The following is a 67,488-nucleotide window of genomic DNA, read 5'->3' as shown; positions in this document are numbered from 1 at the left end:
GGCTGACCGGTCCAGCGCACCACTTCTGCTCCCATCCCCGTCGCTAATCGGCAGCTTGCTCACGAATTCTCGTGAGAGCTGCCATGCATGGGATTAACGATGGGTACGTTTAAGAGAATTAAATATACAGATGATAATAATTTAATGAAAAAAAATTATTTGACTTGAATTTCACAAGACATAGCATAAAGCCCTCTGAAGGCTTACACTGGCAATACATGCAGTAAAGAAGCAATTCTATTCTGTACGTATTGTGTCCACAAGTTCACATTCAGCAAAGTTGTTGAGAGTTGTGAGAGGACTCAGATTTCCTCCTCTCCAAATTTGAATCTGGAGTCTTCATCATTCCACTGTGATACCTTTAATAACTTTTTTTGCAGATAAAGTTACTCTGATTCAGGCAGACTTGGACTTCATGGAGTGGTAAGCATATGCAACAGCTGTCCACCTTAGATTAACATTAGATGGTGGTAGGTTGAACACCTCCAAGGAGCTTGTCTACATCCTCAGGAGTCACAAACTTATCTTTAAAAGGGAAACCACTCCCTACACTGCTTTTCATGAATATTCAAATTACAAGCCAAGTAGGGCCATTTATCACCTAAATTTGGGGCTGGTTTGGGGCCAGGATAGCTGAGGGACCATATTCTTCCACATGACCCTGTTTGCCCTCAGAGTTTTGCCAGGGTGGGGGCTCTGTTCTGCATCCCACCTCCTGGTGTAATTGGGGGGCACATAGAGTAGGATCCAGTGTGTTTCTGGGTCCAATTCAAGGTGCTGGTTTTGACCTTTAAAGCCCTAAATGGTTTGGGCCCAGGATACCTGAGGGACCGCCTGCTCCCAAGGGTTTCTGCCCACTTGATAAGGTGGGGGCTCTGCTCCGTGTGCCGACAATGAGGGTGGCTTGGTTGTCATGCACACGGGACAGAGCCTTCTCTTTTGCTGTCCTCAGACTTTGGAATGCTCTCCCAGTGGCCATTCGCTCCTCAGACTCCGTCACAGTTTTTAGGAAGCTGGTTAAATCTTGACTTTTTATCCAGGCCTTTACATGATTGTTTTATTGCTGCTTCTGCATGTTTTTTTCCATGTATAGTTTTTGTATTTGTATATTGTATATTTTAATATCAGATTGTTTTTATATTTTTAGCTAAATACTTTTAATTCATTTTATTATATGTTTTAACTTTTGTAAACTGCCTTGTAATTGTTTTTAATGAAAGGCGGTATATAAATCTAACAATAAATAAATAAATTAAATAAATAAATAAAATCCAGAGAATGAAGGTTGTAAAACTCAGGCAGACAGTTGAGTACAATCCACAACATTAGGAACCTAAAGAAGAAAGTTGTTCATTTATGTAGTACAGCAAAGCAATCCAGCCTGCTTTCCTATTCTCCTGCTTGTTCTCTGTCTGCCCTGCCCACAGTCTGGGACTGGAAAATGCTGTAACTAATCTAAAACACTGTTTAAGAACTGGCCTGGATAAATGAATGAATTATTTAGAAACACTACACATAGGACACGGGCCTTCTCATGGTGCCCAAACTTTGGCACTGCCTCCCTCAAGAGGCCTACCTGCCATCTTCCCTGACAGCCTTTCATAAATTAGCTGAGCTGTTGTTGTCTCTAAAACCCTATTCACACATGCATGCACAGGAATACACTTCCTATCTGTACCATGCATTAGAGGAGGCCAGTCCAAATTCACTTTTGAAATGAACACATGTAAAAACATGTTCATGTATACACACATCTATACACCTGTTCAACATAATGTCTGAACAGGGCTTCAATGATGGAGACATTAATGTGAAATAAGTGTTTTCCTCCTTTGTTGATTTATATATTATTGGGACTTCTGTCTGCTATTGATTTAATGTATTTTAATCTGATTATACAATGCTTTAGGGGCATTTGGCAAAAAAACAAAAACAAAAACAAAAAACCACAGTCTAGGGATTTTATAAAGCATGGCTGCACAACTTCAGCCCTACAGCTGTTGTTGGACTAGAACTCCTAGCATCCCCAACCAAAATGGCTCATAGGGACATTGGGGCTGTAGTCCAACATTGGCAGGAGGCTGAAGTCATACAGCTCTATTATTAGGGATATGCTGAAATGTGATTCAGCGCCCGAATCACTAGCACAATCCCTTTTTAAACGAGGGCTTCCACAGCCCCTTTAACAAGGAGGAGAGCAGGCCCATAGCTGCTGCTCTAATACCTGCTCCTCACATTCACTGCCATTTCTGTAATCCCAGTGCTCCTCCAGGACATCTTCATGTGCAGGCATCATGTGTGTGGGGCAGCTGGGAGATGCCTCACCAGCATGAAAAGATATTTGGGAGGAGTGCCAGGATTACAGAAGTGGCAGTAAGTGGGAGGAGGAGTAGTTCTGGACCTGCTCTCTTCCTTGTTAAAGGGGCTGTGGAAACCTTCATTTTTAAAGGGATTGTGCTGGCGATTCACATAGCAGGATTATATACAAAACAGTGAAAATTAAAAAAAGGTAGGCATATCAGGTAATAGATGGCAGTGGATGATCTCCACAGAAATGATGAATTTTTGTAGCCGTCATCCACACCCATATATCAGCTGATCATGTGCATGCCATGTGGCTAACAGATGATACCTAGTGACATCAGATGAAGTCAAGCTATACCTATCATGATCTGTTCAGTCTTGTCAGATGCTTGTCCAAATGGTTTCTGGATTGGTTTCAAAACCAACACAATACAAAGAACTTAATTTTTTAAATACCTTCTAAAGAACAATCAGCTTATCAGTAAATTTCAAGATGATTTTGGAAGCCAACGTTTGCAAATGGATTAGTTATATGGTTCCATGTGCAAAAATGGTTGTCTTTCTTTTCTTTTCTTTTTTTGCAAGAAGCAAATTCCAAAGACAGAGCGATAGTATCCTTTCCGTAAGGTGCCAGCAAGGGGCAGGGTTGAGCTGGGACCGGGGAGACCTCAAATTCCTATACAGCCATAGTTATCTTCCTGGCTGACCTTGGGCCAATCATCTTCTTTCAGCTTAATCTACCCTCACAAGATTATTGGAAAGATAAAAATAGGGTGGAAGAAACATGTACAGGGACATAGCCACTACTGAGCAATAAGGACAATTGTCCATGGAAGTGGGGGGCCTCCCCCCAATGTTGCAGCAGCAGCCATAGCTGGTACCAGTGAGTGCTGCACACATCTACCCCTCACTGCCACTGCCGCCAGTGGGCCCCACACCCTCCCAGCTGCTGCCTCATGCCACTTGCAAGAGAGAGGAGAGGAGCACCCAGCCAGGCCATGTGTCCCAAAGAAAGTGCTCCTCAGCTGGATGGGCCATGCGTTGCTGCCTGGTGTGAACAACCCACTGATGGCAGCAGGGAGCAGGTGCGTGGGCACGCTGGCCACCCTCTCATCCAACCTTCCCATGCCTCTGCCTCCATAATGCTAAAGAAGGCACCTAAAAATATTTAACCTAGTTCTGGCAGATTTAGCAAACTTGTCTTTCTCTTGGGAACCTGATGTTTCCAATGATCAAACAGAGAAGAGAACAGGAAAACAATGAAAGGACTTTTCATGGGTTTTTTTAAATACCCACCCCCCTCCAAGAATTGGATCAGGACTGTGGTGCTGGCAGGGAAGAGGGAGGAGTTTTAACTCTTTCCCCACTGTGCCCTCTTCCTGACCTAAAATATCTCCAATCACAAGTTTGCCCTGTGAGGGAAAACATACCAGCACCCATAGAGCATCTATGTGTTTTCCCCATGGGCTAATAGCAACTTGGGAGGCATTTAAACTGGGGGAAACAGCATGAGAGAAAGGGATAATCGCTTCTTCCATCACTGGTGTTCTGATCCAATTTAGGCCCACCCATAGTTGCTAAAAAAAAGAAGTAGACAATTGATCATGAGTGTCTTGCCATCTTGTCTAGCTAGGCCCTGAGACAGTCCAGGCTGCAGCTTTTTCAAGCCCAAACTGGCTGAAGATGCATCCATGTATATGGCTCTGAACTCTTTGAAGGAAAGGTATGATAGACATATAATAAATAAAATAAAAATAAACTTTTCTTGCACGTATGTGTGTGAGTGTGACATGCAGGAGAGCTGGTCTTGTGGCAGCAAGCCTGAATTGTCCCTTTGCTAAGCTGGGTCTGCCTTGGATTACACTTGGGTGGGAGACTACGTGTGTGAGTGCTGTAACATATCCCCCTTAGGGGATGGGACCATAGCTCAGTCAAAGAGCATCTGCCAGCTTGCATGTAGAAGGTCCCAGGTTCACTCCCTGGCAGCATCTTCAGGTAGGGCTGGGAGAGACTCCTGCCTGCTTAGAGAGCCACTGCCGGTCAGGGCAGACAATACTGGGCTAGATGGACCAAAGTATTGTTGACGGACTCAGTATAAGGCATCTTCCTATGTACATATGCAAAGCTTTGTTCCTCCCAAAGCCATTAAATTTGCATTAAAAAATCTATTCAGTTTTTAAATTTTATTCTTCAATTCAACTTAAACTAATTTCAAACCAACAACATACTGGCAGATAAACTTATATCCTCTGGCAACCTGAGCATTGCTATTGATAATTGTACACTAAGTATGAACAAGCATATGCGGTGGTGTAAAAGGAGCCAATCACAGTCCTTTGCTCAGTATTCTACGGTAGCTTATTGGCTTCCTGAATCAGAGACACAGATATAAGTGAGCAGTTCAGAAGCATTAAAGGCAGTCAATGAGCAAACAACCTGAAGGAAAGGTGAGTATTTCTTCTCCCTGACAGCTCATTGTATATGTTCACCTTTTCATTGATTAGATAACATTTGTGTTGATTATATGAGTTTTTGACTTGATTGCTGTTTACTGAGCATCCTACATTTGAACAGGTGGGTGAGATTTTAAAATAAGCATTTTCTACTCCGGACATGTCAGGTTCCAAGATTTTTATATTGGGAGAAGAAGAGGGAAACAGAAAGGTTTTCTTGAGTAAATAACAGAGAAGCTCTAAGATTTTTATACTAGGATAAGAGGAAGATACCAGAAGAGTTTTCCAGAGCAAATCCTGATTATGTTAAGCACAGAAGCCCTCCTTTATCTTTCTTGGTGTAACTTATGAGGATTTCTTAACAACAAAAAGGAGATTTTTTTCACTTGTTGAAGGTATCATAATCTGATTGCATATAATCTTCCTCTGTCTCTAAAACTATATAAACATTAACCAAGGTCTCCTGTTAATCTGCTTCTCCATCTTTAACCTTCTCCCCTCCCACTGTTCCATTCCTGTTCACGTAGTAGGGTTTCTCCTATCATCTCATTATTTTGTTGAAAATTCACTTCATTTTGTGTTGTGCACTTATAATTAGTTCTTCATATAGGTCAAATAACTTAAAAATATATTGGACAAGAGATAGGTTTAGAACTATCCAGTCGCTGCAAACTTAGGGGAAAGTTTCTGTAGACAAATCAACTGATATAAAACAAAGGAAAATATAGTTTTACAGTCTATTGCAGTGCATACAATGAATTTATACCTAATTTTAGCAGCTAAGGAAGACACGGGAACCTTATATGTTGTGTTGCATTCAGGCAGTTCTTCACTGCCTGAATTAGTTCTGCACTGTCTCCTTAAGAACAGCCCGGACTTTATCATCCTTTAGTCTGGAACAAATCCCATGTGTTAAGAGCCCTGCCAGAGAGTTGTAAATACTTCAGCTAAGTTATCAAGAATTGTGCAGAATCTGAATTCAACATAAGCCACTGAACAGTTTTTTTCTGCATGATTTAAAAATTAAATATTGTCAAAAATATGCTTCAAATATATTTTCCTAGAAAAAGTATATAAACAGCAATACAATACATATGGAACAAAATTCCCCACTTATCCCCAGGCACAAATACACAAATGACACTTAGCAGGAGGAACTTTAGTATGGGGAAGGCATCATTTGAAGTTGCAAAGTGGTAAATGCTTTCCTAAGAACACAGACTGATAACTCGAGGAATAACCAGGGAGGCCAAAACAAGGTGCTTACACCTAGAAAACTGCATTCCGTGTATGTAGCACATATAGCTGTCATAAGATCCTCTTGCCTGACTTTGTTTTTAGTACACTGACTTATCTTAGCTTCTAAGACATTAGGAGCCAATCCATTAAAACACACATACACTGCAAAACAGCCTAACATTATTATTGGCCCAATTAATAGCAGCTTGTCCTAAATAACTCTCCCTGTGGCCACTCTGCCGGGCTGCATGTCTTGCATTAATTAATTTAATTGATTGATTGATTGATTTGATTTCTATAATGCCCTTCCAAAAATGGCTCAGGGCAGTTTACACAGAGAAATAATAATTAAATAAATTGGATCCCTGTCCCCAAAGGACAACAATTGTTGTTATTTGGCAACAATAGATATGCTTGGAGTATGAGTAAGGCAAGCTCTGAATATTCTCTGGTTCTTTAAACAGCTTCTATTTTGACCATTTGTAAAATGGAACAGACATACCTATTCAAACAGGTCTTACTTTCTAATCCGTTTTGCTAACAGCTATGTTGGTGGGTTTGTTTTCTGATTCCCTGCAGCAACTTCTGCTCCTAAAAAAGTGCAGTCCATCTCAAAAGACACCTTGTTTCTGAGACAGTGGAGGCTGCTGCATTAAATAAAAGAGGTCAAATAAAGCTCCAGTTTCTTTAGTTACATTTAAATGCCTTATTTGGATTGCTATAATTTGGTTCTGGTATAATTTGATCTGGGCGCGCAAACAGAGATAGAGAGAGAGAGACACTCAGAAAGTTCAATGGGCTTTATTATAAAAAGTTGCTCATCAGGACAAAATAAAAACATGTTTCCAATTCAAAGTGTAGTGTAATGTGCCTAATTAACATATGTGTGTGCAATCAGTAATTACAGCTATCTAATAATCTAACAAATCCTAATAAAACATTTAGAGAAAAGAAGAAGGGGGTAGCAGTGATTAGCAGGAAGGAGGGTAGAGGGATCCAAGGCTTGTGAAGGCAGCATATTACCAGGATCAGAGGCTTGAGAGCAGTGGGGCTTTCAGCTGAAGAAGAGCGGCTGTAGCTGGGAATAGCAACTTGGGAGCGGTGGTCTGGCTTCTGGTGGTCAAGCAGGCTGGTCAAGCAGACAGTTTGCTCAGAGTGAGGCAGAGAGTGAAGGTACCATGGCTGGGGAAGTCTTAACTTCTCACTGCGCAGTGGAAGTAACAGACAGCTCCTGTCCATGGACAGAGTTCCTGCTTGTTGCCCCACGGCTTAGCAGCAAACTCTGGGATTGCTCATGAGCAGATCTTGCTTGTAGGCACAAGCTTGCTGGCTGGCTGGCTGTCCAGTAAGCCTCATTCTTTATAGTTGTATTTCCCTTTGATCTCTCATAGAGTCTATTCAAATCTCCTCATCTTTTCCTGGGTCCCCAAAAAGGTGACAATGCTGTTACCTTCTGGATAATGTCTTTTAATTATTCAGGATATTAGCCCAGTCCAGGGAGATCTTAATCTCATCTTCTGTTAGCTGCTATCTTGAGGAGGGGACATTGCCCAAGGCATATCTGCCTCTCTGAGCCGCAAATGGGCATCTAGGTGGGTGACTCTGGGCCAGTCACGTCTCTCTCAGCCTAACCTACTTCACAGGGTTGTTGTGAAAGAGAAACTCAAGTATGTAGTACACCGCTCTGGGCTCCTTGGAGGAAGAGCGGGATATAAATGTAAAAATAATAATAATCTTCTCTTGTCCCCAGATTTGGGCCTGGTCCCAGAAGGTGTTAGTAAAAGGACTAAATCTACAGGTGTTCTCCTAGGGTGGAATTTCTATAGACAGCAACTGAGTAATCCCCTTTGGGCATAGCAGAGCAATCATTGACAAAGATTAACATAGACTTCTTGCAACAGGAAAGGGGAGATCAGCCCCTGGCCTCTTCCACAGACATTATCTGATAGTGAGTTCCATTTTAGCATATTGATTAGCTCAGGACTAGCCCTTGTGTTTCTGTGAGTGCCCATTTCACAATACAATGCTGGATTGCCTCTTCCTTCACAAAGCAGTTGGGACCTGGGTGTCAGTTCACCCTGAGTCCAGGCATTTAATTGAACTGTTATAAAATGGAATCCGACACAGGCCTGGGTTCCATATAATTCTGGGTTGGTGGCTCTGGGTTTAATGTTGGGGTCGGGGGGTGGGGGAGTCCCCAACAGTACCCCTGCCTCTCAGATGAGAAGGATGTCCACAGCACAGATCCTAAACTCTTACTAGTATTAAGGCATAGAGTCATGTCACAGCAGTCTTCTGAAACGATTCCTTGTCTTCTACATATCCTAGAGCAAATGAGAGAAATCTCCACCCCTCTCTCACTCCTGCTGGGGAGTCTTATCTCACTTGCACCAAAGTTTGGATAAGATAAGAGACTGTAGGAACCTCTTTTGCTGTTTCTTACCTTCTCTGTATCCTAGCACAATTAGAGAAATCCCTGCCACTCATCAGGGCCTACTGTGCAAGCCATAGAACTTGATGGATGAGAGGAAGTAGATGGTAAACAGAAATAGAGGCTGGATGTTAAATCAATCTAATATTTGTGGAGCCATGATCCTAACATTGGTGTTGGCACCCAACCAAGCAGCACTGAAGAGCAATATTGTGCCAGAGCTTTCCTGTCTGCACTGCTTATCTAGACCCTACACAATCACAGCAAGAAAAGATACCAGCTAGAATAGACAGAGTCACAGCTAGCTGTTTTAAGCAGTGCCCAAAGCCTGTTTGGCTAGAGCTAGAGCTGTGCTCACCTGCACAACTTGCTCCAAGTTTTCTCAAAAGTAAGTCAAGTCTTTCTTTGTGTTGACAAGTTGGGCAGCTCTGCTCCTTGATGAGTAAAAGTTATTGTTTTTGTAGGAGCTAGGACCCTGGCAGCATCAGCGCTCAGCTGCAAAGTCTCATAGTGACCACGGGTGGGGTGGGGTGGGGTTTAAGGTCATGGATAAAAGTGCTGGACTCATCCCTTCTTTGTTCTTCCAGTATTAGTCTCCATTTTGTCTCTCCAGAGATGGCTGTTTGTTTTGGTCTCTCTCTTCAGCCATGATCTACAGCTGAAATTAAGCTGCAGGCTTTTCCACATTTCTAACCTTTTCTTTAAATACATTTTTCTAGTTCTTCAGTGCTAAAGAACTGTCTCAAGACCTCTTGGTTTGCTGCTTTCTCACCAAATTGGTTTTGCTTTCCTATTTTGGGACTGAACTGCCATTCTTCCCCTACAGTTGTAGCTTGTAATAATTGTACTAATATTCAAATGACTGACTGCAAAAAACCATTACCAAATGGCTACCTGTCTAGCCCCAACCCACTGCCTAACATATCAAATGCTTTGTGTGAAACTGTGAAATCAGTCCATCGTTTCAGGAAAGTGTGTGTTTAAGAGCAGTATGTCACTCCTAATGGGGAAACTCCCCATTGGTTCCCTTCAACTTAGCATCAGCAAATCTCAGTTTCAGACATTCTTGGGGGGGAAAGGACCCAGCCTATCAAAAGTCCTACCACTTTTCCTACTTTTTCCACAGCGTCTCCCAGACATTAAGGGCTTTTTCAATAGAATATATTAATAGTTCATTCCTGTTTTGAGAAAGGAGATTCTTAAAATAACAGAAATGAATGTTTTTGTATGCTGTTGTAAATGCATAACTAAGAACATAGGAAGCTGCCATATACTGAGTCAGACCATTGGTCTATCTAGTCCAGTATTGTCTTCACAGATTGGCAGCAGCTTCTCCAAGGTTGCAGGCAGGAATCTCTCTCAGCCCTATCTTGGAGAAACCAGGGAGGGAACTTGAAATGTTCTGTTCTTCCCAGAGCGGCTCCATCCCCTGAAGGGAATATCTGACAGTGCTCACACTTCTAGTCTCCCATTCATATGCAACCAAGGCAGACCCTGCTTAGCTAAGGGGACAAGTCATGCTTGTTACCACAAGACCAGCTCATCTCTTTGTATATTAATTGGATAATTTCCTTTTCTAAAATATTGTTGGTCATCTTGATCACTCTAATTGGCCAACAGATGAGTGGCCAGGGACTTTAGGTTAAAAAAAGCAACAATCACCTTCACATTTCCTTTGTTATTGATTAATGCTTACATCACCCCTAGATATTTAAAATACTGATTAGATTCTGTTTTTCAGTTATCTAATTTTTCTGACTGAAACCCTCATGGATAATTATCTAACTTCATTTGTAATACTGGCAGTAGTGCTGTTTACCAGTTAATATTGCTGTTTAACTGAGTCTTGAGAAAGATCCCCCACCCCCTATCTTTAAGGAAAGCAAGGGATCCCCTTGTAATTCTGCCATGCCATTAGTATGTTGAGGCTTCTCCATAAGCTAAATTCTAAATGGAAGACAACCCCTTGAACAGTAATGGAGATTTTACATGTATTTCTGCTACTGGAGATTTATATATTTAAATCCTCACTTTAAAAAACAAAAAGAGGAAGTTACTTATGAGATATTGACACATCCATTTGATTAATGTAATTGCTAAAACATGTGTGAAATATTTGATTAAATTTGAAAATTGGGCCACAGGTAAATAATAAGAAACAGGCTGGATGACTAAAATGAGACTCCACACTAGACAACTGCTTTGTGCTCTCAAGTAGCATCTAAATATGTTAAGAAGGGCTCTGTCTTTTCTGCCTTTGAAGTGGGTATACAAGAATCAGCATTTTAAAATATCATTAGTAGGATTTTCGGCTGTATATTTCTAGGCATTGATATAGTTTGATGCCTGTTGTATATGGGACAAATGCTTTATACTGGTACATGTTTGAGAGTTAAGTTTTCTGCTGTGGGATCTCCCACTAAAACTGTGCCTGTTTCTCAGGAGAGAAATGAGGGTGTATATTTTTTAAATAATGCTATAATTCTAGACAATAGTGGAGATAAGCCCCCTCCTTCTAACCCCTGTGGTTTAGAATAGAAAACTGAATAGGCTTCTTTATGCTGACAGTGTTATGTTGCTTTGCTTTGGTTAGATTAGTTTTAGCAAGTTATTAACAACTCTGGGGTTGTATCAAAAAAGATTTACTTTTATTTATGAGAATAATATTAGACTATTGTTTCTGAGAAAACTGAGGTAATTGTTTCTAGAAATAAAGTCAGGATTCAGATATGGTATTTCAAGTCCTAGACATTTAAGCAGGACAGGTAAAATCATACCAGTATGTGGGAGTACTTTTCCCTGGAACAGCAGCTGGAACATCCCGCACCAGACAGAATGGACAACTGCTAGAATACGGAAGTTTAGGGGAATGGTTTCTGGTCATTCAGGTGCAACCAGTTCTAAGTTTAATGAAATCTATGGTGTATCTTTAGCAGTCATTTGGGGATTTTATGAATTACTAGGTTTTACTTATTTCTAAGATAAAATATTGAGAACTATTCTAAGTATTCCGCAGTTTTTTTGTCGGAGTGGAAACTGGAATTTTCTAGGGATGTGCACAGACTGAGGTTCGTGCACTAGTTTTGCGCTGTGGGGAGGGGAGCAGTGAGTGGTATCTTTTGAGAAAAGCAGAGCAGCACTTGTCCCAAGTACCTGCACATAGAGCCTGCATGCAGTCCACATGTGCATGTGTGCCATCTGCATGGTCAGCAACATCATGCTGACTATGCAAATAGTACCCGCACATGCATGGATGCCATGTGCGTGCTGGTGCCACACGGAGGTCCTTACAATACAAACAGTTGCAGCAGGAAGGATCTTTTTAAAAAGACCCTGCTCACCACTTCACTCCCCACGGCACCGAACCGGTTTGCTGGTTGTCCGAACTGGTTTGGTGCTGAACCAGTGCATGAACCTCAGTTTAGCTGAGGATTAAACTGCAAATTTTCTGTCTTAAATTAATCTACACACTAGAGGGCATGCTATCAAAACTGTGCCTTTTTGAGAAAATATACACACTAAAGAGCAACAAGTAGCCCTTTGGAACAAAAGATTTTCAAACAATCAGTTCATACAGTTTCTCAGAAATTTATCTGTCAGCTACCAAGATGAAATTCAAAGCTAGATTAGGGAAATATGTATGCATAATGAAAGGAAGTCTCCCTTAATTGATCCAGGATTACACCTGATTGTAGTGTAGTTAAGTAAAAGACTACGTAGTTTATTTGGATAAATGTTCTTTGAGGAAAATCCTTACTATGCTTGGATTTCAGCAGATGGTAGCAGCTATCTAGGAAGGAAGACTCGACACAATTCCATACAACTCACTGCTTGTGGATATGATCAAATAAAATTTGTCTCACTTTTTGTGTAATTGCTCCTGACCCAATGTGTAAATGATAAGTTGCTTTTGAAGATCTTACCAAATTGTAAATGTTGTTTAAATTTATTTATTTTTAAATAGACTCTGGTATGTGCGGGTAGAAACCACCTTAAGTGGCGCAGCAGGGAAATACTTGACTAACAAACAGAAGGTTGCTGGTTCGAATCCCCGCTGGTACTGTATCAGGCAGCAGCAATATAGGAAGATGCTGAAAGGCATCATCTCATACTGCGTGGGAGGAGGCAATGGTAAACCCCTCCTGTGTTCTACCAAAGAACACCACAGGACTCTGTGGGTGCCAGGAGTTGAAATTGACTTGACAGCACACTTTACCTTGATGTGTGGGTTAGGAATGAGCGCAAAATGATTCAGCGCATTCCATATGGATATGCCAAATCACTTTGGCACAGCCCACTGAATCGTTTCATTGGGGTGGGGAGTGAGACCTTTAAGGAGGAGTAAAACAGGTCTTTACCTGCTGCTCCGCTGCCCCACCACTTTTCCTGCTGCAGCGCTGTGCCGCTCAGAAGTCCACGTGCAGTACTGGGATATGCCGGATGTGCAGTGGCCATGTACATGGTCAGTATGGTGTTGCTGCCATGCATGGTGGCCATGTGCATCCGGACGCCATGCACAGGCTGCTGGATCAGTGCAGTAGCCATGTGCAGAATTCTGAGTAGTGCAGCGTCACAGCAGGGAAAGCAGTGGAGCAGTAGGTAAAGACCTGTTTTACTCATCCTTAAAGGTCTCCCCCCCCCTCCCAAAAAAAACCCACCTCATGCACATCCCTAGTGCAGGCTGGCATTTGTAGGTTGGGGATTTCTTTAATGTAATATATTATGGAGCTTTGTTTGTAAGTATGGGTGTCTGTAACTCGGAGAGTACCTGTATTGGACAAATATTGTTCAGCTCTTTCAGTGCCACCTTTAACGCCTACTACAACATGAAACCTGCTTTTAATGTGTTATCTTATATGGACACTTTGCTCCTTTTTATTTTTTTTAAAAAGGGTTACAGTGATGAGAGAGAGAGAGAAGTTTATTCAGTCATTGACCAGCAAACATTTACAATAAAACAGTACGCATTTTACAAATAATATAACAAAACCTGGCCACACCAGAGATAATGTCATTATCCACATTAGTTAAAAGGTAATTTAAATAAAATTCATCAGACTGGCCAGGCAAATTATCTAACATAGGAGATATAAGTCTTGAACGGGGTTCACTATAAAAATCACAATGAAGGATAACATGTGAGGTGGATTCTATAACCCCTTTACCACATGGGCAAAGTCGTAAAGATAGAGGAACTCCCTTGTACCTGCCTTCCAATACTGCTGTGAGAAGAACATTTAATCGTGCTTGAGTGAGAGCTCATCTAAATCTAGGAACAAGCACCACATCAAAATACTTAGCAGGTTTAAGATTGATAGCTTGACTCCCTAAGTATAAACCATGCTGGATCCATGCAGCTTCCTGTTGAACTTCTATGTCCCAAACACGTCGCTTAACTAACTTCCTGGCCTGCTCACAGTGATTAGATGAAATGGACAAGGGCAGAGCGGCAAGAGGAGGCCCAAGTCCCAAGAACCTGTGCTGCCCTACCTCCGGGCTGCCTTGCTTGCCCCTTCTCCTCCCCATGGCATGATGCGCCACTCACCTCACCACCACAGTAGCTGGCAGTCTTCGGGAAGCACCACTCAGGAGAGGAAGGGAGCATGCTGCCACCGTAGGGGAGAAGCTGCCTGTGAGAACACGGCCTGCCTATGCCCTCCCTCCCCATACCTCTGAAAAGGGATAATAGTTTTACAAAAGAGGCAATTTTGGCAGGTGCAGCTTATCATGGAAGGGTGAGAAATAGTACCTGTGCAGTTTCCCTCTTTTTCACAACTATGAATCGCAAAGGAGCCCTGGCCTGTTTTGTACTTGGTCACTCCTCTCTCTCTCTCTCTTTCTCTCTCATAACATTGTGTTTAAATTAGTGATGGCACCACTGGGGTGGCACACCTTAGGTAACAGCACACCCCATTTGTGAGTGGGAGTCCCTTCCCACCAACTGAAATGAAAGTTAATTTCTCTCTGCATTGTAATGTTTGTGTCGTGACCAATGGACCAAACAAGCAAATATAAGAAGACAGGTTTAATGATCCTTAATAACCAGTGACATTTTCCTCATAGTTGGGGATCTCTTTCCAGTCTTTGGAATGTAGTATCCAACAGAGTTTGGGAAAGGGACACTGCTCAAAGCTGAGGATCAGAGAAGCAGGTTGGAACCTGTTTTGCAGTTTGAATGTGTAGAAGAGACAAGGATGAGGTGAGGAAGAAAACTGAGTGGGGTGAAAGTGAAACAAATTTGGCTCCAGGGCAGGGGCTCTTGGAATCTGATTCAGGTTTCACAGATTCATTTCCTACTACAAGAGTGTCCATTTGCTTCCAATATACTCTGCTAATATAGTTGCAAATTAAACAAATATTACAAAAGACACAGTTAAGTCTCCAGTGCTCTCATCCAAAGCAAACTGAACTCTTTGGCACTACTCCCCGTACTCTTCACCATGCAGGGAAGTAGGGGGTATGTAGCAACACTATTATATGTAGCAAAACCCACAGTTTCCCCCCAATGCCTCACTCCACATGAGTAATGATTCTGGTCTCCTGAGCCCTTCCTAACACAACTTTGTTTGCAAACATTGTGGTTTGTGCTCAACAGTGTCCATTCTAGTTAAGAAAGCCACATAATGAGGCCTATTAGTATCCCCACATATTTATTTGAGCTTATCTCTGCTTTGTAAATAAGTGACTTTGCTCCCAGTCCACTGGATCCATTTCTCAAGGCAAGCAGTTGTTTGCTTATAGAAGAACAATCAAAGCTGACAGAAAAAAACCAAAAAACAAACACAGATTCCAAACATTTCCAAAAGCCTCAAGCCAGGTGCAAATTTAGGACTGCCTCCAACCGTTACATTTACTACTTTGCATATTTAGAAATACTCATAAGAAATCATCTAGAAAATGTACTGCTTTGTTATGTCTTGTGCTCTGGAAATCTTGTGCTCTGGAAATCTGCCAGAAGAACTACAAGAAGTGGGTGTGATATGGTGACTGCTTTATCATTACTAAAATATGCATCTTCAGCTATTTCCTGATTGTTTCTGTGCACACCTTTTAAAAAACGAATAAGAAAGTGTAATTCTTAGTAGTGATTCCCAGACCTAGAACTGATAGAAGCCAGGTTCATCCTTATGTTAGATAGACTAGTTAACTCTCCAGCCCTTTTGAACCAAGGGTGTACTGCCAATGTGTTCACAATCTCTAGACAGCAAACATGAAGCAGTTTGTCACATTGTAATTTAAAAACCTAAACACTACTTTTCTCAGGAAAAAAAGATACACAATGTATCAGGGTTATAGAGATCACCGGAGACTCCTTCACTGTAAACAGTTGTGGAGGGGATATGTGAGCTCAGAACTTGAAGTGAAAAATATGAAATTTCTATGGCCTGGACAGCTGGACAAAGACTACTATGATGCAGGTATGGAGCCTTGTAGACATGGAATAGCAAACATATATCATTTTATCACACATTGCCATTGTCTATCCCTCTTGCCTAGGAAACCTAAGCTACATTGGAAGATAAAAGATATGTAACCTGTGTTTGCTTTCTGACAATATACCTCAAGCATTTGTGGTAGTAAAAAGAAAGTCTAAAAATAGTATGCTTTCTGGAATATTATGCTTTCAAGAATAAAAGAAAGAATGTTTGCAAGTTTTCACAAGTTTAAACACATGACAGCCGAATGGCACAATGTGTGCGCATGTATATTTTATTATTATTTATTACGTTTATATCCCGCTCTTCCTCCAAGGAGCTCAGAGCGGTGTACTACATACTTAAGTTTCTCCTCACAACAACCCTGTGAGGTAGGTTAGGCTGAGAGAGAGGAGTGACTGGCCCAGAGTCACCCAGCAAGTATCATGGCTGAATGGGGATTTGAACTCGGTTCTCCCTGGTCCTAGTCCGGCACTCTAACCACTAGACCATATTGTGCCTACTTTATAAAAACACCAGTAGAGCTAGCTTGACAGACAGCTTAAGAAAGAGAGTCTCATAGTGAGAGTAAGGTCAACATTCACATTGTCATTTACATAAGACCCCCCCACCCCACCCGCCACAAGATAACTCCATAGTTAGTAAGGTGGCCATATGGGGAAAGGGGCTGCATATGGTCATCTGGACCAAGATCATATATGGCAGCCATGCACGGATTTCTGAGCAGCGCAGCGCTGCAGCAGGAAAAGCAGCAAGGCAGCAGCGGAGCAAGTAATGACCTGCTTTACTGGTTCTTAAAGGTCCCACACTCCACCCCGCTGAAATGCTTTGTGCACATCTCCAATAGCTTTTCAAGTGCCGCCACTACAAGTGGTGGCAATAGTCCCATCTGGCAATCTGCCGAGCAATTATCATTTGGCAGAGTTTGGCAGTAGATGTAGATCAAGACATGACTGTGAAAAGGGAGTAATGACTTTACACATGAGTTCATGAAAGGCATATATGATGTAAGCCACCATCCGTCACTCACGTTTCAGAAGCCTGCAAGAGAGAGAAGAGAAGGGACGCCATCTGCCCCCAAAGGGGGTCGCCCCTTTGGGGGAGCCACTTTGGGGGACAGTGAGGGCGAGGGCCAGGCTTCCTGGCCCAAGTACCTGTGTGTGTGGGGGGGGGATTAATAGTTTGGCTTCTGATTTTAGTTGAGACTGGGGTGAGATTCTTTGATAATGTGTCTGGGTTTGGCTGGAGATGGAGAAACAGGGGCCGTATCCACTGATTATGGGGCGGCAATTCTGGTGGTGGTGGAGAAAAGAAGAAGTAACGTTGGCAGGCCAGCGAGTAATTACAGGGGAAGGGGGATCAGGAATCTAATAGCTGTTCCCCCTTCTGGCTGCCCTGTCAGCTCTTTGACCTCGGGGAGCAGTGCCAACCATCTTCGGAACCTCACCTTGCTCCTTTGTAATGCCAGGTCGGTTGAGAACAAAACCATCCATGATTTGATTCTGGATGAAGGTGCCAACCTGGTATGTACAGTATTACAGAAACCTGATTGCGGGAGGCCGGTGCTGGTAATCTCTAGATTGGATTACTGCAATGCACTCTATGTGGGGCTCCCTTTGTGTGTAGTCCGGAAACTACAGTTGGTTCAGAATGTGGCAGCCAGGTTGGTCTCTGGGCCATCTAGGAGATACAGTATTACTCCTGTACTGAAAGATCTACACTGGCTGCTGATAAGTTTCTGGGCAAAATACAAGGTGCTGGTTATAGCCTATAAAGGCCTAAACAGCTTGAGCTTATTTAAGAGAACGTCTTCTTCTGCATGAACCCCACCACCCACTGAGATCATCAGGAGAGGCCTGTTTGCAGTTGCCACCAGATGGGCCTTCTCAGTTGCTGCCCCGATGCTTTGGAACGTGCTCCCTGCTGAAATAAGAGCTTCCCAATCTATGACAATTTTAAAAAAATCTTTAAAGACACATTTGTTCACCCAGGCTTTTAATTGAATACCATTTTAATGGTTTTAACTTCATTTTATAATATTGGTTTAGGGCTTTGCATTGTTGTAATGTTTTAACTTTTTGTTGTCATTTATTTTAACCAATGTTTTAATTTCTTTATTGTCATTTATCTGTTTTAACTAATGTTTTAACTTTTCTGTTCTTGTAAACCACCCAGAGATGTAGGTTTGGGACGATATAAAAATAGGTTGAATAAATAAATAAAATAAAATTGCTGGTTTCCGCATGGACTCTGTGCCTTTAGATTAGTTATGTTAAGAATATTGGGCAAAAATCCAGTAACACTGCTGAGTGTTAGACACTGATAAAGAACCAAAGCACTACTCTACTCTAATAAAATATGGGTTAATTTGAGATTTATGTTATTACTACCGAATCTGAAGTTTGTCGTAACCAACCTGGAAGAGGAGAGCTGAATCGGGGCAACACTTTCAGTAAACCATCCCCTCACCCCTACCTTGGTTTTGGCTTATAACAAGATTTTCTTACCAGATAGGAACATAGGAAGCTGCCATATACTGAGTCAGACCACTGGTTTATCTAGCTCAGTATTGTCTACACAGACTGGCAGCAGCTTCTCCAAGGTTGCAGGCAGGAATCTCTCTCAGCCCTATCTTGGAGATGCCAGGGAGGGAACTTGGAACCTTCTGCTCTTCCCAGAGCAGCTCTATCCCATGAGGGGAATATCTTGCAGTGCTCACACTTCTAGTCTCTCATTCATATGCAACCAGGGTGGACCCTGCTTAGCTAAGGGGACAAGTCATGCTTGCTACCACAAGACCAGCTCTCCTCTCCTCCTCCAAATGTAGAGGAAGCTGCATTCTGATTGATAAATCACCATTTTCTACCAAGCTCAGGCACTTCTCTTACTGAGACACAGTTTTATTAGTTGACTCAAATAACTCTCTTTGATACTCAAAGAAAATTTCAAATTTTATAAGGCAAAACTATAAGAATTAGCATCAGTGCAGTTGATGTATTGATCATCAGGAAATTGCTCAAACAAAATTAAGCCCGGTCTTACACAAACTGTTGCTAAATGTCTGGATTAATATGATCACAGTGAAAAGTCATGTTAAGTCTTAGAGTCAAAGCTGAGTTCTTAAATTCCAGACTTGTATAGCCTTTTGTCAAAAGAACACAAATGAAATTACCTGAGAAAAAGGTATACTAGAAACTGGTTCATTAGGTAAAATCTCTATATTCATGCTTTTACAGCAACTGCAAATTTTATATCTTCAAATAGTATTCTGCTGAGGTTGTTCTGACTGCTAGACTGGTAATACATCTGAGAAAGTTGTTGATGTCTTGTCTGGTTGTACCTTGGTCCTCTTGAAGTCAATAACCAGCACTTCTAATGTTATCAGTTTCTCCTGTTTAGATATTTCTTAAGTAAACCTTTGGACCCAGGATGAAACGAATTACGGAAGGTGCAAGATAATGTAGAAGGAGGCTTGAAAGTTTCCACTACTGCAGAATGCAATAGCCCAACGTTTGACTACATGATGGAGATGATATTACTCTAGCTCTAATGAATTCATCGCCTGCCAATTTGCTTCCGAGCTCAGTTCAGAATTTTGGTTTTTACTTTTAAAGCCCTAAAGAGCCCAGGTCTTGAATACTTCAGGGGTCTTCTACTGCCATATGTTTTCATCCATTGCCCACTCAGTGGGGTCATCTGAAGAGGCCTGCTATGCATTCCTTCTTTGTGCGGAGATCTGAAAGGATGCAGTGCAGAGTCTTCTGGGGAGACATGAGTTAAAATTTCAATTCAGCCATGAACCTCACTGGGTAACTCTGGGCTAGTCATTTACCTCTCAGCCTAACCTACCTCACAGAGTTGTCGTGAGGAGAACCATAGCCATGTACACTGCTCTGGGCTCCTCAGAGGAAGAGTGGGATATAAATGTAAAAATAAATGAATAAAAGTAGTCCCCACATTATGGGATACCTTCCTATGAGAAAGAGGTTCAGCTGATGTCCTCATTCTATAGCTTGCTTTCCCAAATGACAACATTCTTGTTTTCGAAGGGATTTTTGAGTGCTTGTTGATTATGCTTGTTTAGGACTGGGGTTTGCTGTTGCTGCTGAATTATGCTATATACTGTATTAAGCATATTGTTGGATTTTCTTATATTGAACTAAGCTATATGAATTGTATGTCATCTTCAGTGCTCAGTTTCTGAGTGGCAAAGCAATGCATACATGTTTTAACTACAGAGTCGTCAAGCGATTGCAAAACATTGCAAAAAGGTTCAATGACAGGAAGTCTAATTTCAAGTTTTACAAAAAGGCACCACAGTTGAATAGCAAAAGAAACTTTGCTCTGATAAACTATAATAACCCTAATAAAACATCCACACAAAATGCTTTTTATGAACAGAGTGACGAGTGTACTTATTTAACAGGAGCTCCAATTCTTAAACTAATTGTTGGATAAAATTCACCTGTCCAGGAAGTGTCTCTGACTCTGAGGGACTTTCTGCTTCTTCAGTTGTTGTGCAAGAACATGCATTTATTGTCTCATCTATAGCACACATAAAACTTAAATGCTCCCTCAAGGCTGAACTTCTGTGGCCTGGGAAAAATGAGATACTTCCCCAAAACAGCTTATTCATTGCATTAGGGTTACTGTGTGGAATGTGATAGGTGAGCTGTTGTGGATTAAAGCCTTTGCCTCAGAGGAAGCTCATTTGAGGGAAGGAAATGTTGAATCATCCCTGCTGAGCTGCCTGGCTAGGACTCTCCTAAAACCCTCCTGTATTATCAGTAGGTTCACAATGCTGCTGCCACCACCCCCTTATTGACCTAGCTTGAACTTGCTTGGGCTTGGGGTGGAATCCCAGGGAAAACTCTCTTTGTTTTATTGGATAAGTACAAAAATCTTCCCAAAGCCAAGGCTTCCATTCCTTGAACTCACCAAACTCCATATGAGAATTCAAGATTCCTGCCATCCTATCTTTCAAGGATCTGCAGAGTCATTCTCCTGCAGCTAGCCTCCATGGTCACATGTCCTCCTGTGCACCTCCCACCTAGCTTCTTCCTCACAAAAGACTCCCTTCTTCCTGGCAACAGCTCTCTAGGTCCTTCCTACCTGGTGTGCTGATTGGCTGAGTCTTGGAGTTCACCAGCCTGTCAGTCAAGACAGGGTTCACTTCTGGTTAACTCTTTAGGGGGAGGGGAGTCTGCTCACTGCATGAGCATTATGAGACTGGTCAGATACTTGATGTGATGTAAAGTGAAGAGTGAAACAATTCTTTCTCCCCATCCTTGACAAAAATGGTTTCTAAGATTACTTTTAATCGGTTTCCATGAAGCTGTGAGCTCCTAACTCCAACACTGGAGCAGTAATCTCTAGTGTTTTGGGGAAGGATGGTAGGGCAAAGCATTAAAGCTTGTAGCAATGCCCCATCACTTTAACAACCTATTTGGTGATGTACATCTAGCCAGAGGCTGGTGAGTCTTGTTTTTTAAAGAGAGGTGGGAAACATTCATGACTAGCTCACCCTAGTAAGGCTTTCACCACTCCACTGCATTTGTTGTGTGTGTGTGTGTGTGTGTGTGTGTGTGTGTGTGTGTGTGTGTGTAAAGGTGCGATTGAGATGAATCCCTCCCCCTTTGCTATTACAGAAAGACATGCCTGGCAGGGTGAAGGGCAAGGGAAAGGATGTCACATGTCCTTTTTCCAGTTGGTCAGGCCAGCTGGAGAAGTAGCATCCGAACTTTGGAATTCTGCAACCTTTGGAATGGTTCCAGGCCTTTGGAATTCTGCAACCATAACATGCAATCAGTTCATAAACTACTGTATGAAACCAAATTTGGCTGCACTTCATAAAGAAACCAATTCTGCACTGGGAAACTGACTTAGATCCAATATACCTGACTCCACTTCTTCCTCTTCATCCCATTACATTGGAGAGCCACTCTTTGTGGTTGCCATTCTGTCAAGTCTCTGTGGAACACCGCAAGCTAAATCCTGAGCTTCTGGCCCATGTTAAGCTGTTGCATAGTGTGGTAATATGTTAGTGTTTTGCATGTTTTTATTTATAGCACTGATAATTAACTGACCAATTGTATGAAATGGCCCTCACAGGCAATAGGACTCCCTGTAATACAGTTTTGGAGAATACAGTAATATTTATGTAAAATATGCCTCTCGCTATGCTTAGACAAATTCATGGAAGACAGGTATATCAATGGCTACTAGGCCTGATGACTAAAGACTACCTCCAGGCTCAGAAGCAGGATGCCTCTGAATACCAGTTGCAAGGCAGCAACAGCAGGAGAGAGGGCTTCTTTCCTATGGGCTTCCCAGAGGCATCTGGTGGGCCAATGTGAGAAACAGAATGCTGGACTAGATGGGCCTTGGGCCTGATTCAGCAAGGCTATGTTCTTAAAATTGGAAATCCCTACTATCTTCTCCAAAACTTTATTATGGAATGTGCTAGACACTCAAACATACCACCATGTTTCCCTGATCTATATGCTAAAGTTTAGAAACTGAGTATGCTGATTAAAATGCTTCTCCCCCCCTTTCTCTCTTTTTAGTTCATGATGGCTTCTGTTTTCACATCCAACAAAACAATCCGAGTTTGTCCTTTCCTCAATGGGGATGTGGAAAACCTGGAAACCAAAACAAACAGTTCATGGGTTCGTCCTAATACACCCAGCAGATGTACATGGAAACCAGGAAAATCCATCTCGGAGTCCCCTCATGGCTGTGTGCCTTTGTAAGTAACTTATTACTGGCAGCATTCAGAATTAAGTCCATTTCCTCAACCACTTACCTTAGTCAACTGGAGTTTATTTTAAAGCTATATTGCATGATTCTAACAGAATGTTCTTAACTTGTCCTGTGAGCATATTCCAATACAACATTGGCTTGGAGAAGAAGCATGGTACAGTTACATATCTGTTATAAACAATGCACAGCCATCCAAGAAATCAGAGAAGTCGAGATGAACTCAGTCTATATTATATTATTAATATTATTATTATTATTATTATTATTATTATTATTATTAATTCAATTTCTATACCGCCCTTCCAAAAATGGCTCAGGGCGGTTTACACAGAGAAATAACAAATAAATAAGATGGATCCCTGTCCCCAAAGGGCTCACAGTCTAAAAAGAAACGTAAGATAGACACCAGCAACAGTCACTGGTAGTACTGTGCTGGGGGTGGATAGAGCCAGTTACTCTCCCCCACTAAATAAAGCGAATCACCACGGTAAAAGGTGCCTCTTTGCCCAGTTAGCAGGGCAAAATGAAGTTTAGAAGAGCAGATGCAGTATACTGCTAACTGATTCTATCTGTGTTATATAAGTTGTAGGTTGCACTGAAAGCAACTTTAGGGCTAATTCTCACTAAGCATTTTTTCATAACTGCATGAATTGGGTGAAATGACTGTCACTGAGGCAACAGATCTCACTTGTAGAAGAGAGAGATAACTGTTGAGTTTGGAACTTTTTTTTGGCTGCAGACCTATATGAAATCTGTGCCAAAACTATTGTGCCTAATATCTCCTGCTATCACAAAATCATCTGAACTAAAGAATACATGCTCGGTGCCTGTAGCATTTCAGCTCCTCCATGGATGAGAAGGCCATCAGGAAATAGCTTAACAAACAAACAGGTGTCCCCAGCATAATCTGATCTCCACAAATATTAAGGGCACATCTGCACAACTCACTGTGGTTGCTTCAGCACCCCAGAAATAGGAGGAGTTTTAGAAGCTATTGCTTAATAGTAGAAACAGAACAACACAGAATGGTTTCATTATACTTTTTGCTGTTAGCTCCCAGACTCTTTTGGCTTCACTAACCCCATTAGAATCCATTTCTTCAGTATAGAATGATAGGGGGTCAACACTGGTGGAGGACAGTGCAGTTCAAAGAACCTGGATGCACATCAACCCTGGAAAATCTGACCATGTAGATAAGGATATTATTTCATTTTTCAAAGTCACAGAAACCAATCACTGCACAAAATGCACTGGCTGACATCCTGACTAACCAGTGGGCATGCAGCAGTTGCCTCTGTGGGTACTCTGTGTTATTGTAGAAGAGATCTTAATTTTCAGAGCATTCCCCATGCTGCAGAAGTGCTCTGTAAGTTTGGAAACATGGCACCCATAAGAATATGAAAAGAAAAGGCATTCTTTTAAAATTGAATTACTGTCTGACTCTCCCTTACTGCACATTTTATTCCAAAATAGCCAGCCCCAGCAGTATTTCTCTGGCCTTTCCAGGAAAAACAATTCTGGATACAGGCCTGATAGGGAAGGTTATTATAGTCTACATAAGAATAAGTCAGTCAAGTGCTTTTGAAAATTGTCTTTCTTATGCAGTATGTGAAAACTCACATAGTATCCAGTGCATGGATTTCAATAGCTAAGGAGGAGTTGTAAAAGTTTTCAGTGTCTCCTTTTTAAACACAATTACATGCATGCTCAATAGAAACTCAGAGTTTCTAAAGCCACTACCTGATGATTAATTTAATCACATTCAAGGATATTTGTCTCAGAGCTATTGTTCTTAACTTAGGAATTCAAAAAGGCTTTGTATCTGTTTGTAGCATGAATGGACAAAAGAAAGTGGAATGGTTAACACCCAGGGAGCTGGCATAAGCAAATGTGGGACAAGTTATGCTCTCAACATGATCACCAGGAGCACAATTAGTCTGGATTTGTTCTACCACATTTTCATAATGCCAGTTTTGTTGCATGAATCAACAGTAAGTCCTGGATGTCAGGGAACTGGCACCCCCATTTTATAGGGATGCTTTTGGAGGGAAGGTTGACAGCCACAATCCACACAGGAAGTGTGCTGATCCCTTTGTTAATAACAGCTTACCCAAATGGACTAGCAAGATCAGCAAAGATGGTACAGTCTAAATCAATGACTGGAGCTAAAAAAAAAACCACACCAAACAAACCTTGTGCTAACTGGTACTACTTTCCTTGAGTTACCTTTTGCCTTTACTTCCAGCTTAATGCTAGAATTGGCAGGAAGTTTTTCACACCCGGCTTTTAGTTTGCATCTCCTCCAGAATGGAGGTGCGCATTCACATGTTGGCCAAATTTACCCCAAAGTCCCTGCAAGCTATCAAGGAGCACTGCACACACAATCTGGGTTTTTAATCACACCTTGGAATGTAACCCAATTTATTCCTGGGGTTAAAAAAAATCCACTTTTTGTGTCAGTTTTTAGGGGCCACTTCAAATTCGCAGTAAAGCCTTGCAGAAAACCCATGGTAAAGCCTGCTGTCTGGGAAAGCTCTAGGGGAAGTTGCTGCCTAAACATGGTTGAAGGAATTCTAATAAAGCCTGTATAGCTACATGTATGCATAGAAAGTTGTAATTTTCTCACACTGTGCCATTGCCCTCTTTTCACAGAGGATGTGAAACAAAGAGTTAAATTATAACTTACCTAAATATAGATTGTGAAAGAACGTTCAAGGAAGCTTTAGATCAGAAATCAGCATTGATCCTGAAACAGAAATGGGGCTAATTAGCTAACTCATGGGGAAAAGTGCAGTTTTGGAGTTGGTGTTCTGTCAAAGTTTGTGATGCCCTTGTGTAATAAACACTGATAGCTGGATACAAATGGGCTATTATTCTTTGGAACAGTTACAAAAATACCTTTATAAATAAGAGATGATTTGCATGCCCTTAGATAGGATGACACTGTGTGAAGCAATGTTTGGCAGCTGTGATTGTGGGTTTTCTGGGATTAATACAACTTGTACAGCAGATTTCTTTTGCACTGCACCCTTAATTGAACAATAGTTCTTCTCACAAAGTTCTACAAACAAAGGGCAGAGTTTGGGGCATAATCAAATCCTCTTGCTTCCATCAGAAGCTCGAAACTAATTATCGTATTAGTACTTATGAAATATTCCCCAGCTACATTGGGTATTTTTCAGATCATTAAACTACAAGAGCGGAAAGGGGAAGGAGGAAACCCCGTTCCCCTTTATTGAGTGTACATGGAGTACAGGGACTCATATGCTTCACAAAGTAAAGAGCATTTTCTGCTTGGACCTAAGCAAGATGACCAAAATCTGCACCTTAACTCTTCCTGCAATAAAATGAGTTAATGATAAGCAGAAGGATTTGGGAAACCCTGATGACTCAGTCGTTTTAATGTCAGGTTTCACTCTTATAAAAGTACTAGCTGTTTAGTACAACATGTCCTAGATGTCAGTGTATCATAAATCCTACCTACCTAACTCCCGACAAACTTCTATCAAGCAAGCGCTTCTAGTGCAGGATTATCACTTGTTTCTAACACTAAAGAAAGCACTACTGATGGTGGGCAAATTTATTAAAATGTACTGCTGACATCACAGACAAGGCACTTTACCTGTTCAGGAGTCCCTCATTATCCATTGTTTCAACCACCGTGGTTTTGAATATCTGCGTATGGGTCTTAGAAACCTGGTTTCTTCATCCGTGGTATAAAAATTAGGCAAAATTTGCCTATTCGTGATTTTGAAATGACTTCCAATGTTAATTCCAGCAACCATTTTATAGCACAGAGCCATTTTCTGGCTCTTAAAAATAAAATAAAAATTTGTCAATTATTCACCCCAAATTTGTCCAATTTTGCAGTTTGTGGGGGGCACTGCTGGAGAGCAAGGTACAGTATTTTATATCTCTTATTTCTGCCCCCCCTTGCTTGTTTAGCCTTTAAAAAAAAAACAAAATTGTAGGAACCTAACCCCTGCATTCCCATAGATTTCTTTTTTCACGCCTATAGGCAAGAACAGAACCCCCCCACGAATAAAGAGGACCTCCCCTACCATATAGTGAGCCTAACACCACATAATGGTCAACCAGGAAACTGGGGGTTTCCACAAAAGCTGAAATGGATGCATCTCAAAATGGTCTAGAAGCACCTTGTCAAGTTTTACATCCTCAAATCCTCACTAAGTACAGTCATCTCTGTACACGAGGGTTCTGTTCCTGAAAAACCTTGCGGTGGGAGAATTTTCAGTTGACAAGCAATAGGAATGCATTGAAAACAGGGGGATAGGGGAATCGTGGTCATGAAGGGACTGCAAAATAACGTAAAAAATAGAAAAAGTTCCTCTATCCTCCAGAAATGGTCCCCTGACCCCTGGAAATGGCCCCCTGACTAGTGTTCCCTGTAACAGGGATTCCCAGATGTTGTATATTACAACTCCCATAATCCCCAACAAAAGGCCATTGCAGCTGGGGATGCTGGGATTTGTTGTCAACAGCATCTGGTAATCCCTGTTGCAGGGAACACTGCCTTAACCCCCCAAATTTCCAAAAAATCTCACCAAACCATGAATACTAAGGTCATGGTTGGTGAGATCGGTCACAATTTCCCAATTGCAGATACTCAAACCCGAGGGATGATTGTATTCAGATATCTTCAGAATCTAGCTAGACTGGCTGCCGGAAACAGGGAGAAGTTGACAAAGGCCTTAGTCCCCAGACTACTCAGTTTCAGCTCCCAAATGAATCCTGTATTTATAGGCCAACAGTGGTTACACATTTTCTGTGCCAATCATGCATGCTACAAGAACACCAGTGCCTCCCACCAGGAACAAATAAGGACATACTAAACACCCATGTAAGCAGCCCTGATTGGGCTGCAACTCTTTGATGAATGTACATGGGTACTTAAGGTTGCATGTCTGAGGTTCACACTTTTAATGTTTGCTACAGGAGAGGAGAGCTGGTCTTGTGGTAGCAAGCATAACTTGTCCCCTTAAGCTAAGCAGGGTCTGCCCTGGTTGTATATGAAAGGGAGACTAGAAGTGTTTGCACTGTAAGATATTCCCCTTAGGGGATGGAGCCGCTCTGGAAAGAGCATCTAAGTTCCAAGTTCCCTCCCTGGCATCTCCATGATAGGGCTGAGAGAGACTCCTGCCTGCAACCTTGGATAAGCCACTGCCAGTGTGTGTAAACAATACTGAGCTAGATGGACCTATGGTCTGACTCAGTATATGGGACTCAGCTTCCTATGTTCCTATGACACTGGTGTAAACATGCAATGCATAGAATCACTTGAAGGGCCAAACTCCTATAACATGAGAGCTCTGGAACTGGATCTCCTGACATCACTTTACTTAAAAGCAGCAATCTGGGGGTGGGGTGGATCAGAGGCATGGTGCTTGGGGAGGGGGCCTAGTCCACCCCTACTGCACTGTTTTCCCAATTTATGTCGCTCCCCTGAAGTTGCTATTAGCCACAGTTAGGGGGAAAGGAAGATATAAGATTGGTGCCTTCACCCATCTCCCTTCACGGTAGCTAATAACAGCTCTATTGTGGGACAGCAGGATTAAATCAGGAAAGCAGCACTGAGGGAATAGTTTAAATCCTTCTACCCTCCAGTGCCATAACCCCGGTCTAATCTGGGCCTCACGCAGCTGCTTTCAAGTTGTTGTTTTTAAGGCAGTGAGAGATCCAGTCACAGAATACTAGTCTTCCACCCTTCTCAAGTCAGAAAAGATAATTCATCAGTTACAAAATGCCAGAAATATAACATTGTGTTCGAAGCACCCTGTAAAACATAAGCAGCTTTTTGCAAGGTTAGTTGCTGATGGACAGCCATTCTTTCCTGCAAAATCTTCACAACACTAGCTTTAATGCATAAACGGAGGTCAACACCATCCTTGCTCAGATTTGCCCACTTTTCATCTTCTCCATCACTGATTTATCTCTGTCAGCCTGAATTAAGGGTATAGTTTGCATACATGAAAGCAAACTCTGCAGGGCACTTGGTAACACCTATTTGTTCCCATGGAGTCAGTGCACAAAAAGTTAAATGTGCCAAGGATCTGAGACATAACCAAATACTGGGATGTTGCAAACGGGTGATTGAAACAATCAGCACTTGAGATAGCTAATGTATTACACAGCAGATCACTTGTTCCAAGATGGTTAAATGTGATTTGCCCTTCTAAAACAACCACACCCCCATCAGGATAAGCATTAACACCAATTAAAAACAATGGGCTGCCCAGACAACTAACACTGAATTTCAAAAATAAGAAGATCATTTTGTTGCTCTTTGCAGAACTGAGAGCAAAAGGAAAGATATACCATATCATAGTGTTTTCTATTTTAAACCCAATAAGTTGTTTGTGAAATATGAGATGAAGACATTCATTATCATTCTTGAGGAGTGGGGAATCCAGTGTTTCTGCAGAACAAAGCATTCCCATTCCAATCAAAAAGGCTGCCCTTTTAGGGGCAGAATTGAGGCCCAGAGAAGCCCTTACCAGGAAGTCACAGCTTAGCACTATGCAGAAGCTGCCCGCCCAGCTTTAGAGGGCCAGAAGAGGTTCCTAGAACAGTGACTCAGTGATGAGAAAGTGGTGACGCTAAGGGCAAGCAGCAGCGGGAGGGGAGCAAATTGAAGGCTGCTGCCAGAGCAAGAAATGCAACTGACATACACTGAAGACACATTTGGGTTCAGGGTTCAACTAAGACTGCGCAGTAAGGAAGTCAAAAAGGAGGTGTGTCTACATCAACAAAGCACGTTAGCCAACAATTCTAGCTTGCTGTTTTCTTTAGAGAAAACCACCCTGAACAAAGGCCATTTAATACATATATCAAGATAAAGTTGACACCAAGTAGTTAACTTGGCTCCCACTGCAATTAAACTCCACAAAGCCACCAAGGCAAATTGCACAGTATGAGTGAGAGCAACACATAGCCTGCCAAGAAAGGACGTGGGGAGGCATACAACGCACAACAAACTTTGTTGCTAAGGAGGATTCCTGTTAACGCTATATATCAATATTTCTGCCAACTACAAAACTGCTATTTACTTCAAGAATTCATTTTACTATGTGGTGAACTAAACCCCACTCAAGTGAATGGAGCTCATAGCAGCTGATCTTGCGGCCCTGGATGGCAGGTGGGAGACATGTGGATGAGCAAAGAGCTTAACGTTGCTCTAGGAGCCATTTTGAGCGTTACACATTGAAGACAAAAGAGATTTGCTCAGCTCACAAGCAATAACATACAATATTCAAGCAGATGAAATTATTAGCCCACAGAAACCATTAACCTGCCTGTTCATGTGTATGTAACATGACTGAGCAGGGAGTGGTTGATCTGGCAAGCCAGTTGCTTGAAGACATTGTTACTTGCCTGAAGCTGAAAGGATGGGTCCAAATAAATACTTTTTCCTCTTTGTTTATATAGATAGAACTTCTTTTATCTGCACTGAGGAGAAACAGTTCAGACTATTAATCTGACATGAGGGCAAGATTCTGGGCTCAGTTCCAGTGAGGTGTTTCACTTCTGGTCTATTCACTTTCAGCTTCTTCTGTGACAGTCAGTGCTGCCTCTTTAGTACTTCACTTCTGAATTTTTGAGCTTTTCTTGAGTTGCCCTGTGACTGAAGGGCAGCTACTGCTTCCCACTATAAGGATTGAGCTAGATGATCTTGTTCTTGTAGGACATCTTTTCAAGTCAGTTTGGGTTATTCTTTTTGTGATGAAACTCAAATCGACATCCATCCAATCCATTGCCCCATTTCTGTCTGTTTGCTGCATAGCATGGGATGAAGCTGGGTTATTTGGCATGCATTTATTTATTTTATCTATTTATTTTATTTTATTCCTTCCAAAAATGGCTCAGGGCGGTCCAAGTCTTCACATTTATTTGCTGGATTATCTGATGAATCCAACCAACTATTTCCTTTAGTAACCTATTTTCACAGTGATGTACGCCACAGAAATGGTAGCATCTCTATGTGCTCACTTATCTACAGTTCGTTTTCCACCAGTATTCAGAGTATAGGAAACTGCCTTATCAGACCATTGGCCCATCTAGCTCAGCACTATCTATACTGCCTGACAGAGGCTCCACAAGGTTTCAGGCAAGAGTCTCTCCTAGCCCTTCCCAGAGATGTCATAATTGAACCTTGGACCCTCTGCATGCAAAGCAGATACTCTACAAGTGAGCTACTGCCCCATTCCATTCAAGAAACAGGAAACAGATGCAAAATGGACATAAAATTTGTGCTACTACAGAAACCAAAATACTGAAGAAATTAATTGAGAAAATGTCCAATACAGACTAGAACATTCATGTGGACAACGATACCTCCCACATCTCATATTTTCAGTCTGCTTCTTAGCCTTCCTACCAAAAACCTTCAATACAGGCATTTTAAGAAGAGATAATATAAATATATGTTACAATTAATTCCCTTTTAGGCAAGCAATCATGAATTAAGACAGTAGAGCATAGTCATCTCTCTGCCACCAAAAAATCCCTGCTCCAGAACTGTGATTGGGGTCATCTGTGTGAAGACTTACAGACATCCATCAAATTCTGAAATACACCAAAATGCTCTTCAAGACACAAAAATGAAGATTTGAGAAGGAATTGTTTGCTTTCTAAACTTATAGCCAAATAGGCATGCTGGCTTGCAAATGGTTTTTGCTTCTCTGTCCAAATAAACCTCATTTGTTTTCTGTTATTATCATTATTATTATTATTACATTTATATCCCGCTCTTCCTCCAAGGAGCCCAGAGCGGTGTACTACATACTTGAGTTTCTCTTTCACAACAACCCTGTGAAGTAGGTTAGGCTGAGAGAGAAGTGACTGGCCCAGAGTCACCCAGCTAGTTTTATGGCTGAATGGGGATTTGAACTCGGGTCTCCCCGGTCCTAGTCCAGCACTCTAACCACTACACTACAAAAAAACCAGGCATATGGAAACACAGTGTTTTCAAGGCTTTGTTAGTGCTGCATTATAGGCCAGAAAGAAAGAAAAATCTCCCTGGTTTCATTCACATACCAGTTTACTGACCTAATCTGGAGAGTGAGAGGATTCCAGATTTACTCCTGATAAATCCAGCTAGTACCAAAAATACAAACAATTTCCACTGAATTTTGCAGAAGAATATTAAGATTTTTTTTAATCAATTTGTATACTGCCAGTTACAGAAGTCTCAAGGCAGTTTACAAGGTATTCATGAATATCATAAATTAGGTTATATGGTTGGCTGTCATTTTCTGATTACTGTATTTATCTCCATAAAGCAAGCTAGATGCTTTGGAGATTTTCAGCCAAAGATCCTTTGGGGAATGATGAAGGGAGTTGTAGTCTGACACTAGCTGAAGGACTAAAGTTGTGCAGCCCTGCTCTAGACCCAAGGGGTCCAGGGTGGTGGTGGGTGGGGGAAAGCTACATGATTATAAGATTAAGAATAACAGATCAAGACACCATTTTTACCTAAGTAAAGTAGCCCCAGGATGTAAACAGTCCATCACATTATCAAGTTCAGTTGTTGACAGATTACCTTGCTAGGCTTGCTCCTGTCACACACAGGGCTGCTCAGCTTCGGCCCCCCTACAGATGTTGGCCTACAATTCCCATAATCCCTGGCTTTTGACTGCTGTGTGGCTGGATTATAGGAGTTGTAGTCTAAAGCTAGCTATGCAGAAATCAGCAGGTGGAGCTTTTCATGGAGACAAACATCATCACATGTTAATTGTTGCAGATCGAACTCCTGCTAAAGAAATAGCTCCAGGAGCTGGTTGAAAAGTCAGCAATTTTGTTCTACTGTCCAGTAAGAATTGTCTGTAGGTGAGCAGGTTTTGTAAATTGCAAGAAACTTTCCCCTCCTCCCCATCAGTCAAGCCATTACTGCCTGTAATTCTGCACACAGCTGGACTTCTTAAATCCCATTGAGGACACATACTAGGGTATTGTTGTCAATCAAATGGCATTATCTCTCTCTCCTAATATTCAAGAATGTACCCTACTGACGTGTTTTTATGAAAGTGAAATCTTTGTGGCAAATAATTGATATGGTTCTTTCCTGATGGAATTCAAATAATATTCAAGATTCACTAGTATGGTCAATAAACCTTTTCAGAACATGCTTTGAGGCAGCAGTTACCCTGTAAACTATTTTTAAAACCAGGAGTGAGCAATATAGGATGTATTAACAAAGTGTGTCTCAGATCATGTACAGAGAATCTTTCCTTTCACCACTAAGCAACGGCTACTAGACCTCTTTTACATAGGGATAGAGGGCCGGGCTGCTAACTGCAGGAACACTTGAGCCCCAGTATTTATTTTTTAAATGAAACACTATAGGACTATTTTATGTATTGTAGCCATTATAAATCACTATCTGGTGGGTGTTACTAGCTATTCATAAGCTATTCATTTTTCATGCAGCCAAGAGATCACCTTCCTAAAATGTTCTTCCATGTGTGTATTTCATACAACTTTTTTCTTCTTCATCACTTCAGAAATAATAAGCCATGTTCTTTCATCAAATTCTTCCATTTTGATCTTTCTTAAAATACAGACCGAAAGAACCCAAGATTATGTCAAACATTCTGGAGAAAATTGGACACACCCCTATGGTTCGTATCAACAAGATTGCCAAAGCCTACGGGCTTAAATGTGAGCTGTGTGAGTATCCGTTTCAGTTCATTTCTCTGTTGGGTTTTTCAGTGCTGTGTGACAGAGGTTTATATGGAAGTGTTGAGGGAGAAAGTTTATTAAGCACTACTAATACACAGGAGGAAGTGGGGAAAGGTTAACAGATTTCATAGCAAACAGGGATCTTGCTCTTTTGATAGCTAAGTAGAAATCCTAATCTCCACACAGATGCTGGTTGCAGCTCCTAAAATTTTTCTGCTCCTCAGAAACCTCCATCTCTCAAGGGATTCCCAACTACATGAATACAGCTGTGTGCACAGGCACTCTTTGCAGATGGTCCAGGAATGTGTTACAGCCTGCAGCTGTAATGCCACACCCTCCTTTATATGCATTCATTTTATCCCTAGTTAACATTTGTAGGAACTACGGCCAGATAACAATAACAACAACAACAACAACAACAACTATTATTATTATTATTATTATTATTATTATTATTATTATTATTATTATTTACATCTTATATCCCGCTCTTCCTCCAAGGAGCCCAGAGCGGTGCACTACATACTTAGTTTTCTCCTCACAACAACCCTGTGAAGTAGGTTAGGCTGAGAGAGAAGTGACTGGCCCAGAGTCACCCAGCAAGTATTATGGCTGAATGAGGATTTGAACTCGGGTCTCCCTGGTCCTAGTCCAGCACTCTAACCATGCTGGCTCTTTGACTTTGCAGCATATCTCACTTACTCTCCTTCACTATTTTTATGAAACCTCTTTGACTTGGAACCAGATTTTTATTTTATAATTTGATTTCTGCTCTGAGATGCTCTGAGCTGGATTAAAGCAACAGTGCTGGGGAAGGGGATGTTTAACCTTTTCAAAGCATGCTAGTTTCCTAATCTAAATGCACACCCCTTGCCTCCACTCCAGCTGCCTTTTGTCTTGCTGAGAAAAAACATACATGTACATTGCTGGGAAGAATTAAAAAGAATTATGTTACTATTGTTTATATAGCACATTTCAACAAGGAAGTTCTCAAAGCAGTTTACATAAAAAGAGAATAAAAATAAGGAGATGGTTCCCTGTCTCCAAAGGGCTCACAATCTAAAAATACAAGGAAGAGACCAGCAACAGCCACTGGAAGGATGCTGTGATGGGGCTGGTTGCTCTCTCCATGCTAAATATAAGAAAATTACCACTTTGAAAGGTGCCTCAGTCTTTGTCCAGTTAGCAGAACCTGCTGAAAAAATTCTGAAAACAATCAGATGTTGCAGTTGAAACAAGCCTGCAAATTGCACATCAGTATGCAAAATATAAATCTTTATTTGTATGTTAAAATATTTTGCAATGCTAATTGAGGCTAGAGATGTATCTCTTTTTTCTTTTATAAATGTATGTCCTGCCTGTCCATTACTATGAAAGCTCAAGGCGGTTTACAATAATGAATATAAAACACATACCAAAATAAAACACATTTGTAGAGCAGCATGACACATTCAGCACAAAAACTGATAAACTTCTTCTTCTTCTTCTTCTTCTTCTTCTTCTTCTTCTTCTTCTTCTTCTTCTTCTTCTTCTTCTTCTTCTTCTTCTTCTTCACCACAAAAACTGAGATAGAGTACCTACAGAAACCTTCTTACAACTTTTACTCTCTCTAGAGAGTCAGGTTGCCAGTTCGAATCCCTGCTGGTACTATATTGGGCAGCAGCGATATAGGAAGATGCTGAAAGGCATCATTTCATACTGCGTGGGAGAAGGCAATGGTAAACCCTTCCTGTATTCTACCAAAGAAAACCACAGGTTAAGCTCTCTTCTTGCTAGTCTGCTAGGGCTATGTCGCACCCTGGGTGGGACCACTACTCCACAGACCTCATTAAACCATCCAGTCAGTAGTAGTGATGGCCAATGTATACAAAAGGATGATTATCATTCATTTAAAAGGATTATTTAAAAAACTGAGCAAAACAAACTCTTATTAAAAAATCATAATAATACAAATATTTAAAAGATCTTAAAATTTACTTGTTTAGAGAGGCCTTTTAATGTGTTTTATTACCATCTGATAAGTTTTTAATTGGGCTTGTTTTAGTTGTTTTTATTCTACATTGTGTTTTATTGTGTTAAATTTTATATTATTTTTGTTGTTTTTATTGTGAGGCATCCCAAGCAGTATTGTACTGCAGGGGTGGGTTATAAATATTTTTATTATTAACAACAACAACAACAAAACACAACTAAAGTGCCCATAGGATATCAAGCAGAAGGAAAGGTACATGTCTGCCTAGAAATATCTCCAACAAAAGGTAGGGTGGGGGGAACCAATATAGAGGGTGAGTTGTACCTCTCTGAGTAGAGAGTTCTATAATTTGAGTAGTGCTACCAGGAAGACGCAGAAGAGATTTTTGCACCATAATATCATAATAAAGACAGTGGCTGACATGCTGCACAACACAACATCAGCATTTCTGACATGCCAGGCAGCCCAGGTTGTGTTCTGTAAGAGTGCATTTGCACAACTACCTAAAAGAGTGTGTGCAGTGTTGCTTTCATTGTAAGCAATGGATGTAGTGTGATACAAGTGTCATGGGCTATTTTAAGTAGTTGCACAAGCCCACTCTTGTGCAACATCACTTGGACTGTGTGTGCAGCAGTCTCGCTGGATTGGAAATGCCAACATTGCATTGCACAGCATGTCAGCCACTAAATGTCTGTCTGTCTGAGATTGTCTTACCCAAAAGTTAAATGACTTGTGTTGACCTAGAGTGACATCTTGTGGCTGTCTGAAAACTCATTTTGATTAAATATATATATTAGGAAATATTTCCTAGATGTTGTCATCCAGTTCTCAAACTTTGTTCTCTGCATTTCCTGAAAAGAAAACGATCTTTGGGGGAATTTGCTAATGGTAATAAGATCTTCTATCCTAGTTTTAATCTGGACCATTTAAAATTCCAGTGGCTAAGTGTGAGTATTTCAATGCTGGAGGGAGTGTAAAGGACCGAATCACCTTGAGGATGATGGAAGATGCAGAAAAAGCTGGAGTTCTAAAACCGGGAGACACACTCATTGAGCCTACATCAGGAAATACAGGTACACAGGAAGAACGACCTATTTCTAAATGTAGGTTTAAAAATATTAACTTTCCATATGTTGAAAAGGACCCTTGATTTTATCTGTAGCACTATGCCAGTGCCAGTATCATAATGGTCTGCCACCATTCAGTGGATACGGGCAACATTGCTGCAGAGACATTTTGGGCGGTATAAAAATAAAAATAAATTTTAAATAAATAAATAAATAAATAAATAAATAAATAAATAAATATTTGCTCCTTGTTTCCCTTTTAATTTTTTTAATTGGGAAAGAGGTGCACTTTAGCACTGGAGAAGTAGAGCACACATTCTTTGAAGAACTTTTAAAAGGCATAAAATAGGGAAAGTTCACAAAATGAGGAAATGTTTTAACAGGGGAAGAGATGTGCAACTTTTAAAGAGCCATATGAGTGCAGCTGTGCTTCATTGGTATGTTTAGGATGTCTGGGTTCTAAGCTTGCCATTTGAAAAGCTCCAGAAGAAGGGACACATTGTAAGACCTTAATAAAATGACCCATTGGCCTTAATAAAGTAAAAATAAATAATAATAATCGATAATCAATAGGACTGTAATAAAATGACATCATGCGACCTTCTATAGCAGCATGCTGTTTCACATAGCACATTGCACTGTGCAAAATGGAGAAATCTCTGCAATGTGTTTTCAAAGCATTATAACTTTGCATAACCAACACAACTGCTTTTCCCATTCTTCACAATATTTCTGTATTCACCTGCCTTTTTTGTGCTGGAGGCTGAGTGGAAGAAGATGCCGTGATGACAGTATACAGCTAAAAGCTGTTCTAAACCAAAGAGAGCGATAGAGAGACTGACTTTCTCAGAATAAGCCATACCTTTACAGGCCTGGCTGCTCTGCTCCACAAGTCTTAGCCTCCCTCCAACCACCTGCAGGGGCAAGGGTGAAGCTTTGTGAGAGTTGTAGTTCCTGCCACAGTGTAGTCTGCTGTCTGGCCCATGGGGCTGAAGGCTGCTTTCTAGTAGGGATGCGCACAGGACCGGTTTGGAGGCCCTTATGGGCCTCCAAATCGATGGCAGGGGGTGTCTAACTTTAAGAGCAGGGAGGGGTGCACTTACCCCTCCTGCCGCTTCCCCCCACACACACCAGTGTCCATTTTTAAAAAGCCTGTCAGGGCAGCAGCATACCTGCCTGTCACTCCATTGCCCCCGTTGTCTGGATATGACCGGAAGTCTCCAATGTGCCTGCGCGTGCTGGCGCAACATGCGTGCGCCCATGCCGGTGACTTCCAGTCATATCCAGACAACGGGGGCAATGGGGCGGCAGGGAGGTACGCTGCCACCCTGATGGGCTTTTAAAAAACGGACACCGGTGTGTGTGTGGGGGGGGAAGAGGCAGGAGGGGTAAGTGCACCCTCTCTCACTCTTAAAGCAGCACCCCCGCTGCCTTCGATCCTCCCCTGCATGGTTCCGTGAACATCCTCTAGAGCAGGGATTCCCAACGCTGGGTCCCCAGATGTTCTTGGACTTCAACTCCCATAATCCCCAACCAAAGGCCACTGGGGCTGGGGATTATGGGAGTTGAAGTCCGATAACATCTGGGGACCCAACATTGAGAATCCCTGCTCTAGAGGGCTATTATGTGAATCCGCTTTCCTGTCATTGTATGCCATTGCAGTCAGTGGCCCTGGCCTAGCCCCTAAGCCCCCACAAGGAACAAACTGTGTTCCTTATTAGCTTGAAAAGAAATACTACATTTTAATCTAAATAAGGAACATAATAGGGAACAGGTGGTGAGCCGAAGGGGTTCAGCTACTAAATAATCAAAAATGAAATTTTTAAAAAGAAATTAAAGGACACAAAAGTAGGATTCTCTTATGCAGAGATAACTGGATGTGATGTCCATAACAGCAATTAGAGCCATAGGCTCCCTTATCCATTGTACAAGGGAGGGCAAATGTCCCTGGGCCTGGAGGGTCAGAGGACCCACAAAGCGCCCACAAGCAGAGGCCTCCTGTGGGGGGGGGAGCCTCCAAGTGATCTGAGGGCTGCCCCACTGCCACCCCGCCATCATTTCTCACATTAGAGCTGAACAATTAGAGCCCGGGGAATGCGCACATGCATCCGCTCCCTTTCTCTTCTGCAATGGCAGCAGGGAGGGAGGGGGCTGCCAGAGAAGCTGGTGTGGCTCTTTCTGTTTGGAGGACACAAATGGCAGCTCCACTGGCAACCATGCAGGGCTGGGCAAGTCCTGCGTTTCCCTCCTCCCTTCCTTGTCCCTAGGCCCCAGAGAAGTTCACTATGCCCCTGACTGGAGGAGCTGAGGTGAACCCAACATATGCTGCTATGACTGGAGTACTGAAGAGACCGGTTTTCAAGAGGGGAATTGCCTACTTTTTCTACAGTAATGTTATCTTATAGTCAGTCAGTCAGTCATGTTTCTTTACGGTCACAGACCAAAATTTAAAGCATACATAATAATACACATATGATATAATAGTAATATATACAGAGGTCCAATATTATCTCATCCTAATCAGCAGTTTCCAGTTTACATAAATGTTATCTTATACATCTGTTCTGTGTAGCTTGAACAGACAGAGGGGAAAGTTTAGAACTCTTAACAGGCAGAGTATACAAATGTAAATAAATCAGTGAAACAATAGGTTGAACATGTGGATTTGTGAACTTTTCCTTACGGTCAACATGGAAAGCTTTCCTGGAAAAGTGCAAAGCGAAGTACTGCCGTGAGACGGTTCAGTTGGCAAGTGTCTCCTGGTGCATCCCAGAGAAATTACAGCTGCAGTCCTGCCTTTTGTCCTGGCCTGGCATGATTAATGAGTTCATTATAAAGAGGCATAACAGAGTCCAAGTCTGCATAATGGTCATGCATTATCTCTGGATTTCAGTATTCCAGAAGCAGAGGCAGTCCTTCAGGGGTGTAACAATGCACATTGCCCCTGTACTCCACTTCATTTTCTTGTCCTGAATAAATGAAACACTAAGGACCATAGCTACCATTCTCCCCACCACCACCTCTTTATCTGTCATTTTAGCCTAGATCACCTGCAACAGCTATTCCTACAAAGCCCTGTGAGACTATATAACCTAAAGGTACTGTGCAGCCATCTTTTCCCATAACAGAAAACTCTGTGTGGTTTATTTCTAAATCAGCTTTATCCGTCCTCCTGCACAACCACCCAGTGCTCATGATCTGTTTAGCTTCCCCATCTAACTGCGGGACAGCTGGCCCTGTCACTCATTCCCAATGAAACCAGAGCAAGATATACTTTGCAAAATTATTTTGAGAAGAGCATAACATTTTCTGTGCTGTTTTGTCCTGCTTGCTCACAAATGAAGGCTGTTTGTTTTAATGTCTTATAAGAGACACAATTGTTCTTTATGTTTCTGCTGCGTTAGAAACAGGTTTTTTTGCCCTATAGGTGTAGAGTAATGTTTTATGTCTTCATCAGCTTCACCCTCTGCCTATGTGGTTCAGGGACCCTAATCCATAACAGTCTCTGCACTATGAAGATGTGCTTGGGAAGTATAACTGAGTTCTAATGTGACTTTGATTTACAATGTTCTAGCTATAGTTTGTGTGCTCTAAGCCCTTTCCATATATAGGCAGAACTTGGGCTGGACCAATGAGAATTAGGAGCACAAAATACTGTCTTGAACATTGGCACACCATTCTTAAGGGGAAGACAAAGCCATCCTGGAGGCTTTTCGAACAGCAGTCTTTACCTCAGGTTTACCACACAGAGGCTTTACTACAAGTTTGGGCATAACAGATACTCCAATGCAAAAAGAGGGGTGTTTTTTTTTAACCCTGGACATAAATCGGGCTAGGTTCCAACATGGAGGGGAAACCCCGAAGCATGTGTGAAGTGGTCTCTGAAATACCACACAGACTTTGGGGTAAATGTAGCCAATATGTGAGTGCACACCCACCTTCCCAAGTAAAGTCGTGGTAAAGTCGCCATCTGAAAAAGCTCCTGGTGTAGTGGTTAGTGTTGTGTTAGGATTTGGGAGACCCAAGTTCAAAGCCCCACTCAGCCATGAAATTCACTGGATAACTTATCTCTCAGCCTAAACTACTTCATAGGGCTGTTATGAGGATAAACATAACCATGAACATTTGGTTATGCTTGGTCTGGAGTTTGGTTACCACTTGGGTCTGTAGGAACAACAGGATAGAAAAATAAAAAATAAAAATAAATCAAGTCCTACTGTTCTAGGAAATCCAGCAGGATGGGCCTTTCTCACATCCCCTTCATTCCCACGAAGAGAGACAAGTGGAAGAGGATAGCTGAGCTGATTTGTACACTGATTTGCTTCATTAGCTGCATATAAAGTGTTATATTTGTCGGGGACAACTGTTTTTTTGTGATGTTCCCTTACTAAATTGCCTAATTATTTTGATATGGCCATCAAAGCAGTTCCCTTTAAATTAATTTTATTTTCCGTTCATCTATAGTTGTTGTTAGTGATGTCCAGATAGGAGCTAGAGGAGGACTCACTTTATTATCATAAAGTTCAAAACCCTTTATACTGGGTGCTTGTCAGTTTATTACAAAAAATACTTGCATTTACAGCATCCTCATGCACAATCCTAAATGCTTGGGCGTGCATATTTTAATGCAGTACCAATGAAACCTCATATTTTACCATGTTGATGTTATTGTGATGCAGGTGCCAGTATGCTTCACACTGATCTTCTAGTGATTATAAATCATAAATATCAAAGATCTTCACTTAGAAACCTCAGAGATGTTCATTGGTTTTATTAAGTTGAGATTTATCAGCTGATATTTGTAAGCCAGTGCTTCTAGAAGGGGCGGGGTGGGGGAAGATATAGATATAGATATAGATATAGATATAGATATAGATATAGATATAGATATAATGTAGACACTCAATTTTGCTACATTGAATAATTTCTGTTTTCTTGGCTTTCTCTCTCTTGTATTTACCAGGAATTGGGTTGGCCTTGGCAGCTGCAGTGAAGGGCTATCGCTGTATCATTGTCATGCCAGAAAAAATGAGCATGGAGAAGGTGAGAGTAACATAAATGACACAGCCATGCTACAAGTCTGCTTTGAACCAGTTGAGCTATCATGGCCTCTCCGGTCCCCACCACCTGAGAATGTTTAATTTGTCAAGTTGCTGGGAGTTATCTGTTGATCTATTCTCTCCATAGTTCCTTGTGGGGAAGCTTTGACATTTAAATCCATTTTATATGACCTTTAGGCATGAGAAATATTCGGTTGAGGTAATTTCTACAGAAGATAAGAGCCTTTCGTAAAAATAAGAAGACATTTGTAGAATTACTCAAAAGATTTCTGACATGTTAACCAAGAATGATAAACAGATGAGTAACAGCTGTTAGTTCAGCACTGATGCAGCCGATTTCCCAGATAGGTTTGGACTGGGATGATGCTGTTTCCTATAAGAGATCATAGATAGATGAGGGGCAAAGACTACCTAATTCTTTGGTTGCATTGCCTGTTTTGCTACATTCCACTATAAGTGTGGGTAAGTCTTTTTTCTGTGCCTTCCAGACAGAATTAATGTTTTTCTCTTCATAGACCACTGAACATAGTTTTCAAGGAAGGGAACTGCCCTTCAAAGCAAATAAGTATTATTAAGAATATGTCAACAAAAACATTCTCAATGTGGTTTGCATTAAAAAAAGGAAGAAGAACGTACCTATCCCAAAAGGGCTCACAATCTAAAAAAGAAACACAGGGAAATACCAGCAACAACCACTGGAAAGACACTGTGCTGGGGTTGGTATGCATAATGCAAGTCCATTCTAAAAATAAATAGGGATGTGCAAATCGATTTGGACTCAAATCATTTCACCTCAAAACTGGCTGTTTTGAGCGCTTCAACTTCAAATCAAATCACTTCTAAAAGGGGTGATTAGATTCAAAGTTGAACTGAGTCAGACAGATTCGGATCGACTCTATCAGAATCTATTCGAGTATGGAGCAAGGGGGGAGGGAGGGGAAGGAGAGCCACATTTCAATCTTAAAAAAAAAAGAGGCACTGGGGTGCCCCAAAATTACCTTTTGTGCAGAGCCTACAGTGGGCAGGGGGGCAGCAACCTGATCCACCATCCCTCTTTGAAAAAGAAGAGGTGCAGAGGCGTGTTTGAACTGCTCCTGGTGGAGCAGTAACTGCAAAACTGGCAGCGGCATTGGCAGGGAGGTGGTGACCCTGTGGCAGCTGCCGTATACACACACACACGCACACACACACACACACACACACAACCTATGTGCCACAACAGAACATCATCCAAAAAAATTTTTTTAAGGTTTTGTAAATTGTGGACGATGCAAATCATTTAATGGTACTAGAGAAAGACATACTTTTCTGGTAGCTCCAGGTCTTAACACTCACATCAGTTTCGGAGGATGAATGCAACTGAAGGAAGCCCGGGCGGGTGCATAGCTGGAAGAGTCAGTCATGTGACTTGCCTCAGGGGGGGGCAAGGCAGTGGGCCCCCAGACAACTGTCTCCCCTTGCCCTATTATAGTTATGCCCCTGGTTCCAGTGTTAGTAAACACTTTGATACTGACTTCCATGTTGTGAGCGACTCCATTAGCACATTTCCACACAGAGTTACTGCTGTAGCAAATTATTGTAGGCTGGAAGGAATTTTCCTCTCCTTCCTGCCTCAGCCAGTTAATACTTAACTCACTGATCAGTCTGGGTCAGCTCTGCAGCATGAGGAAAGACACTAGTGCTGAGTCCTCCCTTTCCTCTGCTTTCCAAATCCAGAAAGCTAAGAAAAAGACTCTGGTAGGGTAAATCTCATTGCCACCAAGTCACCATTTTAGAAAGTCTTTCCCAACAGGCTTTGGGGTGACTAGCAATCCCCATTTCCCTTTTGCTCCCCTTTGCCAGCAGGCAAGAACAAATCTTCCCTCTGTGCATCTACCTGCACATGGAGAGAATTGTTAATTTGGCCAAGTTGTCTTTGAGACATGTTTCTGCACCAGAGAAAAACCCCTCCTCCTTAGTTGTTGATTATCCACCCTTGGAGGCTTGAAAAGAGTAAAGAACAAAGAAAAAACTTTTATTCAGTTACTACAGACTTGTTCCATCTGAGGCTTTTAGCTTTTAGATATACTTCAAAATACTTATTTGTTTAAAAGAATACTTTAAAAGCACCCCAAATGATGCTGGGGTGGCACACTTTCAAATTTAGTTACTTAGTTGCAAATAACAGACAGTTAGGAAATACAAAGTGCACACACAAAGAAATGCAAATTTCTAATGCAAAGTCTGACTAAACAAACTTCCCCCTAGATTAATGTTCCTGAAGGCAAAGCCCAGGCTTCCTATCCTTGAACGCACCAAACTCCTGATGAGAATCAAGCCCCTGCAGTTCTATCTTCCAAGAGCTGCAGTCATCCTGTTGCAGCAAACTCCACTGCCACATGTTCCCTCTGCTCCTCCAGCAGAGAACTTCCTTTCTTGTTCCAAGAATTTCCAGCAACAGGTCTCTAAGTCCTACCTACCCGGTGTACTGTCTGGTTGTGCCCAGGAGTTCACCAACCTGTCAGTCAAGACAAGGGTTCACTTCCTGTTGTTGTTGTTGTTGTTGTTAATTTGATTTCTATACCTCCCTTCCAAAAATGGCTCAGGGCGGTATACACAGAGAAATAACAAATAAATAAGATGGATCCCTGTCCCCAAAGGGCTCACATTCTAAAAAGTAACACAAGATAGACACCAGCAACAGTCACTGGAGGTACTGTGCTGGGGGTGGATAGGGCCAGTTACTCTCCCCCTGCTAAATAAAGAGAATCACCACGGTAAAAGAAGCCTCTTTGCCCAATTAGCGGGGGGGGGGACCTGACTACAACTCCCAACACTGAAGGCAGTGGGAATGCAAGTCAAGCCCTTGTGGAGCTTCCAGTTTGATCCAGTAATTTCTTATTAGCCTAGGGACTACAGTGTGCATGCTAAGTGAGCTTTCCCCTTTATTTCAATGGTGGAAGCAGAACTGTGTGCCAGTGCCTTTGTGTCTGCGGATCTGGCCCATCAAGTGAAATGAATGTGCTGGAGTGCATGTGGGGCTTTGGATTTGGGCAGTTATCTTTAGTGGGACTAGATCAGTTTAAAGCTGCAGTTCTAAACACACTTACTGAACACCAAGTCTCATTTGACTCAATAAATTTACTTTTGAGGAAAACAGGTTAAGGATTGCACTATAATTCCAAGTACTCTGGCTTATGGTGGCCATGAGTAAGCCAGTTTTGTGTGGGGTAATTATCAGACACATTAAGTTTGTTTTTAATTTCACTTTTTAAATTTGTTTGCTACCTGTCTCCAATCTTTTAGATGGGCTAGAAATGTAAATGAAAAATAATTAAATATATACTTGTATAAGTTAAGACATTTGTCTATATTTACAGAGTTGGAGGCTGTAAATGTAGCAGTGCAAAAAACTAATTTAGAGTCTTTCTTCTTTGTTACAGGTGGATATCTTGAGAGCTCTTGGGGCTGAGATTGTAAGAACTCCATGCACAAGATATGATGCTCCTGAATCAAATGTCCGTGTTGCTTGGAAACTGAAAAATGAAATTCCAAACTCGCATATATTGGATCAGGTAAACAGATTTTGCTTTTTGTACAGTTGCTTACTTTAATGCTTGGATTGGATTAGTTGGTGTTTACTTCTATCCTTTCAGACCAGGAAGATGCATTCATGCTGCAGAGAGCTTTTGTAGCTTCGCAGCATGGAGCATGCAGGATGGGGTGGGATTATTTTAGCTGATCTCTGCTTCCCCAGGAAGTTATTCACACTTGTCTTCAGGATTCAGGGTAAATGTTAAGAGAAACCACTTCGAAGTGCACTCACGACATTGAGGGAAGCAGCCTCTTCCCTCTGCTCTCGGGTGTTGTTGTTTTTTTGCAAGTACACATGGCAGGCATCAGTGTTTTCCTTCCTAGTCAATGGCGGTGGGTGGGTGGGGGGAGAGTGCCCTGCAGAGATAGATCTGCACATCTGAAGAGACCATGCCTCTTATCATGCTAATGATTCTACGTCAACGCCTCTTTCTGTTTGCCCCAGTGTTTTCAGAAAAAGTAGTTTAAAACCAGCATTCTAAAAATCTGGAAATACCTGGAGAAAAGCTAGAATTTGCATCATAAAGCCCGACTTCTGGGTAGAGTGGGCCCAAGGATATCGTTGGGAGTTTGGGGTAAGTTTGGCTGGTGTGTGAACACACACCCTCTCTCCCGAAGGAGATTCGGGGCAGAAGCCCCATGTGGAAAGCCTCCTGGAAATGCCTTGTGCTGTCCAAAAATCCATTTCTAAAATTCGCGCAACTCTTGGGGACAAATTTTCAGAGCACACAGGGCATTTCCAGAGGAAATTGAGATTGTTTAAACACACATTCCGCATCTCCACTCTGTGGTACTCTGGAGGCCTTCACAGCACAGGTGCATCTTTCTGGATGCCATTGTCTCAGTCAGGATGTTGGCCAGTAACCTGAGATCCAAAATAACTTTATGTCCAGAATGAAAGTGATGCTTCTGGCTAGTGTATCTTTTTAGTATTTCAGCTTGCTACAGACATAAAATAAACAGGGATGCATTGCCTGAATCAGCAAAACAATTATTATGTTCTTGGGAGATATTTGTTTAAACTTATTATTCATCCAACTGTCTATTCTCTATAGACTTGCATTTTACCTCATCCATTTGTCAGTAACGTACCCTTTTCTTTACAACAATAGTACCGAAATCCAAGCAACCCACTGGCACACTATGACACCACAGCTGAGGAGATTCTGGAGCAGTGTGATGGTATCATTAATAATTATTTGTTCAATATAATGTGTGTTATATTGCTTAGAAATAACTATGCTACTGAATTTGCCTAGGTCTATAAGAACATCTTTAGAAACTATCATTGATGTAACTATTATTCCCAGTTTTCACTACTAAAGTGTGCATCTCATGATTGTAGTTCTAAAAGATGCATGTAGTTATAAATAGATGACATAACATCTATTTTAAAGGGGTGGGGAGAGCTCATTCCCAAGTGGGGTGGTGGTAGTGTCTCTAGAGCTCTGCCCAACAGGTAACTCATAAGTCCTGGAAACCTTCTCTTCCAGGAGCAAATCAGCTGCTAATAGTAACATTTAGAAAGGGTGTTGCAGAGTGGAGTGGGCTGAGCTGAGTGGGGGGCAGAGGTTCATCCTAAGGGTCCTTCCAGATGATGTAAACTACAGGATGTGAAAAGCATTTACACAAATTCTAAGCGCGAGTTTACTCATTCTTTGCATTAATACTTTTCTGGCAAATTGGGGAAAGGAAGTTCTTTACAGAAAGGAAGAGCTGGCCAGTAGGTAGAACTATGGAGTTTCCATGAGGTCCCTGCTGGTTGTCTGAACAGAGTGTAAGTTCTTGCTGGGAAGGAGGATGGAAGCTTCTGTGAGTGTGTGGAAGGTGAGTAAACTTGTACTTAGAATTTGTGTGGGGGTAAATTCCGTAGTCTCCTGCCATCGGAAAGGACCCTAAGTGTGATGGAGTCTCTGAGGCACTGCCCAGCTGGTAAAGAGATTTGAATTCACAGGTCTTGGAATGTTCTAGGATTTACCTACAATTATGAGTTCCTAGCCTTCATAGTTCAGGTATTTGTTTGAAACTCTCCCTATTCCCACACAGTTGATATCAATAGTGCAGGCATAAAACAGAATTGGTCCCAAAGTCTGACAATCTTATGAGACATTACTCACTTCTACGTAACCTCTAAACTACTCTTCCACTGCTGTTCCCCACAGTGAAGGGCAACTGCTTGTCCTTAAGCAGAGAAACACATCCCGAATGGTTGTGCTGGTGCATTGCCGTGTATATTCTTCTCATTAGACCCAAACGGATGCGTTATAGGAGTTGGTATCAGTTATTCCTTTTGAAGATTTAGAGAAGGAATGCAGTCTGATGTGTTTTTTCCCCTCCTCTCTTTCTTAATACCAGGCAAAGTCGATATGTTTGTGGCTGGAGCGGGCACAGGAGGCACCATCACTGGTATTGCCAGAAAGATGAAAGAGAAATGTCCTGAGTGCATAGTATGTGAAAGGCTTCTTCAGCTCACTTCAGACATTTGGGCCCATAGTAGCATCTTTCAAGGTGCTTTGATTGCCTTTGCAACTCACCAGCCAAATAACCCCTTGGTGCTGGGGAGGGGGTGGAGATCACTGCGCAAGTGCTGAGGCAATCCCCACCCATCTTTCTAGCTCTAAAATTGGAAAGGTTGGGATTAGTCATGTTAATCAGATGACAGCAACTCACTTGCATGGTGAGTGTGACAAGCAGAAATGTGGAAGCTTATGCATGATCCTTCCCCAAATGGTCACAGATATTGCATTAATCATGCAGATGTTCATACACACAGGATCACCCTTCTCACACAAGATGTCATTTGCATAGTGTTGAGTGTACACACCCGGTCCCAATCATGCAAAAAGTGCTTTTTAAATCTCAGATGTCTGAGACAGACATTGCAAGTTAGTGGGCATACTGTAAACAATGCTGAATGATGTTAGCAAAATTGCTTTGATAGATAGATAGATAGATAGATAGATAGATAGATAGATAGATAGATAGATAGATAGATAGATAGATAGGCTCCTCTAATCCTCTCTCTCTTAATGTTCTTATGATTCCTTAGTAACCGCCCTGAGTCATTTTTGGAAGGGCAGTATAGAAATCAATCACTCAATCAATCAAATAAATAGTAAGCCCTGTGTTCGTTCTTCACCTTGTATTATCCATAGATTGTATTGTCCTTTGCATGCACAAAACCACTTCTGTGTCCTGTCCTGGGATTAGCATACTGTTGGTGAAAAATAAACGATAAAGTAATAGTTGGGAGATTTAACCAGGGAAGCCTGCTGTGACAAAGTGTTTCATCTCCTGCTCTAAGACAATAGGTACCAAATACAATAGGTACCATATATTCATTGCACTATTGAGTGATGCTCCTAAGACACTTCTGGGGAGAAGCAGAGATGGGTTTCCTTTTCATCTTCAGGTGCCAGTGTTACTTTGGGATTGGCACTGCCTGTCTGTGAGCTTGTTTCTGTGCCTCCATGATATATGTTTCAACTTGTACATTTATAAACAGATTATTACAAGGGCACCATAAGTCTCTAAAGAGTTGTCTCCTTCAAAGAAAATGTATCCTGTTATGGGAAAGGGAGAACACAACACCCTAATCTTTTTCACATGAGGTCAGTCACTGAGTGATGGTTCATCATTTCCTTTTTTAAAAACCTCTCTTTAACAAGTTTATCTTCCTTCGCAGATTGTTGGAGCAGATCCTGAAGGCTCCATTGTTGCCCTGCCCAGCTCACTGAACACAGCAGAGGATGCAGCAATGGAAGTGGAAGGGATTGGCCATGACTTTATCCCAACAGTCCTTGACAGATCTGTAAGTAGAAATGTGACAAAAGCCAGGAGACCGAGCTAAAATCTGCAACTAAGTGCAAATTTCAAATTATTTGTGTTTGAAGTTAAGAATAACTTATTGCACAGAAGAATTTAAAATTGCCAAGAGTAATTGATTCTTAGTGCTCTTCATTATTCAGCAAATAAAGATCCATGTGGTGGCATGAGGCCATAAGCAGACCAGCATTTTTGACTGACGGAATCAAAAGTACTAATTAGAGGACAAAGGTCTACAGTGGCATCTTGCATAATAATGGCTTTTTAAAAGCACACATTTCAAGGCTTACATTTCATATAAGCAGCATACTTTGACACCTTTGCAACCAGATTCTATGGCTGGAGACAGATGACAGGTTTTTAGAGAGCTGAAAGTGACTTGAGATGTGTTGTTTCCTTAGTGAACATGTGTATGTCTTTTGTCACTCTGATCAAAAGTGTATTGTGGGTTTTTGAAACAACATAAATATCTGTAAAATCTGCTTACAACATGGAAGTCGGTATCAAAGTGTTTGCTAACACTGAAGCCAGGGGTGTAACTATAATAGGGCAAGGGGAGACAGTTGTTTGGGGGCCCAATGCCTTGGGGGGGCCCCCCAGAGGCAAGTCACATGACTGACTCCCCCAGCCGCGCACCTGCCCGGGCTTCCTTCAGTTGTATTCATCCTCCGAAACTGATGTGAGTGTTAAGACCTGGAGCTACCAGAACAGCATGTCTTTCTCTTTTACCATGAAATGACTTGCATCGTCCACAATTTATAAAACCTTTGTTATCACTATTCAGCCTCATTTAAGATTTCTTTACTTCATGAGCTGAGCTTCAGTGAGGGAGGGGCATTTTGAAATCTTGTCTCTGGGCCCACTCCAACCTTGCTACACCCCTGCTTCCGAGATATGTCCTGACCCCATTGTAGGGTCTACTCTGGAAAGCGCCCAGATTCAGCCTGTTAGGAACCAGACCTGAGAGCCTCTGAATCCCTAATCTGTATCTTTTGGTTCCTTTCTAGGTGATAGATCAATGGGGCAAGTGCAATGATGCTGAATCCTTTCTTATGGCTCGTAGGCTGATTAGAGAGGAAGGTCTGCTTTGTGGTAAGCAGCATTGCTGAAGACTGTTATGCCCATCTACATTGCCACTTTTAACAAATGAGAAATGCCTTCTTGGAAAGTACTGTTTATATTCTGAGCATAAAGCTCAAAGAAACCAGTTTCTGGTCTGATATAAGGGTCCTTCCACACAAATATTTTCCATGCAATGCATGTGTTGTTAATCATATGCTAGGAATATGATTATAGATCCAGAGGTCTTTCCTTCCTGTTGTCCAAATTTTTAATTTTCCAAGTACTTGGACCTCAACATAGGAAAATAGCATACTCCTTCCTGCCCTTTCTGGCTAGTGGCTAATATGTCCTTTGCTATTCTCAGTACTGTATATTTGATGAGGTTCACAAGTTTCTACTGAATAGTATATGTGGCAGGACTCCTCCCCAACACAATGCATGCACCATTTAAAATGTTTTGTTTTAGGTTTTTGTTTTTTAAAAAGATGTTAGAAGCTAGAGCTCTGAAGTAGAAGCAGTAGTATCAATGCTGAGGCATTGGAGCAGTCAGTCATTATTTTATTTAAGTTGATTATGAAAATGACCTCAAAGTGGCTTACAAAGCAACAAAACACTATCCAGTTAAATCCTAATGTGTAGAGAAACTGAACAGTAAAAGCTAGAAGACAGCAGAGTAAAGAATTATATCTGGGAACAATAATTCCATGTTAAAAGCTTGCCTGAAAAAAGACAGTGTTCCCATGTTGTGAATACCAGGAAAGCTACTTCCTCCTCTTGCAGCAATGTTTCAAGAATCTTTTTGCTCTGAACTTTCTTTCTCTGAGAATATTCTTTCTACTTTCTGTTCTGTGCAACATTGCACAGCCATGTGTATCTCCTTTGGTCATGGAAGGACTTTAGTGGTTGGAGTACCAGAACAGACTAATGATGTCTCTATCAAGTCAAATGAAGATTTGGCTCAGGTTTTGAATAGAATCCACTCCCAATTTTCATCCTGAATCCCGTAGTTTATGACACCAGAGTAATCAATCTGCACTACTCTGCTTCTCCACTATGTAGGGGGATTCAGTAACACCATGGGTCGTGCAAATCTTCTTGCTGTCAGTACAGGAGCTGCAACAAAAACAAAGTCCTTGTTTGTTCCCGGGACATATTGCAACATGAGTGTAAACTACAATATCCCCACTCTCTCCTAAGGGGCCCAGTGAGGGCAACCCTAGATAGGTATCAGCAGATCTGTCTGAAGTTATGCCCCAATGAATCATATATAAAGCAGGGCTGGGGCAGGATTCAGCACCACTTACCCACACACCCCTTTTGCTTTTAAGTGTGCCCCCACCCACTGCTTAGATTGTGGAGCTGCTTTTAAGGAGATGCGCCTGCTGCATGTTGCATGGGTCCCTAGGTTGTCCCATTTCTTCAGTAAAAGTACTTGTGCTATATTGCAGTACTAGTGAGAGCATCAAGATCACTATTGTACAAGGAGGCTGTTCTCACACGCAGGCAAAACTGGGCTAACGAAGCCAAGCCTGGTTTCGCCAGGATCATGCCTGATCCCAGTGGAGCCTCAACAGCAAACCCACCTCCAGAGCCACCCACTGAACACTCTCTTAACTGCGTTTTTCTGCTCGTCTGCCAGCCCCAGCTGACAGGAACAGACTGTGGGGTTCCTGGCCAGCTTTGGGGAGGGGAGGGGAGGGGAGGGGGGATCCCCATAATGCACCACATGAGAGTGCAGTGCATTATGGGAATTCCGAGGGGTGCAGCAACACAGGGCAATGCTTCCCGGCACCCTGACCCTCTTAGCTACCAGCAGCCGCTGATAATCATTTGAGTGAGCAATCCACCCGTCCAACAAACAGAAACAGATTGTCTGTGGGGAGGTAAGCTTTTTAGGGCTTCCTCGCTGCTGACAATGTAGCACTTTCTCACCGATGATGAGAAGGGGCTCAAAGTCTCTAGAAAACTTTTACAAGGACCAGCTTTGCACCCCCTTTATCCATGCCTGTGTTCAGTGTTGCACTGTAACTTTCTAGTCATTGATTTATTGCTTGTTAGGTAATGTGTCTGCTATCTTCTTTGTGTGGCAGGAGGCAGTGCGGGCAGTGCAATGTCTGTGGCTGTGAGAGCAGCCAAGCAGCTGAAAGAGGGTCAGCGCTGTGTTGTCCTCCTACCGGACTCTGTGAGGAACTACATGTAAGATAATGTCTTCCTTTCATTTTTGGCTTTCCATCTATGGAGGCCCATTAGTTGAAACCATTCAGCTGTGCTTGGAAGAGAGTATCTGCATGGGTTAAATGGCTTGTGCTGTTGCTCTTGCATCATATTAACCGCAGTTAAGAATTCTTTTTAGAGTTTGAAGAGAAGTAAAATGTTCTTCCCCACCACTTCACACACACCATTGCCACTGATATCGGATAACTTGTAATTCTGTAGAAATAGTCCAACATAAAATTAGTTACAGCTAGATGATTAACACCTGCAAAATAAAAGGATTGTGTTGTTAGTAGACGCATGCAAAGTGTTGCAAAAGTTTTATAGCTTAAACAGATCAGCTGCTACCAATTTTAGTATATAGTTCACAAATAGATTCTGAGGCCAAAGTTTTCTAGAATAACTCACGACCTTGGGTGTCCAATTCAAAGCCACTTAAGAGAGTTGACTTTTCAGAACAGGCTTAACATCTGCCCTCAGAAAATCAAACTCCTTGAAAGATACTCAGTCTGAAAGATACTCATTAGTTATCTCAATGCTTTGACTTCATAGTAACACGTTAAAAAGTGGTTCATTAATTTAGTGTTTTATTGGCATATTAGTCCTAGAGAATGAGAGAAGCAGAATAATGTGCAGCTTCTGACAATGAGGGTATCATTCTCTTTAAAATTATTATTATTATTTTCTTATTCTTTTTCTTTTCTTTTTGCATTTGGCTTGCCAAGAGGATTAATTTTCCTTGCCTTCTGCAGCCACATTGTCTGATCTTGCAATGTTTTTGCAGTCCACTGCATCTCTTTCTCACCATTGGCCTTCCCCTGGTCTCATTCCTTCTACTTGTTCTTTCTATCCACATTCATCAGCTGATGCCATTCCACACCATCTCATTTGATCCTTTATTCCTAATTACAGAAGCCTCCCTACCATTTCAGTTTCTGCTGTTGCCAGTTCAGGTTGCAATCCAGCTCCATTCAAAGCAATGGGGATGTGCTACTAATCATGCTGGGACTGTGCCTTTGAACACACCTTTCATCTTGGTTGCCTAGTATTCTTACCTGTGCAACATCAGCAGGTGAACTATTGCTTTATACAACTTACTTTTCAGCTTTACTGTCATTCTCTTATTAAACAACAACATGATCCATTTCCTCGATTTAAGTCCTGTCCTATTCGTTCTTTGTTTAACCTCAGTCTGTTATCTTGTCTATAAATAATCAGCCTTGTTTGAAAAATTGGAGTGCCTGAAGGTTAAAAAAATGGTAATTGAGGCAGACTGGTACAGGGATGGATGCTGGAATGAAACACTGAGGTCTAACACAAATGTCTTTATTTGTTATCTCCAGGTCTAAGTTTTTGAATGACAAATGGATGACCAAGAATGGATTTCTAAAAGAAGATGTCCAAGAGTATAATCCTTGGTATGGCTCAGACTTGCCTCACCTGTTCTTCATCGTGTTTACCATGTAGCAGCTGCAAGTGTGTGTGTATGTGGTGGTGGTGTGAGAATACTTGTGCCAGTTAATATTTTTGCCCCAATCTCTCTCTCTTCATGTGCCTTCTCCAGCTGGGAGGTTGGTGGCCAGCAAAAGCCACAGATCACAGTCCCTAGAATTGTGGATATCTCCTGTGTCCATTTCCAGCCATTTTTTCAGGTCATCCATCCCTCCATCCCTCCTCCTTCCTCTTGATCTTTTTCCTGCTAGCTTTCCTTCTAGTGTTAGTTGGGGTATTTGATATTTTATTCTTCTCGGATATGTCCACAATACTCTGGTTAGCATCTCTTTATTGTCTGTATTATTTGTTTATGTGTTTTTGCTTTTTGAAGTACTTCTTCATTTGTTGTTCTTCTAGTCCATTTAATCTTGAATATTCTTCTGAGACACCACATCTCAAAGGCTTCCAGTTTTTTATGTGCTTCTTTCTTGATGCCCCAATATAATGTCCTTATAAATAGGCTCCTGTTCACAAATGTAATGTGGCTCTAAATGGCTTGCTAACCCAAGGACAAACATCTCGGGTCCTTTCAACATTAACCCCTTGTACCAAAGGCAGCTTTGCCTCCATCACAGTCATCTTTTGTTTCGTGTGTGTCTTTATAGAGCAACGTTTAAATGATACATTGAGCAGAATCTGACCCCTAGGAGTTAACAACACCTGTGGTTCTTTTGTAACAGGTGGTGGAATATCAAAGTGCAGAAGCTGAACCTCTTAGCCCCTCTGACTCTTCTCCCGGATGTGAATTGTCAAAAGGCCATTGAAATCCTCCGTGAGAAAGGATATGACCAGGCTCCAGTTGTTGCAGAATCAGGGTAACTCTTGTTCACTGAATGCTTCATTTTAAAACTATCAGTAGTCTTCAAGATGGAGTCACCTTATGTGGCGTAGTGGGGAAATGCTTGATTAGCAAGCAGAAGGTTGCCGGGTCGAATCCCCACTGGTATTTTCCCCAGACTATGGGAAACACCTATATTGGGCAGCAGCGATATAGGAAGGTGCTGAAAGGCATCATCTCTTACTGTGTGGGGAGAGGCAATGGTAAACCCCTCCTGTATTCTACCAAAAGAAAACCACAGGACTCTATGGGCACCAGGAGTCAAAATCCACTAGACGACACACTTTACCTTTACTTTAATCTTCAAGATAATTCCACAATCCTCAAGCTCTAAAACACTAAGGAAGAATAATGTATATAATATGGCATCTTAAAGAAAGACTTTAAATAATATGGACTCTTTCTAGTCCTCTATGGTTACTATGCGGCCCACATGGAGAGGATTCCCTTAGGCTCTTGCCTGTACCATTTAAAGCTTCCTTTAAGTATTTATTTCTTGGTACATTTTCATACAGTCCAAATGTTAGGTATTAGCTTACCATCAAGGTTGCCACCTTTAGTATTAAACCTGTTCCTGTGTCTTTAATAACAGTCTAAGATACAGAAATTTACCAGGCAGCACCTTTTTTGGCATGGACATGAAGGACAGGAAGAGTCTGTATGCCAGTCTGCTGTTGGGGCACAAGAGCAGGTCTAGTTTGAAAGGGTGGCAACCCTGCTTACCCCTGAGTTTCAGCATAGCTGCTTGTTCAGGAAGTGAACTCTGCCTCCCAGCTATCAGTGTGTCTAGCATCTTGTCTGAATATATATATATATATGATACAAATGAGCCCCTGGTGACCTAGTCTACATTGTGAAAATTCAACTAAGTTAATTTCACATTTCTAAATACAAGCACTGTCTCTGTAAAAATCTTTGTTTTCTTGAAGCCTCATCTTGGGAATGGTAACTCTCAGCAGCATCCTCTCTTCAGTCATGGCTGGAAATGCCCAGTTCTCAGACCCAGTCATGAAGGTCATTTATCAACAGTTTTCAAAGGTATTTATTGATAGAACCAAACAGCATCCAGAAGTGTAGTTGGTACCTGCTTTAAGCCAAATGTAAAGGGAGAGGATAGGGGTACAAGAAACAAAAGTAGAAGCTGAGGAAGAAGGACAGAAGGTATGAGCCTAGAGGAAGGGAAGAAAGAAGAAAAGTATCAATCAGAAATTGTAGCACTCGCCTAAGATCCATCATGCACGATTCTTGCACATGTCTATGGGAAGACTAGAAGATTATTGTGCTTCTGGTCTAATCTTGAAAGATGACGCACAGTATGTTATGCATGTCTGAAGAAGTTTCTTATGTATCATGCTTTATGCAATTTGCCCGGAAGAGGAACATACAAGGGCTGTGCATGTGCATCAAAATCAAGCACCCTTGTGTATGTTAGAGAGTACAAAAGAATACACAGAGAATTCTAGGTAGGGCAAACTAGACTGTCCTTCTGAGGCAAAATTTTGCCTCAGTTCTTATTTTCAAGATTCCTGCATACAGAGTGATTCTTTCTGTTGCCACAGACGTATAGGTAAAGTACAGAAAAATAATGTATGAGCCAGATCCACTTCTCCTAGGTTCTGTGTGCACAGTTTCTCTCCTGTAATAATACAATAGGGAAGGGCCATGCATAGAATTGTATAAGTAGGGCTTTGGAGCAATCAGGGCCTTGACCTGGAGCATCTGATTTGCATCTCCAATGTGGTTGGAGCTAGGACAATTCTGTGGGGGAAGGAAACTGAGAATGTATGGGTTAGATTGCCAGTAACAGCTTGAATGGTTTTATGTTTGGGATTTCTCTACAGATTAGCTTGGATGACACCCTTGGAAAGCTTTCACACATCCTGGAAAATGATCACTTTGCTATAGTTGTGCATGAATTGGAGCAGTGTAAGTGTGACGTTTAGTTAAGAACAACTGAAGTTTATCTCATACACCTTCTTAGCCGCTGTCTACTTGCCTACATTTTAAAAAGTCTTCCATCCATTCTCTTTGAGAGATGTTTCAGGGAAGGATGTTCACAAGCAGAGGAGCAGCTGTGAAGGGTGCCACTTAGTATACAGAAGGCACTCTCAAATAACCCCTGTCAAGATGGGGCAGAAGGAAGGGATTTTTCAGGTTTATGGGCAGGGTTATCCTTAGAGAGCCCTGGCAGGGTGCAGAGCCAAGGGCAAATCAGCCAGTGTGGGGCCCCCTTCCAGTTAATTCTAATGGGGGTTAAAAGAGTGGGGCCCGGGGCAGTCACCGTGCTTGCCATGCTCTAAGGACAGCCCTATGTATTGGTCTCAAGCTGTTTAGGACAGGCTGGTTTGACAGGCTCTGGGCTGTGGGTCTTAAGACAATATTCTATTGTGGATATCATTTAACCCTAATTTGGGGATGTCAGCAATGTGTAATTCCTATTCCTTTGTGTGTGCTTCCAGACAATGCTGATGGCAGCTCCTTCATGAAACAGATGGTATTTGGTGTGGTCACAGCTGTTGACCTCCTCAGCTTTGTCACCCCAAGGAACAAGCCCCCTGAGCCAAGAGATGTAACACCCAAATCAGCCTCTTCTGAAAGAATGTTCTCCGTGGCAGAAGCAGGAAAAAAAATGACCGAAGACTATTAAAATAATGTTATCCTTTAAAAAAAGAACAATACTAGACAATTTCCCCAGGGTGTTTTTCACATAGTGCTTTTAGCTCGTATCTCCTCCAGAATGGATGGTGTGCATTATCATAGCAGCCAGATTTACTCCAACGTCCCTGCAAACTCTCGGGGAGCACATCACGCATGATTCAGATTTTTAACTGCACATTAGAGTGTCGCCAGGGTAATATTCTATCCAGGGTAAAAAAACCCAACAACAGATGGTATTTGCTGTGGTCACAGTTGTTGACCTCCTCAGCTTTATCACTCCAAGGAACAAGCCCCCAGAGCCAATGTAATGTAACACCCAAATTATTTCCTTGTAGCCAGAGTAATATTATATCCAGGGTTTTTTTTAAAAAAAGTCACTTTTTGCATCGTTTTTTGGGGGGCAACTACGAACTTGTAGTAAAGCCTGTGAAAAACGCCCAGTAATTTTTTGTTAGCTGTGTTTAAGATCATTGTAAATGCTATCAAAAGGAATAACCTGGTATTAGAGTGATAAGAGCTTTTAAAATTAAAATAAACCACCATTCTGTGCTATTCATGTTCAAAATCATGAAATGTATTAACAAATTTTTAAATTGTTAAGGAGAAAGCAGTAGATGTAAATGAATTCTCTCATGTGGTCTTGCTGCATTGATTTCTATCTAACATTTTGTTGTTTGCATTTACATTGACAGATAACCACATTTCAAAATCTGCTGGCAAAACAATAAATAACTGCTTATTACAGATACAAAAACTGCCTGAATTAAATGTAGAACAATATTAAAATGTGCCTGTAGAACAGGCACTTTTCAGTTTGCCTAGGTGGGAGCATGCATAAGTTCTTTTGCACCAGGAAGAAACTTTCTTGCTGGCAGGACTGGCCATGGGATTTGTCTATGTTGCCTTACTACAACTCAGTGCTACTTCTATCAGATGTTCCCAGCAAGGAGGGTTCCTGGATCAGGAGATTAAGCGCATATCCACTCCCTCTTGGTTGCTAACCCTACGATCCTAAAACCAGCCATGGCAGAACTGCCAGCTCAGGGTGAGACTTAAGAAGAACTGATCCCAGTTTTGTTTTGTTTTAAATTGATAAAGTACAAGAAAGAACTAAAACATACATCCAAATAATCACTGTAAACAACACTCAATGTCTGACATCCAGACGTTGCTTTTTTTATCCTTCGATGTCAGCTCTTCCTATCATTGTGAAGCAGAATCCACAATGATAGACGTTACTCTAAAGGGCTACTGAATTTCAAGAGGACTCCCACTGAGTAATTTAGTCAGGATGTCAGCCAGCATTCCAAAGGCAAGTAAGGCAACTATGAGAAACCATGGCTTAAAATGTGGTTCTATTGATCAATTTGTCAGAGTTCCAACTGCTTTTTACAAAACAGTTTTAAAATGTGTTTAGAAACCAAAACTTACCATTAACTTTGAGAAGCGGGTTCTGCCAGCCTTAGATCTATTTAGGTTGTGATTCAGTTAAGTCTATGTTGCATTTTTTAAAAACTGTATGTTTTTTAAAAAAATAAACCTTCATTTAAATGTGTTTTCTTTAGTTATCAAATCCAAACACAAAACAGTGGAAATCAAAATAACCTCATATAAAATAATGAAAAAAGATATAAGCAGGACAGGGGGAAGGGAGGGAAACATAGAGTTTTTTTTAGTGCTGGGCAAGAATTTGTACATTTTGCAAGCTGTATTAAAATCAATGAGGTTCCTTCCAGTAGATTTCCACCTTTTTAGAGTGGCATTCCTTCAACGGAGTGAAACAGTGAAGACCTTCCGAACTTGCAAAGTGATCACAATTTCTGAAGTTATAGGGGTGAGGCAGGGATGTGACCTAGATTTGGACACACAGTGAAAGAAATATGATCACAGAAATAGAAAAAGAAATATAATCACAATGGATTTAACATTAACAGAAGAGGGGAAAGAGCGAGAATCACAAGGAATTTTTTTTTTAAAGGATCATTTCAAAAGATGAGAGGAGATTAAGATATTGAAACATCAAATTGCTGAATGAACCTTCCACATTACACCATGGAAACAGCGGGACAGCCTTCCAAAAATGGAAAAAACCAGCTATTTTTTTTCTAACGGACACACCATGTTGTAAGACAGAAATGTAAAGATAAAACCTGGAAGCAGGCTGAGATGTGTGGACAGCACCTTGCTGTCAGAGCACCCACGACGGTGTCAAAACACAGTTCAGATGGAAGCACGCATAGACTAAATGTAGCGAAGAAATCTTAACATATATGGAAAGCACCCATGTGAGGGATCCACATGGATTGTTTGAGTTAAAAAGCAGCTCTTTCTGAAAATATATGGGATCCAATGCAAGACAATCACATTGAGGTCCCAATAAAATTAATGGGATAAGTTGGTCACAACTAACTTAAGTTCCATTGAGAAAACAATGGGACTTGATTTAGTTCTGACCAACTTATTCCATTAATTTCATTGGGACCTCAGTGTAATTAACTTCATTGGATGAGAGCAGGGCGCTTTCCAGACTAGTTGCTCAACAGAAGCAAAATACCTCTGTTCAGGCAAGTCACATTCAAAACGTAAACACCAGGGGGAGCAGTCTCGCAGAAACCAACAACCCGAAAAAACAGCAACTTTCTTATGCTGGATATACAACATCCTAGCTCTATATCACAGCGATTAAATTTGAAACAAGGCACTGGAAATGTGAACGGCACCCTGCTGTCCGCGTAGGGACTGCGGTGTCACAACACAGGAAGTGTGGAAGCTTCCTGAGATAAGATCTTAGACCCGTTGCAGGGTCTAATCTGGAGAGCGCCTAGAAGCCACTGGGAATACATCAAATACTGGACTCCTTTTCAGGCAACCTATTGCTATTTTTATTTTATTGTGTTGACTGCAAACTCCATTACAAGATGGAGGAAAAGTGGTCAGTCCTGCTAGATCACTTTCTGTATATAGTTTTTAATCTTCTGTCAGAAATTGTGTTGTATATATGATTCTGCATATTGTGCAATTTAATTTTTAAAAGCCTCTAGATGGTTTATGAAAGCATGCTCTAACATATTTGAGAAAGAGTTGCATTGTGACTAGGTATGAAACTAAAAGACTGAAGCCATTTGCTGTCAAGAAATGGTCTGAATGGCATGCTGGGAGAGGGAGAGGATGTGCACACACACAGTATGTGGTCAGTTCAGTGAATGATGTATCATCAAACCAGCCCATGTTCATTTCATAATGGTAATTTTTTTCATGTTTCAATACTGCAGAAGTTCATAAAGCAAAACACGATTCATTTATGTTCTTCACATAAGAACTACTTGGCTATGTCATACAAACAGGTCCTTAACTCAGCATTCTGTCTCTCATTGGGACCACAGGTTCCAATAGCAGCAACAGGAGAAATAGGACCAATTGTGCAATGTAATGATCCTAACCTTTTATAGACTTAAGTGACTACTTAAAGAATGGGGCTAAAAACAGTAGCCATACTAGCTAGCAGCTACTGAAGAAACTATCTTCAACTATCCCTTTTACAGGATCCATTGTACTGGAAAAAAGTCCCATCTACCCAGCCTTATGTGATGGTCAGCAATGGATGCCTTTGTAGGTCCTAAAAATGGCTCATCCATGCAGATAGGGGAGGCAGATTACAAAGCTACACATGCTTGTACATGTAGAACATCATTATAGGCAATCCAATGGATGAGGATATGTCCACCCATCTGATTCTCATTGTGGATGCAAATGAATCTCTGCATCCCATTCTATGTCACAGCACAATACTACATGTGGCTTTTCTGCCATGTAATACTCATTGCACACAGCATTTCTTTGCATATTTTATTTATTTATTTTATTATTTATTATTTATTTGATTTGATTTGTATACCGCCCTTCCAAAATGGCTCAGGGAGGTTTACAATTAAAACAGACCACTAAAACAGTAAAGGGCTAAAACAAATTAAAAACAATATAACAATTAACAATTTAAAAGCATTTTAAAACAACAATTAAACAATTACAGTGATTAAAATCCCAAAATCGGGTTTTTAATTCTAAAATAAACCAGATATTAAAACCCCTAAAGTTTAGGAAGCTGAGAAAGCTTGGGTGAAAAGATGAGTTTTCAGGCGTTTTTTGAAAATTGCCAGAGATGGGGAGGATCGTATCTCAGCAGGGAGCGCATTCCACAATCTTGGGGCAGCAGCCGAGAAGGCCCGTCTCTGTGTAGCCACCAAACGAGTTGGTGGGAACTGGAGACAGACCTCCTCAGATGACCTCAATGGGTGGTGGGGCTCATAATGAAGAAGATGCTTTCTTAGATACCCAGGGCCTAAGCCGTTTGGGGCTTTGTAAGTTATAACTAGCACTTTGTATTTTGTCTGGGAACCTATTGGCAACCAGTGTAACTCCATCAGTAAAGGAGTAACAAGGTCTCTCCGAGATGACCCAGAGACCAACCTGGCTGCCGTGTTCCAAACCAACTGAAGTTTCCAGACCACGTACAAAGGCGGGCCCACGTAGAGCGCATTACAAAAGTGAAGTCTGAAGGTCACCAACAGATGTACCATTGTTTTGAGGTCATTGATCTTGAGAAATGGTCGCAGCTGGCGTATCAGCCAAAGCTTATAGAAAGCACCCCTGGCCACCATCTCAACCTGAGAAACCAGGGAGAGACGTTGATCCAGAAGTACTCCCAGACTGTGAACCTGTTCCTTTTGGGGAAATGTGACCCCATCTAGAACAGACAGCTCAAAATCATCTCTAGAGTTCTGACCCCGCACAATAAGTACCTCTGTCTTATCTGGATTCAGCTTCAGTTTATTCTCCCTCATCCAGCCCATTACTGCTTCCAGGCAGGCATTTAGGGAGGATATGCCAGCTCCTGAAGAAGTTGACATGGAGAAGTAGATCTGGGTGTCATCAGCATACTGGTAACACCCAGCTCCAAATCCCCTGATGATCTCTCCCAGCAGTTTCATGTAGATGTTAAAAAGCATTGGAGAAAGTATGTAGCCTTGAGGGACACCATACTTAAGCTCAGATTTTGAAGAGCAACAGTCTCCAATCGACACCATCTGGAATCTATCCGAGAGGTAGGAGCGGAACCACTGTAAAACAGTGCCTCCCACCCTCAACCCCCTCAGACGTTCCAGAAGGATACTATGGTTGAAAGTATCGAAAGCCGCCGAGAGATCCAAAAGGACCAACAGAGTCACACTTCCTCTGTCAATTCCCAATTGGAGATCATCCATCAGGCCGACCAAAGCAGTCTCCACCCCATAGCCCACGCGAAAACCAGTTTGAAATGGGTCTAGATAATCAGTTTCCTCCAAGACCACCTGGAGCTGAGAGGCCACCACCCTCTCAATTACCTTGCCCAGGCATGGGAGATTGGAAACAGGCCTATAATTGCTCAACTCTGAGGGATCTAATGCAGGCTTCTTTAGAAGAGGTCTAATGATTGCCTCCTTAAGACAAGGAGGCATTCTGCCTTCCCTCAGAGAAGCATTTATGATTTCCACCAGGCTGTTTACAATGACCTCCCTGCTATATCGAACAAGCCATGTTGGACAAGGGTCAAGAGAACAAGTGGTAGGCCTCACTGCTCCAAGCAGCTTGTCCACATCCTCAGGAGTCACAAACTGAAACTGATCCAGTCGAATCACATAAGAGGAGTCGTTGGGCACCTCCAGCTCAGACATCAAATTAATTGTGGAGTCTCCATCTAGGTCGGCCCAAATCCGAGAGATTTTATCTGCAAAATACTCTTTAAACACATAACAGTGGGTAACTGATGACTCCAAATTCTGGTTGGGGCGGGGGCAGATACTAATCCCCTCACAACCCTGAACATCTCCGCTGGACATGAATTCACAAAGGCAATATGGGCAGAAAAGAACCGCCTCTTTGCCGCACGTATTGCCTGAGCATAGATCTTTAAATGTGCTCTATGTCGCAATCTGTCAGATTCAAGTCGAGTCTTCCTCCACTTGCACTCCAGTTGCCTACCTTGCCGCTTCAGCCCCTGTAGATCTTCCGTATACCAAGGGGCCAAATTTGAAGCAGGTCAGAGGGGACGCTTGGGAGCAATCGTGTCTACTGCCCTGGTGAGCAAGTTGTTCCAATTCTCAACCAGGGCATCAACAGGATCACCAGCAGAGCCAACATTAAATCCCTCCAAGCAGGGGCGTAGCTATAATTGAACAAAAGGGTTCAAAGAACACGGGCCCCCAGCTCCTGAGGGCCCTCCAGCTCCATCCCTCCCTATTTTCTTCATTGTCTCCCTCACTCTGGGGGGCCGCCCGAGAGAGGGATGAACACGGGCCCCCTCTCCCCTAGCTATGCCCCTGCCTCCAAGGCTTCTTGGAATCTTAGTGGATCCAATAACCTCTTCGGGTGGACCATTCTAATGGGCCCCTCGCCCCTGCGAAGGTGGGAAGTGGTCGTAAGTCCAACCTTAACTAGATGGTTGTCCGTCCATGACAATGGGGAAATCACAGGAGTCCCCACCCACGGAACACCACCCTGATCAGAGTAAAATACCAAATCAAGCATGTGACATGCAATATGCGTCGGTCCAGAGACCACTTGGGATAGGCCCATAGTTGTCATGGCCGCTATGAACTCCCGAGCTACCCCGGACAGATTGGTCCCGAAATGAACATTGAAGTCCCCCAGCACCAAGAGTCTGGGAGACTCCAACATGAGTTCCACAACCAAGTCCATATGTAGATCTCTTGAATGAGCCCACTGAAGGTCAGTTCCAATGCAACATGTTCTATATGTGATTTTCCTTATTTTCATTTTTTTAAAAATCACTGACATGTTGTGTATCTAATGGAGCCAGAACACCCCTTGTCGGAGTTGCAGCAGAACTGCAAGGCAGCCCCGACCATGGAGAGAACCATTGGTCTCACAATCAGCATTACCATTGTTTTCCCTATATGGGACAATGGGAGAGACAGTGGTAACACTGACTGAGCAACCGCTGGTTCTCTCCAGGGTTAGGGCTGCCTTACAGCTCCACTGCAGCTCTGACACAGAGAGTCCTGGTTCCGTTAGATTGTGCTTCATATCAGCCATCATTTTTTAATATCTCAATGTATATTACTGGATGCTTGTGAATATGACTCAAAATAGATTCTACTTAATTTCAATTAATTCAGCTTTGGCACTGAAGCTTCAAATGTGATTTTGGAGTCACAAATGTAGAAAGCATTGATGCAACCATTATGGGAGCTGTAATTAACTATGGTCCAAAATACGTATGTGAACACTAGTGATAGCATTTGCAAGGTGCTCTTTACAATATGAATGATGCTATAATAATGGAGCTAAACAGAAAAGCCTTTTAAAGTACTGGCAGCAAACCAATGCAAATAATTATAGATGCTTGTTCATTGTCCATTGTGGATAAAGGTGATCTGGTTGACATAGTATACTTGGACTTCCAAAAAGCTTTTGACCAAGTTCCCCACCAAAGGCTCTTGAGTAAACTTAGCAGTCATGGGATAAGGGGACAGGTTCATGTGTGGCTTGGTTGATGGACAGGAAATTGGGTGATAGACAGGAAACAGAGGGTAGGAAGGTATTATAAATGGACAACTTTCACAATGGAGGGAAGTTGGGTCCCCCCTCCCAGGGTTCTTTACTGGGGCTAGTGCTTGTCCATAAATGATCTAGAAGTTGGAGTAAGAAGCAAAGTGGCCCAATTTGGCTAACCAAATTTGCATTGCACTGGTAAATGCAGTTCAGTGTATGGAAGTGTAAAGTGATGCATATTGGAGCAAAAAATCCCAATTTCACATATACTGTATGCATATTGGAGCAAAAAAACCCAATTTCACTCAGATGGGGTCTGAGCTGTCAGCAACTGACCAGGAGAGAGCTCTTGGGGTTGTGGTGGACAGCTAGTTGAAAGAATCAACTCAGTGCATGGCAGCTGTCAAAAAAGCAAATTCCATACTAGGGATCATTAGGAAGGGTGTTGAAAATAAAAATGCTAATATTATAATGCCTTTATACAAAACTATGGTGCGCCACATTTGGAGTACTGCATGCAGTTCTGATCACCATATCTTAAGAAGGACATTGTAGAACTGGAAAAGGTGCAGAAGAGGGCAACCAAGATGATCAGGGGCCTGGAGCACCTTCCTTATGAGGAAAGGCTGCAGCATCTGGGACTCTTTAGTGTGGAAAAGAGGCCACTATGGGAGACATGATCGAGTTGTATAAAATTATGCATGGAGTAGAGAGAGTGGACAGGGAAAGTTCTTTCTTCCTCTCTCACAACACTAGATCCAGGGGTCACCCCATGAAAGTGAAGGAAATTGAGGACCAACAAGCGGACGTACTTCTTCACACAGCATATAATTAACTTATGGAATTCTCTGCCACAGGATGTGGTGATGGCCACTAGCTTGGATGGCTTTAAAAGGGGCTTAGACAAAGTCATGGAGGACAGGTTTATCAATGGCTACTAGTCTGGTGGCTATAGGCCACCTCCAGCCTCAGAGGCCAGATGTCACGAATTACTAGTTGCAGGGGAGCAATGGCAAGAGAGGGGCAAGCCCTCACCCCTTGCCTGTGAGCATCTTGGAAGCATCTAGTGGGCCACTGTGTGAAACAGGATGCTGGACTAGATAGGCCTTGAGCCTGAACAGCAGGGCTGTTATGTTCTTATGACAGTTGGTGACAGCAGAAGCCGGTTGAGAAGGAATGCTAGCCAGTCTTTAGAACTAGATCCGAACGAAGAGCATGTGCTTCTAGGACAGGGGCGGGCAGACATGGCCCTCCTGCTGTGGTTGAACTACAACTCCCACTATCTGCAGCCACAATAAATTGTGGCTGGGGATGATAGGAGTTGTAGTGCAAAAACAGCTGAAGCAGAGGTGGAGCCAGCCAAACGGTGGCTTGTGTTCTGCCCTGCCTGGCAGCCCTGCCAGTGACGCCCTGTGTGTGTGATGCCACATGCATGGGGGCATGGCTCAGGCTCCAGAGAGCCCCGAGCAAGCTCTCCCCCTCTCATTTCCAGGCAGTATTTGCTGCCTGACAGCTTTTATTTCCCTTCCTCTCCCTTCAGCAAGGGATTGGAAGGGAAATAAATGCTGTCAGGCAGCAAGTGCTGCCTCGAAATGAGAGAGGGAGGACTGGGGCAGGGCTTCTAGCAATTGGGCCATGCCCCCTTTTCACATGACATCATGCAGAACAGGGGCTCCAGTGGCCCTTTTCATTGGTGGCCTGGGTTCTTTGAACCCATTTGCTCAATGGTGGCTCTGCCCTGAGCTGGAGGACCACCTTTGCCCACCCTGTTCTAGGGGCTGCAGGGGTGCAACGGGAGCCCTTGTGCAACTCTTCCTGCCAAGCTCTGCAAGAGCCTTAGACGTGGGAGCAAGAGTCTAGACTTGGAGCCTTAGACTGCAGAGACTGCACTCCGGGAGGGCTCTGCAAGACTGGAAACACATCACCCACCCTCTGGGGAGTGGTCTGGAGTCTAAAGACTCTTGTGCAACTGGGCTCGCTCAATGGCATGGAGGAGTTGCACACCCACTGCCTCTAGAAAGGCAAACACTTCATTAGCATGTCAGCCACAGACATAACCATTGGAAGCTAAATTTCACGGGGTTAAGTGGTGGGGTGTCAGGTTACAGTTTCCACTCCTATTCATGACAAACAGGTCAGGCAAACTATCGGATAGGCACCGAATACAACCAGCTGTCCCAAGAAGGGCAGTTGAATGCACCTGTTGAAACTGGCAACTGTAATGTGTACTATAAGAGGATCTAATGCAATGCACGCACACACACACATACACAAAAATTAAGAAAGGCGAAAGTGGATTGAGGGAAGAATCACTTCCCATGATGTAGATATATATTCCTTTTGTCCCACCACTGCTGATGGTCAAAAAGATTTTGTAGGTTTTTGAAACAATAGAATCTCTTCTACATAGGATGGATTTTCCAAACACAGACAAGGAACCTTTTTTGGATTCCTGCCCACCTTCTTCAGTTCTTACTCAACTAGGATCCAACTATTGGCCAGGTTGCCTTCATACTCACACCGTTTTTGAGCTCATTTTGATTGGATACACAGCAGTTAGAGGCTCATAATTCTATTTTTCCCTTTCAGTGACTCCAGTAGAAGCTTGACCTACGTTTTAGGAAAACCTGAGTTTGTGCTGTTTAGATGCCTTTTATCAATTATGCAATTATACCTGCATAGTAGTGTGTTGAATTCCTCCTAGAGGACCTAATTTCCTCAATCTGAGGCTCAAGCTACATGTGAACTCACATTCCTGGTTCTTGTTGTTTTAAAATGATTATCATGCAAAGCAACCTCAGGCCTCAAAGGTTGTGATCAAGAATAAAGTGCGTGGAGCGGCTGCATAACC

At 42.1% G+C, this 67,488-nt stretch overlaps 1 protein-coding gene across 1 annotated transcript; it reads left to right on the top strand.

Moving 5' to 3' along the window:
- The first annotated feature begins 15,730 nt into the window (after positions 1-15,730).
- LOC128350720 (cystathionine beta-synthase-like) lies at positions 15,731-58,631 on the top strand. The gene is made up of 16 exons (XM_053309318.1): positions 15,731-15,845; positions 22,430-22,611; positions 33,205-33,311; positions 36,234-36,368; positions 41,326-41,405; positions 44,845-44,976; positions 46,108-46,177; positions 47,351-47,442; positions 48,681-48,806; positions 49,828-49,912; positions 51,973-52,078; positions 53,440-53,514; positions 54,271-54,405; positions 55,358-55,466; positions 56,270-56,354; positions 56,888-58,631. Exons 1-16 carry the CDS (start codon positions 15,837-15,839, stop codon positions 57,073-57,075), a joined length of 1,716 nt encoding a protein of 571 aa, XP_053165293.1. The 5' UTR covers positions 15,731-15,836; the 3' UTR covers positions 57,076-58,631.
- Positions 58,632-67,488: the final 8,857 nt, after the last annotated feature.

Source organism: Hemicordylus capensis, chromosome 3 (assembly GCF_027244095.1).
Source record: "Hemicordylus capensis ecotype Gifberg chromosome 3, rHemCap1.1.pri, whole genome shotgun sequence".
Classification (NCBI taxonomy): domain Eukaryota; kingdom Metazoa; phylum Chordata; class Lepidosauria; order Squamata; family Cordylidae; genus Hemicordylus; species Hemicordylus capensis.
Note: the sequence above shows the minus strand (reverse complement) of the source record. Positions and strands in the feature narration are given on the sequence as shown.

What these genes read in the sequence shown, in the direction of transcription:
- LOC128350720 (XM_053309318.1), top strand. An exon ending in AAAAAATGAGCATGGAGAAG is followed by an intron (nt 41,406 to 44,844) that starts GTGAGAGTAACA and finishes TCTTTGTTACAG; the next exon opens with GTGGATATCTTGAGAGCTCT. An exon ending in TTTATCAACAGTTTTCAAAG is followed by an intron (nt 55,467 to 56,269) that starts GTATTTATTGAT and finishes ATTTCTCTACAG; the next exon opens with ATTAGCTTGGATGACACCCT.